The sequence below is a fragment of the Anguilla rostrata genome, chromosome 14, assembly GCF_018555375.3.
Source record: "Anguilla rostrata isolate EN2019 chromosome 14, ASM1855537v3, whole genome shotgun sequence".
Lineage (NCBI taxonomy): Eukaryota > Metazoa > Chordata > Actinopteri > Anguilliformes > Anguillidae > Anguilla > Anguilla rostrata.
The window spans coordinates 40405220-40477148 of record NC_057946.1 but is presented as its reverse complement, the minus strand read 5'-3'; the positions used below and the strand labels follow the sequence as shown (position 1 = coordinate 40477148).

The 71929-nt window shown below is 44.5% G+C and overlaps 3 protein-coding genes and 1 long non-coding RNA gene across 13 annotated transcripts; 2 read left to right on the top strand and 2 right to left on the bottom strand.

Annotated features, from left to right (window-relative positions):
* Positions 1-7517: 7517 nt before the first annotated feature.
* Positions 7518-15061, top strand: LOC135239680 (prolactin-releasing peptide receptor-like). Of its 2 annotated transcripts, none has more exons than XM_064308523.1 (3): positions 7518-7764; positions 11895-12344; positions 13679-15061. In XM_064308523.1, the coding sequence occupies exons 2-3, from the start codon at positions 11902-11904 to the stop codon at positions 14313-14315; spliced, it is 1080 nt and encodes a 359-aa protein (XP_064164593.1). In that variant the 5' UTR covers positions 7518-7764; positions 11895-11901; the 3' UTR covers positions 14316-15061. The 2 variants fall into 2 exon arrangements, with proteins under 2 accessions (XP_064164593.1, XP_064164594.1); XM_064308524.1 differs by having other exon boundaries at positions 8816-12344.
* Positions 15062-16423: 1362 nt separating this feature from the next.
* On the bottom strand, positions 16424-22247 carry brf2 (BRF2 RNA polymerase III transcription initiation factor subunit). 6 transcript variants are annotated; one of them, XR_010325364.1, is made up of 6 exons: positions 21391-21922; positions 20954-21013; positions 20245-20566; positions 19390-19956; positions 18329-19216; positions 16424-16561 (listed from the first exon to the last, which is right to left on the bottom strand). XR_010325364.1 is itself a non-coding variant. In XM_064308034.1 (6 exons), the coding sequence occupies exons 2-6, from the start codon at positions 21542-21544 to the stop codon at positions 18793-18795; spliced, it is 1527 nt and encodes a 508-aa protein (XP_064164104.1). In that variant the 5' UTR covers positions 21545-21599; positions 22107-22247; the 3' UTR covers positions 16424-18792. The 6 variants fall into 6 exon arrangements, 5 of the variants coding, with proteins under 5 accessions (XP_064164104.1, XP_064164102.1, XP_064164103.1 ...); XM_064308034.1 differs by adding an exon at positions 22107-22247 and having other exon boundaries at positions 16424-19216; positions 21391-21599; XM_064308032.1 differs by adding an exon at positions 22002-22236 and having other exon boundaries at positions 16424-19216; positions 21391-21599.
* Positions 22248-27601: 5354 nt separating this feature from the next.
* On the top strand, positions 27602-33458 carry LOC135238841 (uncharacterized). Its single transcript, XR_010325221.1, has 4 exons — positions 27602-27701; positions 27855-27952; positions 29751-29888; positions 32494-33458. It is a non-coding gene; the product is annotated as an uncharacterized LOC135238841 (long non-coding RNA).
* A 394-nt stretch (positions 33459-33852) lies between these two features.
* Positions 33853-59927, bottom strand: rab11fip1b (RAB11 family interacting protein 1 (class I) b). Of its 4 annotated transcripts, none has more exons than XM_064306944.1 (6): positions 59313-59927; positions 46969-47420; positions 44569-46081; positions 38489-39598; positions 37824-37917; positions 33853-35763 (listed from the first exon to the last, which is right to left on the bottom strand). In XM_064306944.1, exons 1-6 carry the CDS (start codon positions 59660-59662, stop codon positions 35551-35553), a joined length of 3732 nt encoding a protein of 1243 aa, XP_064163014.1. In that variant the 5' UTR covers positions 59663-59927; the 3' UTR covers positions 33853-35550. The 4 variants fall into 4 exon arrangements, with proteins under 4 accessions (XP_064163014.1, XP_064163015.1, XP_064163016.1 ...); XM_064306945.1 differs by lacking the exon at positions 59313-59927 and adding an exon at positions 57984-58109; XM_064306946.1 differs by lacking the exon at positions 59313-59927 and adding an exon at positions 57634-57936.
* Between the last annotated feature and the right edge of the window lie 12002 nt (positions 59928-71929).

Genomic DNA, 71929 nt, shown 5'->3' with positions numbered 1-71929 from the left:
CTAAGGAGCTGGAACACTGAAGAGCTGGAACGCTGAGGAGCTGGAACGCTGAAGAGCTGGAACACTGAAGAGCTGGAACGCTGAGGAGCTGGAACGCTGAAGAGCTGGAACGCTGAAGAGCTGAAATGCTGAGAAGGAAAAGGTTGAAAAGCTTGTTCTTGACTGTCTTTATTAATTGAGTATTATATGTGCCGAGAACCTTGGGAACAAGGTGAAATTTTCATTATTTGCTGTCCATTTGTCCTCTGTCTATCGGAAATAAACGCTGAATACTGGAACCTAAGTCTGTGTCAAGTATTCTCCGCAAGAGGCTGTCACACTGAGGGAGTTAGCGTATTATGCTCCTTAAGACCTGCAGTTCATTGTCCCAGTTGGTGAGTTCTGGTCTAATCATCTAACTAAGCTGAGAGCTGGAATGCTGAAGAGTTGGAATGTTGAGGAGTTGGAATGCTAAGGAGCTGGAACACTGAAGAGCTGGAACGCTGAGGAGCTGGAACGCTGAAGAGCTGGAACGCTGAAGAGCTGGAACGCTGAAGAGCTGAAATGGTGAGAAGGAAAAGGTTGAAAAGCTTCGTCTGTCTTTGATCTGTCTTTATTAATTTAGTTTATTATATGTGCCCAGAACCTCTGAGGGAACAAGGTGAAAATTTTCATTTATTTGTTTGTCCATTTGTCACTCTATCGGAAAATTAAAAACGCCTGTAAAAACTGGAATTTCCAAGTTCCTTGTGTCAAGTAATTCTCTCCCTTCAAGGGCTGTCACCTGAGATGTGACAGTTATCGTACCGTATCGTAGTGTCTCCTCTTAAGACCTGCCAGTTCATTTTTGTCCCCAGTTGGTGAGTTTCTGGTCTCAATCTCATATATTCTACTATGCTGAAACCTATACTCCAAGGTTTATTCAATAAAAATGATTCAAATATTTATATATTTTCATGGTAACATGTTTTGTCTTTTTTTGCAAAAAAATTGGAATACATTTTTTTTCTTCCAGTACTCAGGAGGATATGACATGTGAGGTATAACAGTATATACAGTGAGCTCCATGACGATTGGGACAAAGATGTTTTTTTCTTGATTTGGTTCTGTACTCCACAATTTTAGATTTGAAATCAAACAATTCACATGTGGTTAAATTGCAGATTCTCAGCTTTTACAGATATACATTTTTAGCTTCATGTAGAGATTACAGCACGTTTTATACATAGCCCCACCCACCTCCCCCCCCACCCCCATTTACCAGGGTACCATAATGTTTGGGACATGCTGATGTTATGTCAATGAAAATAGACACGTTTAGTACTTTGTTGCATATCCTTTGCATGTCTGGTTGAAGTCTGTGACCCATAGACATCACCAGGTGCTGAGAATCTTCTCTGGTGATGCACTGCCAGGTACTGCAGCCAGCTTCAGCTCCTGCTTGTTTCAGGGGCTAGTTGCTTTACGTTTTCTCTTCATTATATGAAACACATATTCAGTTGGATTCAGATCATATGAATGACATGGCCAGTCATTAACTTTAGTCTCCTCGTACTACATTCACATGGTAAAAACACACTTTAGTCTGGTACTATACTCACGCAGTAAAAACACACTTTACTCTGGTACTACACTCACATGGTAAAAACACACTTCAGTCTCCTCGTACTACACTCACACAGTAAAAACACACTTTAGTCTCCTCGTACTACACTCACACAGTAAAAACACACTTTAGTCTGGTACTACACTCACATGGTAAAAACACACTTTAGTCTCCTCATGCTACACTCACACAGTAAAAACACACTTTAGTCTGGTACTACACTCACATGGTAAAAACACACTTTAACCTGGTACTACACTCACATGGTAAAAACATACTTTAGTATGGTACTACACTCACACAGTAAAAAACACTTTAGTCTTCTAGTATTGCACATGAAATCTGCGCCTATTTTTAAGCATCAAAAGAAAGACAAAATTCACTAATTAATTGGACATTTCTACATGATTCATGTTTTTTTTTTTTGCAAGATAGCATAATTCAGACCAGTCAAGCTAATTACCAATGGCCATCAATTACTCAGTCTAGGTTTCTTAGTTCTACCTATTTCTGATTGTTCCACTGTCCTACACACAGCCTATAATGTAGGCAGAGAAACTGAAGAAGGGCTGCAGTGGGGAAAAACAGTGCCTGTTACTGAGGGCACTTTCTCATTTATTACACCGTGACACAGCCAGTCGTGGTGGGCCAGTAAACACCATTACAAATGATGGGCAGGTCTGACCATTTTGCCAGGTGACAGACTCTTTTTCACAGCCTACGTGAAGCTGTGATATGGGTCTGTACCTGTCAGACAGTACAAAGGCCATGTCTGTGGTAACCAAACTGGCCATTTCTCCGTGCTTCAGGGAGCTGTTGTGTCTCTCATATTAGTGAGCCAGGGTTCTGGACAATCTGCAGGTTAGGCTGCTTTATGTTTCATTACATCACAGCCATTTATCCACAGTGACGCACACAACTTTTTACATAGCATTTACAATGCATCCATTTATACATTATACATTATACATTATACATTTGAACATATACTGAAGCAATGGTTACGCACCTTGCTCAAGGGTAAAAACGGCAGTGTCCTACATGGGGATTGAACCTGTAACCTTTTTAGGTTAGAAGGCCAGTTCCCATCACAGTACACTGCCACCCAGTTTAACAATTTAAACAATGCTGAAGTGAATGTAGCTGTGTTATCCGCTGCGTTAATTAATTAAATAGGTGCTGAGTAGCAACAGAAAACAGTAGAGTTTGCGGCTAGCCCCAGGCCTGTATCATGAAGCAGGATTACTGAATTAGCTGGATAACTGCACCAAGTAAAGACCTGTATCACAAAGCAGGATTACTGAGTTAGCTGGATAAATGCACCAAGTAAAAACCTGTATCACAGAGCAAGATTCACCCATTCTCATTCACCCATTCACAGACTCACACTCACACACCAACGATGAAAGGCTGCCATGCAATGTATGCTACTAATCAGCTCTGTTGATCTAAAATAGTGCCCCGGGGCCACTGCCAGCAAAACAACTCCAAAATATCAATGACCCACCTCCATGTTTAACAGTAGGTATGAGGTGCTTCTCCTGTATGCATTCCTCTTTTGCCGCCAAACATGTTCCTCTTTTGCCGGCCAAAACGTTCAATTTTGGTCTCATCTGACAATAGCACTTTCTTCCAGTCATAATTCCAATGAGGTTTGGCAAGCTCCAGATTCTTGGTTTTGTTTATTGTGCTCAGTAAGGGCTGTCTTCGTGCCACCCTTCCAAAGAGTTAGTTGGTATGGAGGTGCCATTTAATGTTTTTTTTAGACTTGTTGACCGCAAGAAACAAACTAATCTCTGCAATTCTTAAACAGTGATTCTTGAGTTATTAATGGCCTCCCTCACCATCTTCCTCACTGTCCGTGGGGATGCCATGCACTTGCTTCCTCTTCCTGGCAAATTTGCAACCATTCCATATGTTTTACAGCTTTTTATTTTTGCCCTTACAGTGCTAAGTGGTATGTTTAACCGTTTATGTCTTTTTTGTATTCATTATCAAACTTGTGACGGTAAATTACCATCGGTCTCTTCTGAATTGACAGTTATTTGGCTTTTCCCATGCTGATGGATGACAAAGTGATTTTTGTATGCTTGTTACCTAATTTTTACTCTGTAGTGAAACTGGAAGTGATGGAATGACACAATATAGTTCCTTTAGACTGAGATGAACTAAATTAAGTAAAATAGTATTGCCAATTTCAAGTTTGATTTTACGTACAATAATTGTTAGGGATGCCAATAATTATGGTACCTATGGTTATCAGAAAAAATTAGATTACTTAATAAAAAAAACATTGAAGCATGAGAGTAAATGTATTGAAATAAAAGTATATAGTTTTCCCATATGTTTGAACATAACATATATAAATTATTATCTGTGTCATTTATTATATGCATCCTTTTTTCTTCATTTTTATTAAGGGTGCCAATAATTCTGGAGCCCACTGTATATACAGTGCCCCCTGAAAGTATAGAAACAGTAGAGTGAAATTTGTTATTTTTGCTGTATAGCCATTTGGCTTTAATATCAAAAGATGAATATGAGACTGAATATGACTGATGAATATAAGGTTTAGCTTTAGTTTTCATCTGTCAAGATTACCATACAGGTCAGCCAAGGAAGACAACTGCAGCTGATGACAGACATATCCTAAGAGCTGTGAAGAAAAACCCCAAAACAACAGTCAGTAACATCACCAGCAGTCTCTATAGGACAGAGGTGAAAATATCACAAGCCACCATACGCAGAAGTCTTTGAGAGCAGAATTACTGAGGCTACACCGCAAGATGCAAACCTCACATCAGCAGCCCGATAAGAGAATCAATTAATGGTTTGCCAGGAAAATTCCAGACCTGGAAAGAACCATATGCCCTCTTCAGTGAGTAAGAAATGAATGCCGAGCCATTTCACAGTGTTTCATGGAGGGACTTGAGGATATGAGTTAAGTATCAACCATACTTATTGCTTGATTTACTTTTAAGTTCCATTAGCTTCTGCACTGCTGCAAATGGGGGAACAAAACACAACATCTCTTACTATAAAATGTTAAAACATATATGCATGTAAATACCATGAAATAAAAGTAGATTGTCTGTATTTTTGTCAAAGTTTGATCAAATCCAAATGCCTTAACTATATAGCAAAAATAACAAATTTCACTGCACTGTTCTCATACTTTTGGAGGGCACTGTATATCCTCAGAAACAATAATGACATAACACATCTGATGCCTCAAAGTCACGTTGGTGCTTAAATGACCATGGAAGCACAAAACCTTCCTTGATGGAAGAATGTATGAACCCATGGAATGTCAGGCAGCGGGTGCCATCACCAGTGATGATGCAAACACATGCAAGCACACCCAAATGAAAACTATACAGTGGCGATCCGCTTTAAGTAATTAAGTGAAAAGTAAATAATGAGCAGCCAATCCATTTTCATCAGCATAGAGCCTCCATGTAATGCAGTAAATAAGTTCTTTTCTGTCTTTTTCTCATTGAGCGTCCCGCCTTCCAATTAAGTTTATGGACTACACTTTTTTACTGTTTGTTGAACATCAATGACTTAGAGACCCATCTCATCACCTGGAGAACTGAGCATTCAGCAGGTTCTGCTTCGACCGAGTCCAGGTCACTCCAGGAACAAAGCACACAGCATTCAAGGGTCAGCTGAACAACCTGAGGGCAGTAATGAAGAATCACCTTTAGCCTGTGAGATACGTAAACAAATGACCAGCTCACATGATGGAAACAGGCTGAATGCATTATATTTGTGGTCCAAATGACAGGAAGAAACAACTGAAAAGCAGTTTCCATCAGAAATTATTTATTCAGAGAAATATTACTTAATATTAAAATATCATGTAAAATACAGCATTCCCACTGTAGACATAATACACAGACCTGCCAACCTGCACGCATTTTGTGTACCAACCATGCAATTCTTGCGTATCAAAATACGCATGTACGAAATGATAACTCAAACTACGCAAATATATATATATATATCATTCTAATTTAATTACGGAAAACAATTAATCGATACAAAACAATACCGTACATTTATTTAGAATTTAAACTACATCTTTCGGATTGGACCAGATGCGACCTTGTGCTTGTGGTTCTGTAACCCCTCCCCGACCCACTCAACATCCACTGATACACAGCGGTACTTCATTATCCACCGAGGCGTAAAGCTGCATTGCTGAGGTAAAATGAGAAGTGGGAGAGTAATAATCAAGCACAAAAATGTGACCGTAATGTTAACGTATAAAACGTTAAAACATGGTCGGTAACTTTACGTGATGATGCATTTCAAGGGGTATATCCTAATGAGATAAATTTGTGTATATAGTTAGCTGTAGTAGTAGCTCGCATACGATTTAACCTCGTTACGAGACGGCTACGGTGTGAATAACTGATGGAATTATTTAGCTGCAGTAACTCAAACGCCACGGAGACTCCCTGTTCTAACTTTGAATCGCGCACACTGTTGGAGCGAAATATCAGGGGCAATGGCTATGATTTTGACATTAGCCACCAAGGAGCTTCATGTAATAATTTAGCTAAAGCTCTAGTTACAAAGGCCTACATTCTTAGATCATTTTTCAATTGAATACTTTTTTTTCATTAGCCCTATGTGTGCCTATATAAGCTGATTCAATTATCTAATTATTAAATAAAAATGGAAATCATGAACAGAAACTTGGTTTTATTCATAACTGTCAGTGTTTTACATCGCAGCATAAGTTTTTTTTTTTTTACATTACAACATATGTTTCTGTAAATACTTGAAAATGAAAACATGTTACAATATACAAAATAAATTATTTCCATTGCATTAATTAAATAATTAAATGCAATTCACTGATGGTTATCAGTTTGTATAAGCACACATCATATATTGAAATATTAATCATGAAAAAAATGGTTTTAAGCAGGTGTAACTTTTGACTTGCAAGTATATCATAATATAGCCCAGTGCAGTGCAAGTGATATTTTAGAATCAGGTCAAATTATACAATTTTGCCTGATCACTTCTACAGTCAAAACTAGAATTATGAAGAAAGGCTTATGTGTGTGTGTCTGTGTCTCTTGCAGACTGTCGTGTGCAAAGTGAAGTTGTGCGAAAGCATGTGAACTAAGCATTACACTGACTATTGTGGTACTCAAAAAGGTTGGCAGGTCTGAATACAGGATCTTTGAACAGCTCAAAGACTCATTTCCGTATTACCCAAAGACTATGGGCTACTGCAGCTGCCATGATCCCCCACAATTCAAGCCAAGTAAACTGGGGGATGATTGAGAGAGCCAGGAGATGATTGGGAATTTAGCCAGGACACCAAGGAAGACCCTACTCTTAACGTCATGTGAGAGATGGCGACTCCTACAGCACTGTGTCCCCGTATTGGGGTTTAATTTGTCAGGGGAGGATCACCCCGATTGGCCCTCTGGTCATCCATCCAAGTGCACCTGCTTAGCTTCAGCCATTCGGCTGGGGCGGGGTACATTGGAACAGGCAGCACCAGCACCCACGCAACTGCCTTCCACGCACACATTTTATATAAAGATGTATATGCTGTTATATTATTATATATCATAAAATCAATGTATGCTGAACATATTCATATCCTTCGTGTACTGATTTCCCCTGTAGGCAAACGCCTCAGTCGGAACATCCCTGCTCCTAGCCTTGGCATGCCCTGTGACTCAGCTGGAGACTCATTTAGTGCATTAGGTTTAAGTTCATCCGGTCGATCAAAATTATATTTCGGGTTCGGTGTTTGAGGCAATTGCAATTTGTCGTTGAGATTTAAATTTATCATTATTTCTTTTTTAAACTGTTAGCCTACTCGTTGACGTACAACTTGCTTTCAAGGGCCTGACATCTGGCCAATCAGCTGCCGATCTGCGTGTTAAAGGGAAAAAGAACGCGCCCCACTGTCTCGAACACGCACACGCGCTGCAGCGTGTTTTCCGCTTCTTCAGTGCACCTTCACTGTATTTATAGTCTACAAATCTTACTGTCGAGAAAGGAAACAGAGGAATCTCTCGGAAATCTTCTGGAGTCTCATATTGCAGCACCTCTTGCCTCTCCAACCTCCCGGCATAACTGAAGATCGGACTCAAAGATTTGAAAAGGACAAGAGAACTTCCACTTTACCAAAGCGAGAACATAAGGTAAACAGTACAGCAAACAGTAGCACTTTGTTGGCCAGATCTACTGTTTAATACAAATTATTAATATCATCGTTATTGCAGTTATTTATGTTTTGATTAGTATATGTTAATATTAGCAACACTGTCATTGTCGCTAATAGGCATATATTTCCCAGATTTTTACAGACATCCTATGATGTGTTATCTAAACATGTTTTTGGTTTTGAGCCCGCAATAACGCAAGTAAGGGTTTTGGTCCCGTAATGCCATAGATTAAAATTGAATAGGAATTACAGCACGTCGCAAGCATTAAACATTTTGACAGGAGAAACATAATTAATTGGACATCATCACACAAATTAAATACCACACGAGAAACATAATTCAATGTATATCTTAACACACATTAAACATCACCATAATGAAGACAAAAAATAGGCAACTTCAAAAATCAGTTTTTTTGTGCATATTCCCCAAAGGTTCGAAAGCCTGTTACCGGGTTATAGGCTATATTTTAATATGATTTAATTTGGTCAAACAGCCTTTTAACAGCAATATGCATTATTATTGTTATTATTGTTGTTGTTAATGTTATTATTGTTATTATAATTATTATCCCGGCATGTTGGATAAGTAGCCTACAAATGAAACTTGAGAGAAGTTATAGCCACCAGAAGTCAAGAAACCCTTTTACGAGGCAGCAACACCCCAGACGAACGTGTGTCTTAGGCCAGATACCCTACATAAGTACGGGAGAGTCGGTATAAATGTAACAGTTTTGGATTTTGCTCATTTACTCGGAATATATTTTGCCTAGCACTTCAAACAGCTCTGATATGTCAGTAGTCATTACCAGTTTCAATTACGTTCATAACTTAATCGAGTCGGATACAATTGAAACTCAAATGAAATTCATATGACCTAGTCAGTATAATTGTAACAGTAAATGAGAACACCATATGATGCACACACACAACACATTTGTGATGGTAACCGGAGACCAGCCACAGCCGCAGATTATGATGTGTGGGGCTTAATGAAAAAGACTGTGCTAACTTTGACGCACAAACAGCTTCGTGACCTACCGTGAAGTGAGTCGTGGAAACGTCCAAATCGACGAGGAAAGCTGTTTTTGTTTGTTTCTTAACACCCAGGTAAGTCTTTTCAAGGCAAATGGTCTACTATGCCGATTAATCTGATGTGTGCTTATTATAAATGCCTGTGGCCAGGTGGATGGTTCTGTTCCATTAATCATGTGCAGCATCCAGAAGATGATGCTGTGTCAACGCAGCAAGCAAGTTAGCTGAACGCACTTTACATTAAACACTGAACTAACTTAAAAACACGTTGGTGAGTATAGCATGCTATTAATTTCTTTAATTAATTTTAAACTCAGTTTAAAATGCCTATGTCTCCCCACAAAGACACTACGTAGATGTGATTCAACACCATGTAGTGGCCCTATTCTCCAAATCTGAAGCCCTCCATGACCTCCCTGGGTACCAGCGCTCTCGTTTACTCTTTAGATTGCATTCTGTAAACATATAACGGCAAAATGCACGTTGTTTGTTGTAGCAACTCAGAGGCGTCATAATTGTGCGAGCTGCTACATTTACGGGGACACCACGATTTTGGTGACAGAAAACAATCCCCGCTAAAATTGACTCAGAAAACCATACTTTTTCAAGGACATAAGACTGCTGATGTATATGATTTATTGTAAATAAAACAATGCCTTATAGCCGAAAATTACTTTCGGAACAGATTTTTTACTTAACTCGATCAAAAACAGTTTTTGAGAAATATTTCCCACGAATGTTGTCGAATTGCTCGGTTTTTTTTTTTTTTTTTTGGCACTCGGTAGACAACTGAATTTCGCGTGTACAATCCTGAAATGGCTACTGCAGCAGTGCACAAAACATTATTGATTGTGTTGCATTTATGATGGGTTACAATTGTACCGGCTCGAATGACACCGCCGGGCCGACACACTGCAAACGCAAGACCCGGTTGTACACCCTCAACACGCGTTCTTTAGCTCTGAAATTCTTACCGCTTAATGCAGTTCAAGTGTCACAGCGAGGGGCGCTATAGTAAACAACTCCAGGATAAAGCCGTCATCTTCCATCATCCCATTATTCCAGCAAGCTTTTACATATCATTTAGATTGCATCCAAGGGTCAACAGCAGTGTCCTACCAGGGAATCGAACCTGTGACCTTTAGCTTCTTACCCATTATATTGCACTGCCGCCCTATGCCATATGCCCCCAACTATGAATGTGCTGTATTTCACTCGTAGGCTGTATGCACATTGCACATGTTCCTCCTACACTGGAGTTTGGTCTGAATAAGCAGGTCTGCCACATAAATGTAACGAAATGTAATTAATTGTTTAAATCGTGGCTTGCAACCGAAGCTCTATCGGCCCCTGGTGGTAGGGAAGTGAAATACGTGCTAATTTATATATTGGGGAACAATAGAGATGTGTGTGTGGTAGTGTTGTGTTTTTTTATTATGGATCATTGTCCAGGTTCATGTCCAAAAGGTTTTGCATGTGCTAAATGTCTCAGTAAATCAGGCCCTAAATCTGAACTGCTTCAGTGAAATACTCCGCGGTACAAATGAATAGTATCGTGGCACTATCCCAAATAAAAACTACAAGCACAGGTTCCTATTCAGACAGACATATTTAATCAACATTTGCCCTTAACTTATATTGAGATGAAAATCTGCATTTTTTCTTCAAAAGCAGAGGCATAGTAATGATTCCATCACTAGTCTGATCATCTACATTTTTATACATGCTTTAGTGCTCTGGTAACTTGGTTTGTATATAGATGTAAGAGCTATAATGAATGGAAATTAGACAGCCATCTCAAACCAAAAAGCAATGTCACTGTTTGACAAATTCCTTTAATCTGTGTCGGCAGAGAAAGCAGGACAAGACATTTTTAAAATAAAAAAACGAAAAGAAAAAAAAAATTCAGTTGCACAGTTAATAGCTTTGTTTATGACACATTTTTGTTGTCTTTTGTTGTAAACAGATTTACAGTACTGGTCTGAAAAATATTCAGAACAATGGTCCTTTTTATAAAACTTGTACAGACTGTCTGAAGTAGAATTTTAGTAGAATTACTAAAGACGATCTTGATAAAATGACCAGTTAGTTCTTTTCCATTTCCGCCTCCTTCTTTGAGTGGAGTACTTTCCCAACACCGTTTATCTTTAATCAAGCCAAACAAAAACACTTTTCTTCCACAATCGCTCCCAAATTAAAAAGTGAAGGACTCTGTGATGGCAGTACCCCGTCTAGACTAAAAGGAAACGAGGTGAGCCTTCTCCAGAGCCTTCTCCAGGGCCCCTTCTTCAGTGTCTTCTCCAGGGCCTTCTCCAGAGCCCTTCCTCCAGGGCCTTCTCCAGAGCCCTTCCTCCAGGGCCTTCTCCAGGGCCTTCTCCAGAGCCCTTTCTCCAGAGCCTTTTCCAAGGCCTTCTCCAGGGCCTTCTCCAGAGTCTTCTCCAGGGTCTTCTTCAGTGTCTTCTCCAGAGCCCCTTCTCCAGAGCCTTTTCCAGGGCCTTCTTCAGAGTCTTCTCTAGAGCCTTCTCCAGGACCTTCTCCAGACCCTTCTCCAGAGCTTCTTCTCCAGGGCCTTCTCCATAGCCTTCTCCGGGGTCTTCTTCAGTGTCTTCTCCAGAGCCTTCTCCAGAGCCCTTCCTCCAGGGCCTTATCCAGAGCCTTCTCCAGGGTCTTCTTCAGTGTCTTCTCCAGGGTCTTCTTCAGAGTCTTCTCTAGAGCCTTCTCCAGGACCTCCTCCAGAGCCCTCTCCAGTCCAGAAGGCTTCCAAGTCCATTTAGGTTACCACAGGATGCATGAGATCAGGGAGGAGCATGCAGATTCAGTTAATTCAACCAACAAATTCTGGAACATTTTTGACACGGAGCCTTTCATTGTAGACAAGGCTTTCCCAGCACATCAGTATATGTTGGGTCAATAAATGTTTCTGAACTAAAGTTGGTTTTATTCTTAAAACATGTCTGTAGGATAAAAATCATACCTGGCATAGTTTAAAATTTTCCACAGCTTGATAACTCACAGTGGTCTGCTTGTCCAATCAATGAAGTTTTCCTCTCAAGCATTTTTTCCCCCCAATAGCTAAGAGATGGAGGGCAGTGGCAGTGCTTGGTTAGCGCCCGCTTGTGGAATGGAAGGGAACTGCAGCAGGCCGGCTTTCGAAGTGGCGGTACGCCAGAGCACCTCCAACCGCAGCCTGCCGTTCGCGGACGTGGAGCTCCTGCAGTCCTACAAGCCACTCATCATCCCCTGCTACGCCCTGGTGGTGCTGGTGGGCTTCGTGGGCAACTACCTGCTGCTCTACGTCATCTGCCGCACCCGCAAGATGCACAACGTCACCAACTTCTTCATCGGGAACCTGGCCTTCTCCGACATGCTGATGAGCGTCACCTGCGTGCCCTTCACACTGGCCTATGCCTTCAACCCGCGCGGCTGGGTGTTCGGCCGCTTCATGTGCTACCTGGTCTACCTCACGCAGCCCGTCACCGTCTATGTGTCCGTCTTCACCCTCACCGCCATCGCCATTGACAGGTGGGTGGGGCCTGTTCGTGTGTGATTGCGCAATGCCTGGGCTGAAGCTGAGGAGGTTGCTGTGGGGCGTAGCAGGGGGCCACGCTTTGTGTGCTTTTTAAGAGGATGATAATGTACCGAGTACAAAATAAGGCTGTCCTCAGACACAGGTGACACGGTGGTGCCCATGTGGGTTTAAACAAGCCGTGGGCCATTTCCAAAGAAAGAAACACTTCAGAAAAATAAATAAATAAATACTGAAAAAGATGAGGGAAAATTTCTTAATGTTCCCACTCACTGCCCAATCATTCGTGGCCTTTTGAAGTAGATTTCAGCCGGATAGAGCATGTCTACAGGGTTTGGCATACTCTTTCAATAGAGGACTGTCTAGTATTCACAAGAGTCCAACACTGAAAAGTTAAACAAAAGGCAAAAAACGAAATCCTTTGTGTCACCTTTCGGGAAGGACGTTTGGGGAAATGTTTGTCACCAAAACTTCCTATTCTTTAGTAGCCATCAGGCATGCTATGTGTGTCGATTTCAGCCACTTTGAAATTAGAGTAAGGAATCCTTCTCCGGAAGCAGCAGCAATGGTATGCATGTCAAAATGATTATTTAGACATGCATATGAAGTGTAACACCTGCATCCAAATTTAGCTTCTCTGGGTGCCCTGTATTTGATGGTGAACAAACATGGATGTTCACTTGAAATGCCTTTCTTCTCTTTGAAAGCCTTGTCCTGTGTCAGTTTCAAAATAAAAAAACTCAAGAGAAACACAAACAGGATGATTTATATCCTGTATATATATAATTATATCATATAATATATATATATATATATATATATATATATATATATTTGATATTATTTGAGCCTATAATTCACACACACACTCACACACAGGTGAGATTGCAGTGATGAGACTGTTTTAGGTATGACTGGAAGTCCATATGTATCAGTGCAAGACAGCACAGCAGATGTTCAAAAGGCTCTTCCAACTGCCTACCTGCTGTCCCTTCATACCCCCTCCTGCCCCTTGCTGTTGCAGATACACCTAACCTCCCTCCCTCATACCCCCTCCTGCCCCTTGCTGTTGCAGATACACCTAACCTCCCTCCCTCATACCCCCTCCTGCCCTTTGCTGTTGCAGGTACGCCTAACCTCCCTCCCTCATACCCCCTCCTGCCCCTTGCTGTTGCAGATACACCTAACCTCCCTCCCTCATACCCCCTCCTGCCCCTCGCTGTTGCAGATACACCTAACCTCCCTCCCTCATACCCCCTCCTGCCCCTCGCTGTTGCAGATACACCTAACCTCCCTCCCTCATACCCCCTCCTGCCCCTTGCTGTTGCAGGTACTATGCCACCGTGCACCCGCTGAAGAAGCGCATCTCTGTGCTGGCGTGTGCCTACGTGCTGTCGGGCATCTGGCTGCTGTCCTGCGGGCTGGCGGCTCCTGCGGTCGCCCACACCTACCACGTGGAGTTCCGGAAGGAGGGCTTCACCATCTGCGAGGAGTTCTGGATGGGGCAGGAGGAGCAGCGCCTGGCCTACGCGTACGGCACCCTGCTCCTCACCTACGTGCTCCCGCTGTCCGCCGTCTGCGTCTCCTACATCTGCATCTCCGTCAAGCTGCGCAGCTGCGTGGTCCCCGGCCACCGCAGCCAGCTGCAGGTGCAGGCGCAGCGTGTACGCAAGCGCAAGATCTTCCGGCTGGTGGCGCTGGTGGTGGCGGCGTTCGGCGTCTGCTGGCTGCCCATCCACGTGTTCAACGTGCTGCGCGACGTGGACATCCGGCTGATCGACAAGCGCCACTTCCTGCTCATCCAGCTGCTGTGCCACCTGTGCGCCATGTGCTCCTCCTGCTGCAACCCCTTCCTGTACGCCTGGCTCCACGACCGCTTCCGCGCCCAGCTGCGCAAGATGTTCGCCCGCCGGCCCCGCGTGGGTGCGCACCCCAACCACTGCGCCACCGCCAGCGTGGTGCTGTAGGCCCCGCCCTCAGTCTCAAAAGGGAGGGGCAAGCAGCGAAACCAGAGGAGAGGGGATGGAAATTAGTGGGCGGAGCCAATAGAAGGCACAGGGCGGAAGAGTGACAGATGCAGACACAAACCTGTGTGAGATCTGGTTAAAACGGTTCAACCCTGTGCTCGAGATCCCAGGGCACTAACCAGGCCCAACCTGGGACAGTGCCCATAGCAGCCAGCGCACGATCAGACCCCTGCCCACGAAGAACTTGGAGCACAGCTGGGTGGCACACACACAGGCACTCTCAGCCAGGGGGAGGAGTTATAAAGTCATGTGACCTTCCCTACACCACCCCCCTGAACAAGACCACCCACCTGAAACTGAAACGGCCTCTCCTGTATAGTTCTACAGTTCTCCACTCATGAGCATGAACCGGAGGGCCTGTCCATGCTCACTTCAGGCTGTATAATGCAGCTCGCCCTATTCATGCTGCCACTCATGTTTCACCCTCAGCTCTGTGAAATGAGAAGTAAATGAATGACAGACCTGTGTGGCCATGTTGTCATTATGACCTGCATGTGTGTCCGTCTCAACGCGTGCATTACAGCGGTTCCTCTTCCAGGAAACTCATCAGACTTTCCCCATCCTGTCATATTGAAATAAACAATCTTTGTCCTGTTTCTGTAACCTGTGGCATGTTTTACTGAGAACCTAGTTATTTTCAGTCACACCATTAAAGCTTGGTCCCAAATCAATTAACCTGACTTTACTGATTCATTAATTATTTGTGTCTTTTACTCACAGTTCAAATGTACTCTTTATGGGGGTTTAATGGGGTTTAATGCATCCAGGGGCGACATAGCTCAGGAGGTAAGACCGATTGTCTGGCAGTCGGAGGGTTGCCGGTTCAAAACCCCGCCCTGGGCATGTCGAAGTGTCCTTGAGCAAGACACCTAACTCCTAACCCCTAACTGCTCTGGCGAATGAGAGGCATCAATTGTAAAGCGCTTTGGATAAAAGCGCTATATAAATGCAGTCCATTTACCATTTAATGGCACTGTTATGTGAATAAGGAGAGTGTGGCCCGAGGCATGCACAGTTCTGTGTATTACAGGCTGCAGATTTGTTTGGATTTGGCTGGGCTTTTACACACACAGTTCTGTGTATTACAGGCTGCATTGGATTGTGGTTTACACCTCTGGTATTACAGCTGGATTCTGATGGCTGGCTTTACACACACAGTTCTGTGTATTACAGGCTGCAGATTTCTCTGGATTTGGCTGGGCTTTTACACACACAGTTCTGTGTATTACAGGCTGCAGATTTCTCTGGATTTGGCTGGGCTTTTACACACACAGTTCTGTGTATTACAGGCTGCAGATTTCTCTGGATTTGGCTGGGCTTTTACAAACACAGTTCCGCTAATGAGAAGATTGGAGATGAAAAATGCAGGCAAATTAAAAGCTCTCCCCCCTGCGTCACAACACAAGCTGATATACAGGCCATGTCCCAATACAAACCCAGCCACAGCATTTTCACTATTTGGCACACTTGTCCTTCGCAGGGTACAGTGAGCTTAACAATTTGTTGCGGTTATATCTAAAAGAAAATACACTTTAATTGTTTAATACACTAATAATGTATGGAATACTTTTGAGCTTCTGTGAGCTTTCCACCTAGCCTTACTAGTAATCAGGTTACTTTTCTCCGACGTCAGTCTGGCTTAAAAGTGCGCCCCAAACTTGATGTCATTTGAGGTTCCTTTTCCGTTAGGGCACTACCTTCAGAGGGAGCTCACTTCTAAGGGTGTAGGCAGCAAGGCACTGGCCTACCTTTTGAGACACAGCCAAATTGGCTGTGGCCCTGGGTTTGCCAAAATGCAAGCAAAATTTAATGGATGACCATGAACAGAATGAGAAGTTAACATTAAAAATCAAAACAGTTCTTTTCTTTCCTCTTAAATTTCATGCAAGATTGAGAGTGGACTTAAACTAAATTTGGCAGTAAGTAAATGTCTGAGTAAGTAAATGTCTTGAGTATATGGGCCACATTACATGTGCTCTGATGCTGATGTAAGATGATGTTAAAAACCTCCCAAACTGTAATCATTAACATCCTGAAGCCACAGAACACATGGAAGAACGGGTCATTTATTTAGGATGTACAACAGTGAAGATAACTGAAAATGGCTGGCTTACAATAATACTCTCACTGGAAAAGCAAGATAGACAATTCCTGCAGAGAGTTATCCCTGGGCATTACAAATAAAACTAGACAATTCCTGCAGACATTGTGAAGTGTGGTCGACTTTGTGCTGAACAGAGCGAACAGTTTCTGTAGTATAAGCAGAGACAGAGTATTGTGTACATGATATAACATCACGGCAAGGAGTTTATTTGCGACACATAAATTCAGAGATAAATTATCCTTTCATCAAAACTTGAGATCTCAGTGTTTTACTCGCGGTATGCGGTGACGAGTGATGGCGAATCATAAAGCTAGCTGGCATGTTCAGAGGGTCTTGGAAAAACCCTACGTCTACACTGCGTGATCGCACCATTTTAAAAAAGCAAGACGGGGCTAGGGAGATTAATTTGATTGACGTATGATTTTGCGTGAATTTCAGCTCATTTCAACCACACAACTAAAAACATTTAATTGGGCTGTAATTCAGAGTCTAATCTGTTATGTCTGAGACCAACTCATAGACAGAGTAGCCTATTACGTGTTAGCCGAGCCGAATTTCCAAGAACGAAAATGAGGCGAGAAATGTGTTAAAATAGTTGCATTTTAACTCATTTTAAATACAGCTTCTGTGAATAAGTATCGGCTGGTAGCCAGTACTACTAGCTTCTGTTGCAGCAAGGGGTGCATCAACAACATGCAAGTGGAGTTGTGTACTTTAGCAAACGCGTTGGGGTGAGAAAGCGTTGCTTTCCCTGCTACAACAGACTGAATATGTAACACAGCTCTAATGAGACCAAAGTTTCCAATACGCTGGGATATTAAACGGTGTTACAAAAGTCAAATTTGACATATTATACATGGTTAGAAAGCTTATTCTGTCACCTATTGGATCGATGAAGCGTAGATCAAGCCAGTTTGTACTACGAAGTTCGAGAACGCCCAAAGCAACATGTGGTATTACAAGATGACGTCTTTTTCTGGAGTAAGACCGGACCAGAAGCTGATGCACACGTGTTGTTGACAGCGTTGTTGCACTTTTTAGTACAGTCTGATATGTAAAATAATGGAGCTTCACAAAAACCTACCAAACACAAACCACACAAAAGAAACCCCAAAGAAGAATCTCCCCAGCATCATACTGCAAGGCTTATATTGGGCCACAGGCAGGTGAAGGCAATCAAGCAATTAAGCAATTGGGTATTACCTCCACCTGCACTACTCAGGCAAGCAGAGGCTGGGGACGTAACGTGTTTGCCGATATACCTAGCTGACAGCGTTTTCATTTGTAGTTTTGCATTTGGAATACCGTTTTTATCGCGTTCACTTCCGCATTCAGCTATATAATTTCTGGTGGCTAAGTCGCCAGGAAACCTCATTTGAACAACACAATCCGTGCATGTACGTCTTTGTCAAGGTCTTATCTAAATTGTGGTATAAAGCATTTGAGGTTTACGAATGTGTGTCTTCTGTAATTACGACAAAAGAGAGATATGCACCGTATCTGGGTTCTGAATACCCTGTAGATGAACCAGGTAAAAACGTAGAGAAGAGTGCATCACGTGTGCAAAGCCGACCAATGCTGTAACTTCTTAACTCACATATGTATGTCACAGTCCCCATTCATTGTCAATGGGAAAAATTGGCCAGAAAGTCATATTTCTCAAAAACCGTGCAGCGAAACTTTCCACAAAGTAATAGCACACAATTCCCAAAGAAGCCAGTCAATTTGACATATGGCACGTGTATGTGGTGCGAAAAGTCTGGGAGGAGTAGCGGTCCAAAAAATGGGTGGAATAATAAATAAATAATATGTGCGATAATAATAGTGTGTTTGCCTAAGGCAACCACACTAATAAAAAATAAATAAAAAACGAGTTAGTTCAAGAGTTAGCAATGCCCTGAAAATCAATAATTTAATGTAAAGGGGGAAATTCAAGGCAGAAACACGTCGGAAATCAAGCTTCAATTAACAAACTGAACACAATTATGTGCCTTAACAGCAAATGTTAGCAAATTAAAGTGAGAAGAGAAGTCTCTGAGTCAGACTTATTCAGAACAGAGCGCGACTGGTCAAAGACTGGAACACTGCAGGCCGTTTCTGCAAAGATCACTAGCTGTGAATGAGGTGTGCTTTGTTAGGGTTGGAGTGAAAGCCTACAGGACGCTAGATCCCCAGGAACAGGGCTTTCACCACTGGTCTAGAGAGTTGAAGAAAAAGCCAGGAACCGGACAGTCCTGCCGTCATTGTCCCTCAGGTGAGCATCATGACCTGTATGAACGGGGCGTGTGACATCTCCCAGGAGACGCACGTGAGTCACTTATCAGCAGACATCAGTCTCCTCTGCAACTCGGCAAACTCCTCCATTTCCTGCGGCGTCCGCAGGTACCCCTCGATCTCGCTGTCCGAAATCTCCTCGTACCCCGTCACCACTGGGCCCACCTCTTCCACCCTCCTCTTTTTGCGGGGTTTCCTGGTACAGGGGGGCACAAACAGGTGTCTTTTCGCCCAGTTGCTATCAGGAATGGGGACGTTCTCCCCAGGGGCGGGGTCTGGGCAGGCTTGGCGCTCGGGGGCGGGGTCTGGGCAGGCTTGGCGCTCGGGGGCGGGGTCTGGGCAGGCTTGGCGCTCGGGGGCGGGGTCTGGGCAGGCTTGGCGCTCGGGGGCGGGGTCTGGGCAGGCTTGGCGCTCGGGGGCGGGGTCTGGGCAGGCTTGACCCTCGGGGGCGGGGTCTGGGCAGGCTTGACCCTCGGGGCGGGGTCTGGGCAGGCTTGACCCTCGGGGCGGGGTCTGGGCAGGCTTGACCCTCGGGGCGGGGTCTGGGCAGGCTTGGCGCTCGGGGCGGGGTCTGGGCAGGCTTGACCCTCGGGGCGGGGTCTGGGCAGGCTTGGCGCTCGGGGCGGGGTCTGGCAGGCTTGGCGCTCGGGGGCGGGGTCTGGGCAGGCTTGACCCTCGGGGGCGGGGTCTGGGCAGGCTTGACCCTCGGGGGCGGGGTCTGGGCAGGCTTGACCCTCGGGGGCGGGGTCTGGGCAGGCTTGACCCTCGGGGGCGGGGTCTGGCTGCAGCTCGCGCTCGAAGCTCCGCATGGCCTTCCTCATCAGCAGGACGCGGTGTGCGAGGATGTCGGCGGTCACCGTGGCGACGGTGCGCGGCTCCACGGGTGTGCCCCTCAGCCAGGGCAGCTCCCGGCCCAGTTGGCACAGGACCTCCTTCAGCTCACCCACCCGCAGCGCCGCCCGGCCGGGCAGGCCCACCTTGGCCAGCCTGCAGAAGCGGGCCAGCTGCACGCCCAGCCGCGCCTTGCAGGGCTTCAGGGAGAGCCAGGCCAGGTAGACCACGCCCGCCAGCACGTGCACGGGGTGCCGCCCCGTCACCAGCCAGGTGTCGGCCGCCAGCTCCAGCAGCTGAGCCGAGCGCTCCACCAGCCGAGCCGCGCTCTCGCTGAACACCTCCGGCACATCCGCGGGGCTCAGCTTGTACCTGCCCGAAAGAGACAGCATTAACGGGCACGCACATTACTCAACACTACTGATATCGTGTGTGTCAGCACTGTAACCCTACGCATCTGGGGGGTATGCGTGACAAGCATTCGTAGATTGTGCTGGCATGCTCAGGACTGCATACTAGACTGCTGTAAAAATAGCTTACTTAAAAATGATGCTGTGACAGTTATGAATGGTTCCCATTATTTACCAGTGGTCTGCCCAAAAGAACAAGCCTGCGCTCTAGCCACTTCCCCACCCTGACACTCCATGGCTGCAGGCTTACTGGTGGCAGTGGCTCTGCAGCAGGTCCATGATGCTGTGGGAAGGGGCCTCCACGTTCAGGATCTTCACCAGCTCATTGTACACCATGCCCATGGCGTGCTCACTGGCCTCCAGCAGCGAGTAGATGGTCCCCATGGCAACGGGCCAGTTGTGCTGTCGGCTGCTCAGCAGAACGCAGCTGCCCCCGAGAACCTCCTTCTTCTGGAGGGACACCTTGAGGAAAGCGGGGTGCTCGTAGGCCCGCTGGAACAGGCTCTCCGCCGTCTCCTCTATGACCCGGGGGAACCGCAGGATCCGGCACAGCGCACGCACCCGCTTCAGACCTACAGGAGCAACAAACCACGTTTCCCATCATGCCCAGGGCCACAGTGTTCCATAAGCTGTGATAGGCCAGTCCCTCCTCAATACCCCATTAGGTCACATCAGTCAGGTCCAATGAGGGTTCGCACAGAAGTAACACTGACAGAACGGGTGTGCAAGGAGATTTACATCTGTCTGGATACTCCACCAACTTTCTGCTCTGAATTATTTAATTAGCCTCATCACTTATGAGATCATTTAATGACAAGTCCATGAACCACAGAAACTGTTCTCATTCTCACTATGCAACTGTTGCTGTACAGACTCTGTAGATTAACCACTAATGTTCATGCCACAGAGCATCATGTAGTAGTCATCATTTCAATTCAGGTTGTTGACTAGGGCCTTACCTTGAATTTGATTACGGCACGGCTGTTTAACTACAACTGTGGTTTCACTGTATCTGACATCTGCAAGGGCCAAGCAAGAGAGTTGTGTAAGACACCAAAAAAGAAAATTAAACAAAAAATCTGTAGTATTTTGGGAGCTACTTTGAATACAAGCAAATGCCTGAGTATGGCGAACCCTCAAATGATCTAGTTCAGCCATTTTCTATTATAACATCAAACATGACCAATGCACTTCCGAGTAACCAGTTAGAATACAGATGCTACAAAACAGACTATAATAATTCATTAATTTCTGTACAAGACATCCTAATGGAGATGGACGTTTACCGAAACGCATCAGGGTATATAGCCAGCGCATCAATAGTGCCGACTAAGTACTATAATTTTAAACTGCCTGGTTCCAGATCCTTCTCTAACCACTACCAACATCGCCGTACCTGTGCCCTGGATTTCCTCACTTCGAGTTGTGGTAAGCAAGCCCTCAGACACCACAGACCCGCAGTCTGCGCACACCAGCTGACACTGCGAGTATAAGGAGTCGTCCACCAAATTGGATGAGCCACAATCTGGACAGGTCTTTCCGGATGCCATAATACCAACCGATCCTGTGCCTGCTGCCGGTTTACGTTCTGCTTGAATTAGCTCGCTAACAAGTGAATACAGTAACAAAAGCACACTCATAAATTAATGACATGATCGTACAAAGCACACACAACGATTTCTAGGAAGACAGTCAAGTAAGCCTGAGGAGTCATTTCACAATTTAGCGGTGTGCTATCGGTAATGTTAATTCTACCGGATAACAAATCCAGAAAATAAAGAAAAATGTTAAAGTTAGCAAACTTTCCGCCCCTTCGGCATAACAGAAAACAATGGTCTACCATGGCAGAAGAACAACAAACCTGTACTTCGACAAAACTAGCTAGACAGTCTATCATTCATTATTGATTTACGTTAAGCGAACGGGTAACTAACGTTAGTTAGTCCTTACTGACAAGATGCTCCAGCTAGAGCTAACTAAAGCATCGCTAGAGAAACATTCATTTACCCAAGCCAAGCGTTCTTGCTAACCAGGTAAATTGGCTGATAATTAACATGCAGCTCGGCATTGATCAAATAAATCGCTATGGTACGAGGCAAGATATATTCCTACGATATAACCGTTTCTGTTTCGTTTGCCAGTCTGTCAGCAATGTAAGGAGATCAGCAAAACGTTTTAAACGTCGGCAAAACGACGCGCTTTCCTCTTTATCTGTACCCCTGCTCTATGGCTCGTGTGCAAATAGACTACGTTTTCATGGTTCCGGGTCTTTATTAGTAAAATAGCCAATTAGCCGTCACCTCAAAACGTTCATATAATTCAGCTGTGGTAAAATGGTAAAGGTATACACAATAAGCTTTATTATAAATAGATTATTTCAGAACAGTATCATTTTGCATATCAGTTGGTACTTCAAGAATATCAATGATAAGAAATATAAATCCCCATTGTAATTTAATTGTAAATTCACAATTCCCTACACACGTGTACAATCAGGTTGCATAGTGGTAACCCACACAACTGAAATAACCACAGTAGCTCATATTTTAACTACGTACTCCATAGTGAGAAAGGGCCCCCATCTCTAGCTAGTAGCTCGAAACCAGAATCTGCCCTGAGGCTACACACTGTAGCCCCAATGGCAACTAATGGTGCTTATAAACTGATAAAACTCGCACAATCCTAAACAAACTGACAGTACAGGAGATTCCCAAAAGGAAGCGGAGTGTTTATTTGCACGCTGAAGCGTACAGAAAAGCGGCAAGATAGTCTTGAATGCTCAGATGCACTAAAGAAGTGCGACCTGAAGTCAATATCAGTAAATCCTTGTGACAGTCTTTGCAAAGGAACGTGGATGAACCACCCATTTATTTATTTATTTATTTATTTATTTATTTATTTATTTATTTATTTATTTATTTGCCACTGCTTGCCTCGGCTGTTTCTGATAATGTCCACTGTTTTGGTTTGTTTACAGTGTTCCGCTTCCGTATGTTGGTCATTCTGACCCAGAGACTGTAAAAAATAGTTCTGACCATTAGACATATACATAGACGCCGCATTGACTGCATCGGCCCGTTGGTGCGATACGTCAACGTCTCCGCCATATTGGACCAGGCAAGACTGGCCTGAAAATACAAGTAAACGGGGGAGCTGCGGTTTTTCTGGATAAAAAGCACTATAACGTTTACATTTCTCAACTGATTTCAATGAGTCGTTTTTATATTCAATGGTTTATGGTCTACGTAGAGTAGAAAAAAACTTTTGAGGAAACATTGGGTAGCATTGCTTTGGAATACAGCTTATTTAATTTCAGTGAGGCAAGATAGCCTATATTGTTTGTAGTACAGTAACTTGGCGTCATTTTGATATCAATACTTTTAATGGCAGGCGTAGATTTTGCCAGTTTGAATGAATGAGTTATAGACAGTGCTTTGTATGTGTGAGGTACTTGACATTTTTGTACGTTAAAAACGTGTTTTTTTGACATATCATTTCTTTTTGCAAAGTGTTATGAGAAAGTGAGAAATGCCAAGTGACCCTTTAAGAAACAGTTGTGGATTATGGCTATCCTTTGTAGTCTGATGAGCGTAGCACTTTAACTTTGCTATATTTGTAAAACAGTGGCTGTGACAAAGGGTGTGGTGGCGTAAGTATAAACGCATCAGAAACGCAGCTGAAATATGTCCAGTGTATATACTCATGGATTTGACAGCCATCTAACGAGCCTTGATTGACAAAATTATCAGCAAGCTTATAGAATTAGAGCTTTCTAGGTCGCAACTTGTGTACCCTTCTGTCCTGCTCTGTTTTCTGTTATTTTGTGGAGACACGCTTTTAGTGTTGTAAGGTTTATAAGGCATTTTGATACGCTTATCTGCTGGTAGGAGTCCTCTTCGCTATTTTGCTTAGGTAGATCAGTGGCGTGAGAATTGGAAGTAGTAGACCTGGTACACTTGATAGTGGGAAATAGGAGCCGACGCATATTTCCCAGCAATCTTTGCATATTATAAAATAACAATAGTACGAGAGAAATGAGGACAAATTATGAAATTGAGTAGTTGAAACAATATGTTTTTAGCAGCGTGGGCATGTAGGTAAAGTTTGACATGATCACAAACTACTGTGCAAAGTAAATTAAGTGACCATGAGCAAGATGAGTTTCCTTATCGAACAGTATATATAACTAGATCCCAACATGATCTTGGGGTACAGGGGTGTAACAAGAGGAATGAATATTATTTATTAAAATTAATTAGCAGGGAAAACACGATGCCGGAATCATAATGTCCTTAATTTATTTACAACAATTATTTTTATATACAAAGAACACAAAAACAGGAGGGGAAACACTGGGCGGGACCAAACAAAAGAAAATGAACAAAAACAAAATAAGCGAACTACCCTAGGAATGAAAGAAACTAATTGAATGAAACCCGAGAATCTTCCGAAACTAACTACACTGACTACGCTAAACAGAACAAAAAACATACAAGGGTGGTACACGCCCCTATCTATATATATACACAAGTGAAACTATTAACAGTAACAGTAATAAGAAACACCTACCTAACTCCCATTCCTAACCCAACAAAAACCCGGCAACCAAACCAGAGATATAAACCCAAACTCAAGGTCTGTTCAGAAAAATACGGTCAATACACAGAAAGTCCAAAACAGCACAGAGTCACATACAAAGGTGAGCAAAAAGTCAAATCTAAGTGACACCCGGGTAACTGACAATACAGCCTTTTATAGGTGTGGGTTGGTTCCTCATTCGCCTCCAGGCAGATCCACAGAAGAGGATTGGGGGGAAAAACAACGCTCACTTCCTCTGCCTTGCCAATTGCAGAGTGACCTGTAGCACAGACTTGAGAGAAGAATGAGACAGGGAGAGAACAAAAACCTGGCACATAACACAGACGGTATAAGGATTCACTCGTTAAAGTAGTGGGTGAAGGAAGGTGCCATATTACGTAGGAAATCAATTGCACTGACTTACTTTTCTCATGTTCACTACTCGTAGTTATAATTATGATTGAGTCATGATTGTAAATGTCATGTTTTAATGGGGAGTTGCAGACAGTACGTACGTAGTAATAGTTTGTTTGTGGGTAGATAGAGAACAGGGCAAGGTAACATGAATGTAGAAACGTGGCGTTTGCTGATAAGAACGTTTTGTACAGTAGCCAAGTGAAGAAATATACTTAGTAGAAATGGCACAGTGGTCAGCTGGTGTAATTTTAGTTTTTTGCCATTTTCTCCCCAATTTAGTCGTTATACTAATTCCCATCTGTATCACAGTCCTGGTCGATGCGCTATCCTCTCTCGCTCTGGGGAGGGTGTAGACTACCACATGCCTCCTCTGATACGTGTGGAGTCTCCAGCCGCTTCTTTTCACCTGACAGCGAGGAGTTTCACTGGGAGAGCGTAATGCGTGCAGAGGCTCACGCTGTCTCCCCCAGATCCTCTCCCTGCTGAACAGGCCAACCAGTAGGAGTCGCAAATGCAACGATCAGGACTCATATCCTCATTGGCTTCCTACTCGCGAACATTGCCAATTGCAACATCTGACCAAGCGGGAAGCATCGCTGCCGGGGACTGAACCCGGGTCGCTGCGGTGATAGGCCAGTTCTTATACCTCTACACTACCCAGACGGCCCAGCTGGTGTAACTTTTTAAGAAAATCAATGCATGTGCCATCATGAAATGCATATGGCTGGCCGTGAGTGACTTTTGGTAAAGAAAATACAAGTGTAAGAAAGTGTTAGTGTAAAATATGAAAATATCTGCCTGAGGGCGATGCGGAATGCGATCCTATGACCTCACACTTTTCAGTCCGTAATTTTGGCAGCGCACCACCATGACATAGCCGTTCAATGCGTGAAATTTCTTGGTCAAAGGTGTCCATTGTTTTAAAGAAGAACACAGGCCAGTAAGCACAGCCGAGCTCCGGTTGGATCCATATGGCTTGGCAATATTGTAGCCGGTTAACTGAACATGTAGATGGTAGGTCATAATACCCTGTATACGTTCGGTGAACGCCAGGAAAATGTGGTGCAAAAGCAATAATTGAGAAGTAATAGACAGTAATTAGTGAGGAAAAACGCAGGTTAAAGAAACTTGTTCCAGGCGGGGCTTGAACCTGGGAGAACCTTGAACCCTATGAACCACAGAACATGACATTGACCACTCAGCCATGAACAGACTATTTCAGTTTTTGATTTTTGATAAATTTGCAAAAATTTCTAAAAACCTGTTTTCGCTTTGTCATTATGTGGTATTGTGTGTAGATTGATGAGCATAAAAATGAATTGAATCCATTTTAGAATAAGGAAGTAATGTAGCAAAATGTGGAAAAAGTAAAGGAGTCTGAATACTTTCCGAAGGCACTGTAGATCCGTTGTACAGTTAAATAGTGAAGGGTCTCTGAAAGAGGTATGTTAAGATAGCGGCTCGACTCAAAACAATAGCAACGCCTGAGGAACTAATAAAGCCCTCCTCCAAACTCATGAAAATGAACAATTATATGAAAATTTTCTGTCCCCTGCAAAGCCAGATCTTTATCCTAAATATCAGTGCCATTCATTCATCTCAAGCTCTACCACAGACTATTCCCTCCTCTATGCTCAAGAACCTCAGTCCTCAGTCCCAGCTATTCAACCATCCATCAACTCCAAGTCAACTCCTATATACTTCTTTAAGCTGCCAACTGGCACACCTGGAGTGCAACAGTCATCTCGGCCAGCGGATTATCTGCCTGTACATGGGAAGAATAGCTGTTCCAAGTCATACCAGACCCATCCTGTCCACACCTCAAACTGGTATTCCCTCCTCTGACTCCCTTCATTTGAGGAACACACCTCTTGCACCGACTCACTAGCTGCGGTTACATGCACACTTTTTTTCATTCTGATTGAAATCATTCCGATTGAAGATTTCGGGTCAACTGTTTACATGGGTTGTAATCTAATACAGTCTGGTGTTTACATGCGCCAATGCATTTAATCGGAACAGCTGTGTGACATGCGCAAAAGTGATGAATACATTATTTGTTTGATCAGTGGAGAGAAACGTATGTCACCACGTATTCATGCGCAGAAAGAACGCAGCCAGAAGATAATCAGTTTCATCGTTTACATGGTACAATTTTTTCTTTTGATCGGTTTATGAAAAGGTTTAAACTACCCCTCTGCAATCGATTGAAATTTCAATCGATTTGGGCCTGTTTATTCTGACTGAGGTGTTTATATGGAGCATTTTCATTCTACTTGGGCTTTTAAACCGATTTTAATCGGAATATTAGGCTCCATGTAAACCCAGCTAGTGAGAAGTGTTACGTCCCCTGCCTCTGCTAGCCTGGGTAGTGCAGGTGGAGGAAGTTGCCTGATTGCCTATTTGCTTGATTGCCTCCACCTGCCTGTGAGCCAACATAAGCCCAGCAGTATGAGGCAGGGGAGAGCTTCTTTGGGGTTTCTTTTGTGTGTGGTTTGTGTTAGGTAGGTTTTTGTGAAGATCCTTTTAGATCGTTTTGTGAACTTTGTATTTTCTTTTGTTTTAGTTTGTTATTTACACAAATAAATGTCTGGGTTTTGTCCTTACATCAGTTTTTGGATTGTTTTTGAAAGGTGACCGGGGATTCCATCCTGAGGAATGTTACAGTAGATTTGAGTCTCACTGCTGCAGGGCCGGCCCGTGGCATAAAAGGTCTATGCGGCGTTTATTTTCGCAATTACGTTATTCATCCCCTATCGCGGAACTAGCGGTATAAATTGTAAACAGAATGGCAACCGAACATTTCATAACAATGTAATGTAAGAAGGATTTTACCAAGCGAACCTCCCCTCCTCCCCTTGACAGAATCCAACACCCCTCTGCACACTAGCTCCCTCCTAGTGCCTGCTATGGATTCTCGTAGTGCCTGCTATGCTATGGATTGGGGCGACATAGCTCAGGAGGTAAGAGCGGTTGTCTGGCAGTTGGAGGGTTGCCGGTTCGATCCCCCACCCTGGGCGTGTCGAAGTGTCCCTGAGCAAGACACCTAACCCCTAATTGCTCCCAACAAGCTGATCTGTACCTTGCATGGCAGCCTTTCACCGTTGGTGTGCGTGTGCGTGTGCGTGGTTGTGTGTGTGTGTGTGTGTGTGTGTGTGTGCGCGTGTGTGCGCGCATGCGCATGCGTGAATGGGTGAATGGGTGAATGAGAGGCATCAATTGTAAAGCGCTTTTGATAAAAGTGCTATATAAATGCAGCCCATTTACCATTCTACCGAGACTGCTTGATTTGATATGAGTAGAACCCATAGAGGTAAATGTCACGACAGTCTCATCACCACTAATTACCTGCAGCAAAAAATACAGCAAGAACTGTGTCTAACCATAGGACACACATTAAGTTTGACCTGCTTAATATTAGATTACTCTCCACCAAGGCAGTTCTCCTTAATGGGCTAATCACTGATTACACACTTGATGCCCTCTCTCTCGCTCAAACATGGTTCAGGCCTGAGGAGTTACATTCCCCTAAACAAGACGTCTCCACGAGGCTACACCAGCAGTCAGACCACATGTGTAACTGGTAAAGGTGGGGGTTTGCTGAGATATCTGATGCCACCTTCAGTCGCACATTAAAAACTAAGTACGTGTTTTCATCTATTGAGGTCATGGTTATGGACTTCATGCAGGTATTTACAAAAAAAGTGACTATAAACAAACCGTCTGTTCCCTATGAATGTTCCTTATGGAATTTTAAAATTTCTTGTCAGATCTTGCAACCATGGCTGACAGTGTTGTGATTTTAGGTTATTTTAGCCTCTTAAGTCAGCCAGAGTGTGTTAATTTGCATTCATTCAGTTTTTTTAAGGTGAAATTTTATATCAGCCTGGTCACACGATATACTGTTTGAAAGTGTAAAAATTCAGGGTTCTATCTCTTTGAACTATTTTACAGTGCCAAAGGTATTTTGTAACATATGGGGTGGCAAAACAAGCTTTCCTCGCCATCTATGCATTTTGAAAATCCATAGACAACATGAATCACGGTAAAATTAGTGTTTTTATCACGGCAAGGATCCAGCGAACAATGTCCACAGTGATTTTTAGTCCAAAAAAACCTTAACTCACAGAAGCATTGATAGAATGTGCATTATTTACTTCCTGAGGAATTATCATTGTTGTCTTTGTTGCCAGTGGTGAGATGTTATAGTGACAACTGAAAAGCACTTTAGCTGATGAAATTACATTTCTATCGATATATAGTTTGTTAGGCTTGCATGAAAGCACACATACTGTTTCTCCTGCTTAAACAAACCGTAAGTTTTTCAGTATACATGCTAAAAATTTTGTGCACCAGTGAGTAAAGTTCTTAAGGCTTTATGCCTAAAAAGTTGCTGTTTTACAATAAAAATGATTTTGCAATGCCTAGTTCTAAACAGAAGACTTGAAATTTGGCTTTGGAAGAATTCATTCATCTGAGGAGGATAGCTTTGACTCCAGAGCAGAGGGCATATACAACGACATGATCCCATTTTATATCAGTGAGAATGTAAATATATTCTCAAAATATATTTATTATTCGGAATGCATATAAATAAGGAGTAGGCCTGATTTTGAATAAAAAATTTAGCACGTGAAATTGTGGGATGTATTTGACATTGATGAGGGTGGGGTATTTGACAAAAACTTTAATCAACGGACCCCAATCAATGGATTAGTAAACTAGTCATTGTTAATATAGTTATTTTCTACAATCTTCCAGACCTGCTGCTGCCAGAGGTGGCAAGGGGAGGGCAAGGAGAGGAAGGTGAAGAGGGTGGGAGCGCAGAGGAAGAGAGGAGGACAGTGACAGGCAGCAGAAAAGAGAGCGAATGGGGCCTGGATCTTGTTTATAAGTATAGTAAGAATAACACAATTTTTTTCCATCTGTAACCATGATAATATTTTTGAATGGAGATTCCCTTGGGATTTGCTACAAAACATTAAGCTAATTAGAATTAAATTTAGTCTAGAGATTGCCTTTGCACATTCATTGAAAACATTTTTAAAACTTACTGTAGCACAAACATTAAAAGCCTAAAAGTAGTGATGACACCAATCTCAGCTCTACTGTCTTGCTTTGAACGTTCGTTGTTTGTATGTTATCTTGTACTGTTTTCTGTTCAGTATTACTATCCAATGTATACGTTTTTCCTTCTGTATTTACTGTACTTGCTGTTCTTTAACCTTTTAACTGTGTTAAGTGACCCAGGGCTCTGGAAAGGCACTATATAAATTATTTATTATTATTATTATTATTATTATTATTATTATTATTATTATTATTATTATTATAACCAATGTAGTCATTTATCCGCACAACCCTGTTTTATCAGATCAATTCCTCATTACCTTACAGATTGAGTTGTGTATGACCTTCTGGCCGCCTTTGAAGGAAAGGTGGCTACAATCCGGACCTCCTTTTCCCATTCAGTGAGCCCCCCAACCCCCCGGGACAAACCCATGGCCACACTGACCTCTTTCGAGATGCTGGAGGACTCCGATATACTCCAACTCATCACTTCTCATCCCACAAGCACCTGTCCACTTGACCCCATCCCATCTGCAGTCCTCCAATCAATTTCCAGCGAGATCCTTCCCTACCTGTCCTCCATTGTTAATTCCTCTCTTGCCTCTGGTCATGTTCCCTCTGATTTTAAGATGGCTCGCGTTATCTCACTTCTCAAGAAACCCACCTCAGACCCCTCTGATGTAATGAATTATCGACCCGTATCGCTTCTACCTTTTCTGTCCAAAACACTTGAGCGAGCAGTGCTTAAAAAACTAACCTCTTTTCTCCATCAGAACAACCTGCTAGACCCTCACCAGTCTGGCTTCCGATCCAGACACTCAACAGAGTCTGCCCTCCTGGCTGTGACAGAGGCACTTGCCACTGCAAGAGCCTCACGCCTCTCCTCTGTCCTGATCCTCCTTGACCTGTCTGCAGCATTCGACATAGTAAACCACAAAATACTCCTCTCCAGCTTGGCTGAGATGGGCATTGCTGGGACCGCCCTGATTCGGTTCGCTTCCTATCTTGCAGATAGGTCCTACCAGGTCACCTGGATGGGGTCTGCCTCTGCTTCTCATCCCCTTGTTACGGGAGTACCACAGGGATCTGTACTGGGTCCTCTGCTCTTCTCCATATACACCAAATCTCTTGGTTCAGTTATTAATTCACACAGTTTCTCCTATGCAGACAACATGCAACTCTTCTTTTCTTTCCCACCCTCTGCCTCACAGGTTGATGATAAAATATCTTCCTGCCTGGCTGACATCTCTACTGGATGGCCAGCCACCACCTGAAGCTCAACCTCAAAAAAACTGAGCTGCTTCCCATACAAGACCTGCCTACTACGTGAGCTCTCAATCACAGTTGATGGCACCACAGTGACTGCCTCTCACTCTGCAAAGAGCCTGGGGGTGGTCCTGAACAACCAGCTGGACCTCAAGGAGCACATCAAGGCAACATCATAGTCCTGCAGATTCCTTCTGTACAACATCAGAAGGATTTGACCATACCTGACTACGCACTCCACCCAGCTGCTTGTCCAGGCTATGGTGACCTCCCGCCTTGATTACTACAACTCTCTCCTTGCAAGCCTGCCAGCTTGTGCCATACAGCCACTACAGATTATTCAAAGTTCCGCCTCTCAACTCATCTACAACCTTCCCAAATTCCCCCACGTCACTCATCTGCTGTGGTCACTCCAATGGCTACCGGTCGCTGACAGGATCAGGTTCAAAGTCCTGACCCTCGCCAACAGGATGGCCCCTATCTATTTGCAGGACATGATTTGATTCTATATCCCTGCTCGACCACTCTGCTCTGCAGTAAGGGCACCTTGTACCCCCTCCCACCCCAGTAAAGAGATCACAGAGCTTCTCCACCCAAGCTCCCCAGTGGTGGAATGAACTCCTTGTCCCTCTTCGGACCTTTCCCTCACTACCCATCTTCTGCCATGGTCTGAAGACACATCTCTTCAAACTATACCTGGACTAACTGCCATCACTCTGTATATCATTTCACTTTAAATCCCCCCTTTCATGACACTCATGTTACATGTACCCCCATTCCAGAACTTTTGGTAATTTGTACAGTATTTGTCCTAATATTGTAGCTTGTTCTTCTCCCTAGTTTGGCTTGGCATAAGTTAGGTCAGAATAGTGTTGACTGTGTGAACTGAACTGTGTTCTTGTCTAGAAATAGCTGTACGAAATGAGTATTGTACCTTATTGAACCTGTGTTTTGTAGTTGTCCATGAATGCACTTTTGTACGTCACTTTGGATAAAAGAGTCTGCTAAATAAATGTAATGTAATGTTGCTCCGCATAAACTGAGCTAAAATTTATCACCACATGCTCTATTACCCCAGAGACTGATCAGAAATTCTGCAATAACCTGCCATCCTCCTTCCTCTTATGTTCTCAGTACATACACCTCAACTCTATACATTCCCTCACAGATGACTTGGTGTCCATGCTAATGGACCCTGGACTTGGTTGCACCTTTCCAGAGGAAAAGTCCAGCCAAAAGAAGTTAGCCCCTTGCTACAACAGAAACACACAGGCCCTCAAGAAGGCCTCAAAAGAAAAATGGCATCCCATCACAGGCCTGCTAGTTCCCTGGATCCTATCCTAGGCCTGCTTCAGAAGAGTTCCGTGGATCCTATTCTAGACCTGCTAGTTTCCTGGATCTTATCCAAGGCCTGCTAGTTTCCTGGATCTTATCCTAGGCCTGCTAGTTTCCTGGATCCTATCCTAAACCTACTAGTTTCCTGGATCCTATCCTGAGCCTGCTAGTTTCCCTGATCCTATCCTAGGCCTGCTAGTTTCCTGGATCCAATCCTAGGCCTGCTAGTTTCCTGGATCCTATCCTGAGCCTGCTAGTTTCCCTGATCCTATCCTAGGCCTGCTAGTTTCCTGGATCCAATCCTAGGCCTGCTAGTTTCCTGGATCCTATCCTAGGCCTGCTAGTTTCCTGGATCCTATCCTAAGCCTGCTAGTTTCCTGGATCCTATCCTAGGCCTGCTAGTTTCCTGGATCCAATCCTACGCCTGCTAGTCCCATGGATAATATCATAAGCCTGCTTCAGAAGAGTTCCCGGGATCCTATCCTAAGCCTGCTAGTTTCCTGGATCCAATCCTAGGCCTGCTTCAGGTTTGGGTCTCCCCTGCACTGAGCCATGTAGCATGCGGTGCATGTTGGACATTTTTATAGCCTGTTGTATGCAGTTTGACTGAGTCAATCTGCATTATGCTGTTCTAGCTAAAGAAGCACCCAGCCCTGGGTCATTGGATGACTAACACAGAGAAAGAAAATGACAAGTGAACTTTGTCAGCAGTGACTGTTAGAATGTTACTGGACTTCCTGTGTGGAAAGCCTTCCATTTCTGGGTTTGTCAAACGGTATCTAAAAGGTCATTGGGTGTGCGATGGATATTGCTCAACACTTGCTCAGCTGATATTTCTCAGTATGTTAACTGGTGAATAAAATTCCTTTTCCATTTAGCTTTGCCTAAGCCTTTTGTTGATATATTGCTTATTTGATGTACACTCAAATATAATAAGGTGGTGTAATTCCTGAGAATTAAATCATAACTGTAAGGCAGGAAAAAAATAAATGTTCCAAATTGAATTTTATTGAATTTAATCTTTGTTGCAAAGGAATCTTTATTGCTATTTTACAAAAAAGTTTTGCTGGAATATCTGTTTGCTTATTTTTGTTTTAGAGAAACATTAAAAATGATAAAAGCTGAAAATACTCTTCAGTGTGCAAAATATGGGACAATGACACGAAACCATAAAGCAGGAAAGTCATAGAGCTCAGAGCAGAAGCCATTACAGTATTTATTCCCATAAAACATCAGTATACATATGACATCACACCGCTCATCTGAACGCATGGGAGAACGGTGGGCAGTGTTGGGTATTAATGAGTGATTGATTGAATGAATGAAATAGTAAAGGAGTGTGTTACAGGGAAGGATGTAACTCAGCCACCAGTGTGCCATACAGACTTCTGGGCTGCTGTATGTCCTGCCCGTGTCCCAGCATGCTCTGCCCGTGTCCCAGGATGCCCTGCACCAACACTGGCACCACCAAATCATCTGACATTATTATCATTATCAACAAAACAACAAATGAATCTAGCAGATAATGATAGATAAAGTAGCAACGGCAATAGAAAACATCAACATTTTCGAAATTACTTGGAGGCACTGGCAAATATGTACAAAAAATGAGCTAAAACGATCTGACATTGAGTAATAGCGTGCACAGGTTTTTGCAGCGTGAGCTGACAATTGGTCCGTTGGAAAAAATGTGCATTCTATGTGTGAATAAAAGCCACTGGTTCTCATTTGCTGTCATATGTTCCAGATTGTAATCCAGTTTGGTTGTAATTACACTTCCCACAATTTTAAACATTCTGTGATCCATTAATCTATCCAGCGCACACAACTGCTATCACTGTTTCGCCCAGATCCACCAGGATCAAAAGAGCTTCGATGTTTTATTCAGTTACAATTAATTTACTACTACTTCATTTCCGCAACAGTGTTTTGAAATATAAAAATAGTTTCAGTTAAAATGTATACCTGTACCAGCAGGAAGGAAAAACAACTTTGTTGACATGCTTGAAAAGAAATGTCAAAGGAGACAGCTTTTATGCTAAAAACAAGATGCAATATAAAGAAAGTTCTGTTTTCATGCAGTGTTGGAAATCACACAGAAAACATTGTAGTGAAGCTTTCTAGAGGCACAAGCATGTTTAAGTGCTCTGTTCCTCCATCTTTGGGGCTGAATGATTCATTTTAATCTTTGTCATTTTCAAATATAAAAACACAATGAGAGCAACAATTTTACATGGCCCAAACTTTAAGTGCTTCAGAGTGTGATTTCAATTTGTTTCTGTCCCCATGGAAGTCAAGTATTTGAGGGGAAAATAGCAGTCAGCCACAATAACTTACTGTGTGGCTCAGGACATTGCAATCACAATAAGAAATTGTTGATCGTTTGTACTCACTGTAACAACCCTCCCATCCCCATAGTTAGCACTGTGCTACTCACACCGGCACAGTGACAGCTTGCTCCTCTGATGCCAGTGACTATAGTGCTTAAACCCAACCCACCCTCCCCCCATTATTTAACAGTGTTTCTCTGTGGTGGCCTTTTTGGCCGGTCTCATATTGACTGTAAGATGCTAGGCAGCCTTTTTGTCCAGGCTCATTGAGTGTAAGGTGCTAGGCAGCCTTTCTGGCCGGGCTCATTGACTGTAAGATGCTAGGCAGCCTTTCTGGCCGGGCTCATTGACTGTAAGATGCTAGGCAGCCTTTCTGGCCGGGCTCATTGACTGTAAGATGCTAGGCAGCCTTTCTAGCCGGGCTCATTGACGGTACGATGCTAGGCAGCCTTTTTGGTCATGCTCATTGACTGTAAGATGCTAGGCAGCCTTTCTGGCCGGGCTCATTGACTGTAAGATGCTAGGCAGCCTTTTTGGCTAGGCTCATTGACTGTAAGATGCTAGGTAGCCTTTTTGGTCATGCTCATTGACTGTAAGATGCTAGGCTGCTCCTCGATGATGCGCACCAGCAGGTTGTCGATGTACTCCTCCAGCTCCTTGATCTTGCTGTCCTTCTCAGAGAGCTGGTCCTGCTGTTTCATCACCAGGGAGGCCAGCTCTGAGTGGGTCAGCTGGGAATAGGGCCCGCCTACACCCCCCGCCGATTCCGTCACCTGTGAGGGGAGGAAGTGGAGGGTCAGTACTTCCTGCTGAGCACCCGCACCATTGCTCTCTAAAGTATGTGACTGCAGAGAAACAAGGAAGGAATACCAACATGAACTAGCTGTGTGTGTGTCTGTGTGTTTATGTATCTGTGTGTGTGTGTGTGTGTGTATATGTCTGTGTACACTCCTGGGCAAAGAAAATGGGCCAAACCCAAAATGGCAAAAAATTAAGCTTTTAATGGTCTTAACAACAAATCATTGGTCAAAAATTAGCAAGAATTAAACAAATGCACTCTGAGACCTCCTGTGCCACCATGTGCTCGTTTACTTTTGCTGCAGTGAACAGTTTGGGGAAAAGTTAGAAACAGGGAAATTCACTTATACAGCAGACAAATTAACATAATGTTAAATAAAAGAGTCATGTTTTGCATTTGGTTGCATATCATTTGCATGCCATGACTTCCTGATGTCTGTGACCGATCAACATCATCAGAGTCTGGATATCTTATTTTCAGGTTGTCCTACAAGTGATACAAAAACTATTTGCATTTGAATGGATCTCTATGGGAATTGGGGGGTGGGACTAGATTCAGCTGTAAATTATGCTGATAAAGTATGGAACACATTTGTTGGCTAAATGGCTTTAAGTCATCAAGGGTCCAAGGTATCAAATGAGCCTCAAACCACCGTGCTGCTGCCAGATATGCAGTAGATACTACAAGCATTGTTTCTCCTGATAAATTTTCCTGTTGAACTCAAAGGAAAAAATATTCAGGAGAAATGCTTGTAGTGTCTACTGCATAACTGGTAGCAGCACGGTGGTTTGAGGCTCATTTGATATCTTGGACCCTTGGGACCCTAGTCCCACCCCCCAATTCCCATAGAGATCCATTCAAATGACATTATGTTAATTTGTCTACTGTATAAGTGAATTTCCCTGTTTCCAGCTTTTCCCCAAACAGATCACTGCAGCAAAAGTAAATTAGCAAAGAGTGGCACAGGAGGTCTCAGGGGTGCATTTGTTTAATTCTTGCTAATTTTCTGACCAATTATTTGTTGTTAAGACCATTAAAAGCTTAATTTTTTGCCATTTTTGGCTTGGCCCATTTTTTTGCCCAGGAGTGTATGTTCGTGTGTGTGTGTGTGTGTTTATGTGTGTGTATGCGTATGTTTGTGGGTGTGTGTTTATGTATGTGTGTGTGTATGTTTGTGTGTGTGTGTTTGTGTGTGTGTTTATGGATGTGTGTATGTTTATTTTTGTGTGTGTGTATGTGTTTATTGCACAAAATGTTCAGGCCAGGGGTGCAATATTAATGCAGCGCTGCACAGACTTTTCTATCAGGCCTGGGGTGAAATATTAATGCAGAACACAGACTTTTCTATCAGGCCTGGGGTGCAATATTAATGCAGAACACAGACTTTTTTGTCAGGCCTGGGGTGCAATATTAATTGGGGGGATAGGTAAGAGGTTTAAGTGAGTGATATTAGGGATAGGTTAGAGTAGGGATCATCAACTCTGGCCCTCAAATCCAAATCCAGCCCTGGTTTTCTTTTCTCCCGGGTAATTAGTGCTACTGATTGGCCAGACTGTTTTCACACCTGACTCCCAGTCAAAGGGAGGGTGGAAAACCAGCAGGTCTCGGCCCTTGAGGACCGTGTGTTGCTGATCCTTGGGTTAGAGGGTTAAGTGAGTGATGTTGGGGATAGGTTAGAGGGTTAAGTGAGTGATGTTGGGGATAGGTTAGAGGGTTTAGTGATTGATGTTGGGGATAGGTTAGAGGGTTAAGTGAGTGATATTAGGGATAGGTTATAGAGGGTTTGGTGATTGATGTTGGGGATTGGTTAGAGGGTTAAGTGAGTGATATTAGGGATAGGTTATAGAGGGTTTGGTGATTGATGTTGGGGATTGGTTAGAGGGTTAAGTTAGTGATGTTGGGGATAGGTTAGAGGTTTAAGTGAATGGTGTGGGGGATAGGTTAGAGGGATGAGTGAGTGATGCTGGGGATAGATTAGGAGGGTAAGTGAGTGATCTTTTTTGGATGTTGGTGCCGTTCCACTGCGGATCGTACCTTTGTCATTCCCTCTGTGGCACCCAGGTCTCCCCCAGGGAAGCTCCCAGGATAATGGCTGTCCAATAAGCTCAATGGCTTCACTGGGTGAGGCCTTCCAAACCAGAGAGATACACAGTGTCAGACAGAGAGAGGCTATTAGGCCTACTAAACCAGAGAGATACACAGAGTCAGAGAGAGAGAGGCTGTTAGGCCTACCAATCGAGAGAGACACAGAGTCAGAGAGAGAGAGAGGGTATTAGGCCTACTAAACCAGAGAGATACACAGAGTCAGAGAGAGAGAGAGAGAGAGGTTGTTAGGCCTACCAAACCAGAGATATACACAGATCAGAGAGAGAGAGAGAGAGAGAGAGAGAGAGAGGCTGTTAGGCCTACCAATCCAGAGAGATACACAGAGTCAGAGAGAGAGAGAGACGTTGTGAGGCCTACCAATCCAGAGCGATACACAGAGTTAGAGAGAGAGAGACTGTTAAGCCGGGCACCCACCGCACGCGTATCGACCGCGAGCGCACTACGCGCGTATTACGCGCGTAACTGAAGCGTAGTTGAAGTACTGTTATTACAACGGCAGCGGGCGACGTCGTCTCCACCAGATGCGAACGCGTCGCGAACTGGCTGCGAAGCTCGCGCGTGTGGATAGCCCTGCTCTGATTTGCCGATCTCACCTGCATGAGGTTGAGGGTGCCCCTCCCACTTTCCCTGCCGTACCACTTCCTTCAGCGCTGTTCTGCATCGTGATTGGCTGGGGCTCTGAGGGTGACATCCAGGCCTGCAGCAGGGTCGGCCCCCCAGGAAGAGCTCCGTCCCCAGGCTGGGGGGCGCGCCTTTTCCCAGCAACCTTCGAGCCCTGTGGCTCTGAGGGGGGCGGGGTCACTGCACGGTCCCACTCCTGTGTGGTGCAGTCCCCGTGTGGTGCTCCAAGCGGTAGGGGCGCGCGGTTCTTCTTTTTGGGCGCACCCTTCCCACCCGGGCCTGCCCCGCCCTCAGGAGCCTCTGTCTGCGTCTCCCCACCTGGAAACGCCAGGCCGGACCCGCCATCCTGACGCACGTGGTTATTCTCTGTGTGAGCACCAGGGGGCGACGACGGGTCACTGCGAGTGAGGACAGTGCAAAGCGCCTCATCGCCTCTGCTCCTCGGTGCACTTACAGCTTCACCTTCATCCTCATCATCATCGAAGGGCGTTTTTGCAGCTGGTGGACTGGAATCCGTCTCACACGTCTTCCCTTCAGGCGCAACTGCGCGGCCCAGCAGTCCATCCACGCCTCCTTGCTCGTGATTGGCTGGCAAGGTATTGCCTGATCTATCATCAAGCTGTTGCTGCCCATCATGTGCCAGGTTTGATGCCCCTTCTCCAGCACTGGGGTCAGAGATCAGCAGGGTGGGCTGTGGCTTTGGCGGTGCGGGCCCCTTTCGGACCCTGGCCGATGCTACCGGGACGTTCTGCGGAGCAGGGGTGGGTTTGGGCGGAGGACAGTGCTGGCTCTGGGCAGGTGGGGCAGGCGGAGGCAGAGGAGCATGGCGCTTCTTCTCCGCACTGGCGGGGGGGCTCTCTGCACCCCCTAGTAAGGACTTCTCAGAGCTCCAGGGGTCCCTGGGCAGATCCTGGGGAATGTGTGGGGCCCCGGGAGTGACGGGTGCCTGGGAGGGGGCTTCACCAAGAGACAAATCTGAAGAGGAGGTGTGAGGAAGCGGAAGGGGGGTGGAGGAGTCTATGTTGGCAGGTAGCAAACAGGAACTTCTTTTATCGGTTCCTGTTTCCAAGGACATGACCAATCTGCTCAGGAGTAAAAACAAAAATCTTCCTGGTCACAGAACCACCCCTGAGTGATGTCACAATACACCCTCAGAATTATGTCATGACATCGCCCTTGAGTGGGAACCATATATGGAGAAAGGGGCAGGGTCACCACAGAACACTCACAGGCATTGCACACTGAAGCAATTTCACAATCTCATTTTACCTAGCAGGCTTTCTCATGCTGGCTAATTATCAAACTGACTAGCAGAAATAAAAGTTAAAAAGGTAAATAATCTGCATTATACTCCTCCAGAGTCTCTTGTAACCACTGATGTAGAATTTTTAGAATTTGCAAATGATCAAATTATGAGAATTTACCTAAAAGTTTTTTTTTTAAAACTAATTTTAAAAATCCCTCCCCAAGGTTAAAGTCACAACAGCCCATTCTTGAGTCTGGCTGCCAGGCAGTTTGCCTAAGATGAATATAACAAATGCATGCACACGCAAAGTTTTATACTAACAGTGACTACAAACTCATCCACTGTAACAAACAAGCTTAAGCCTTGATGGGTCCCCTTTAATATGGCTGAATCCAGTCATTCAGAAACATACAGAAATACTGATTTATATGAGCTTGAGTGTATAGCTGAGTCCTCAGGAGGAAATCACACACAGACTGCTGGGCAAATATTTGTACCCACTTGCCACTGGTCTACAAGGATTTTTGGGCAGCTGCCCTCCCCCAGAGCATTCTGCACATTCCGCCTGGTCAGCACCGAGAAGGCAGGACACTCTGGAGCTCTTAGCCTCCACCCCCCCACTTCCCCAACAGTCACATGACACAGCGGTGTGGAAAAACACAGGAGCCCAGGCAGAATTCAGCAGGTTATTATGCTCAACACACACACACACACACACAGATACACACAGACACACACAGGCACACACACACACACACACAGATACACACACACACACACAGGCACACACACACACACACACAGATACACACACACACACACAGGCACACACACACACACACACAGATACACCACACACACACAGCACACACCACACCACACACACACACACACACACTCACACACACATACACGCACACATGCTTACACTCACACACATACACACACACTCACACCAAACACACATACATGCTCACACTCACACAAACACACACACACACATACACGCTCACACTCACACACACTCACACATACACACACACACACACGCTCACACTCACACAAACACACACACACACACGCTCACACACATACACACACACACACACACACATGCTCACACTCACACACATACACGCTCACACTCACACACATACACACACAGGCACACACACAAATGCACACCCCACATCTGCACATGCACACGGAAATGGTAGCACAAATGCACAAACACACATTCACACATAGGCAGTTAATGATTAAAACATCTCTAAATCTCATTATTTCCCACATGAACTGAAAACTGGTCAGTTGTTATGGTCAGAATCATGAGACAGAGTGATGGCATGAGTACTCAGCTTTGCAGATGCCTCTGTTTAGGGACACATTTAGATAAGGAGCATATCCTGAGGTTAGAGTTAGTACACAGAATCTTCACAAATACAAGTGCTCTGGTTGGCTACCTACATATACCTATAAATCACTGACAAGAAGCAAATTCTAACATACATGAGTTTGTGTGTGTGTGTGTGTGTGTATATACACACACACACACACACACACACAAACTCATGTATGTTAGAATTTGCTTCTTGTCAGTGATTTATATATATACTGTATGTATACAGTACAATCCAAAAGTAACAGTTGAGTGAAATTTGTTATTTTTGCTATATACTTGAGTAATTTGGATTTTAGATCAACAGATGAATATTAGACACACATACAGACAATAAGCTTTTATTTCATGGTATTTACATATGTATATTGTTCACCATTTTATAGAAACTGTCAATTTTGTGTTGAGTCTCCCCATTTTCCATTATTCAAAATTAAGTTAAGGGATGTACTTTAAGTAAATCAAGCAATAAATTGTAAATTGGTTGCAAAGCTGCAACAGGCTCACGACCCACTGACTTCACTAATCATTTGGTATCTTCTTTGGAAAGACCTTCACTGCAGTCTCTTTCAGTTGATCTTTGTCTTGAAGGGGTTTCTGTCTTCAGTCTCCTCTTCAGCATGTGTATTGCTTGTTTGAATTAAAATCAGGTGACTGCCTTGGCCATTGATGAAAGCTTTGGTTGCGTATGCAGTGTGTTTGGTGTCATTGTCTTGCTGCAGGATAAAATGTCAGCCGTTGACATTGGAGGAATTATTCATACATAGCTAAGCAAAATCTGTCTGTACTCTTCCAAATTCATCCTACTGCTGTCATCTCCCATTAGATCATCAATAAATACCTTTGAGCCTCTTCCAGAAGCAGCCATACATGCCCCAGCCATGACAAGATCTCCTCCATATTGTACAGATGCTTTGGATTATGGGCTCTTTCCTGTTCGCCAAACTTTTATTTTGGTCTCCTCTGTCCATAAAACTTTGTTCCACAAGACTTCTGGCTCGTCTTTGTATTTTTTGGTGAATTATAATCTGGCTTTTAGATTTTTGCTGCTAATGAGAGGTTTGCATCTTGCAGTGTAGCCTCTATGATTCAGCTCTCAGTCTGCGTATGGTGGCTTGTAATGTTTTCACCCTGCCCTATGGTGATGTCACTGACTGTTGTTTTATGTTTTTTTTCACAGCTCTTAGGATATGTGTCATCAGCTGCAGTTGTCTTCCTTGGCTGACCTGTATGGTGTTTATTTCTGAGTCCACCCGTGTTTTTTTTTTCTTTTTCAAGGCTTTCCAAATCTTTCTTAATGAATTCTGCTGTTCTCTCACCTTACAGATTAGCTGTTTTTCAGCCATAATTAGTCCTCTGGTCTTCATGATGGTGTTTGCCTCTGACTCCAAATACAATCTCCACAGATGGAAACAAGGCTAAAACCAAGATTAGACGGTCTCCTATGCGTGAACAATCTGTGCAAAAGGAAACCCCTGAGCAACAGTTAACACTTGTCAGTCATCTGCTAACTTACAAATACACAGCTGAAAATGGGGGGACTCAACACAAACACAATTATTTCTGTAAAATGGTGAAATGTATATACATGTAAATACCGTGATATAAAAGCTGACTGCATTTTTGTCTCATATTCACCTTTCAACCTCAAATGCAAATGCCTTAGGAAAATAGCAAAAATAACAAATGTCATACTTTTGGAGGGCACATATATCAGGACTGGAGCCAATTCAGGAAATGAAGTGAAATACTGGTGTGTGTGAAATTTACAGTTGAATTTCAGTTAATTTCCTGAATTGGCTGAACTGAAATGGATATCCATCTTTGCTTCCGTTATAGTTAAAGTTTGACTCTAATTTTGATGCAAAGGGCCAGCCAAGATAATCGACACTCTCGTTTCTCTCACACTAGTGGACCATTCGCTAACAATGTGTTTTCCAAAGAGTCGACATGTCAGAAAACATGACTGACGGCCAACTGCTAGCCTGCTGTGTGCTTCACGCAGCCTGTGCTAAAGTGAGCAGATACACTGCAGCTGCGAGCCTGCACCCTTTGCCAGCCCGAGGTCACTTCCTCTCAAGGCTACTTCCTGCGTACCACCCAGGGAGCTTCTCTTTGCCACTGTGGCTGTTAGCTTGCTTTTTGGGGGCTTACCCCGAGGTGTACTATGAAGCAATCTGTGACAAATTTTTGGCAAAATATTAACAGAATCTGATTAAGCTGTGATTTTTGCTTGATGTTCACCATTCTCCCTTTGTTTATTTATTTACTCTGGTGGCTTGGGGAAAGCCGACATATTTGCATTTTAATACTTTGAACTAGTCTGAGTACAAAACTACACAGGCATTCCTGTAACCTTCCTGAAGACCTGAGTGCACTGAAACATGAGTCCAGGGGACTGCTAAGCTTGGGAACTGTACCCATTTACTAGTGTCGCAGTATAATGTGGAAAAGAAGCCGAGGATTGTGGGTAAGTGGGCTAACCATGTAACAAACAAAACTAAAAATGGAAAGAGCTCCAAAATGCCATCAGTGACTCACTGATTTGAAGCAATCATCGCAGTTTGCTGTGGAGAGCAAAACATCCTGATGGGTTCTAAGAAGTCCTTGACTGACAGATGGTAGTTCCACCCATTTAAATGTGTAGGAAACCTCATACTCCCGATTCCGTGTTAGCGTGTTCCTGTTGTAAGCGTGTTCCCTGTGACCCCGCATGATTCAAGGGAACTCAACACACTAATCAAGACAGGAAGCACTTGAAATAGCCACAAGCATTATTTTGCATGTTATGCTCATTTTATTTTAAATCAATTATTTAGGGATCATTAAAATTATACAAACACTGTTTAAAAGTTACAACATTCAAATGTATTGATAAATGGACACAATACTAATGGAGATAGCAATTTGGTATAGAAAACACACAGTTGATAAGCATTTTTATGACTGGTGCTAGGTGACTTGTTTTGTGTGAATCAACATCACCACTCTTTCTCCAAAACAGTTGTTATTCTCACAGAAGACATAATGGAATTGTTCCACTGTATTTAATGGCCAACCCCAACCCCCAGCTAACCAGCTCAGTGCCACCTAGCACCCACTCATGAGTCAGAGCCTGTTAGTACATGTCTGAGCATAAGGAGATGGACCAGAGCCATGTTAGCAGTGATAGCGACCCGCTGTATCGACTGTGTCTGTCTGTCAATAAACGCCACTCCTGGGGAGGGTGCCAATGGGAATAACCCCCTCTCCCCCCCTCACTGCACAAACATTCACCCTGTCTCCATTTGATTTCCAGCTCATCGAGGATGAACATGAATTTGTGTGTATGAAGAGAGAAAGAAAGACAGAGAGAGAGAGAGAGAGAGAGAGTGTGAGAGAGAGAGATGGAGTGGTTGGGGACTGACCTGGGTCTGACAGCTGAAATTCTGGCTGACCGGGTGACGTGGCTTGTGGACCCGCTACGGGGGCTCTCCTCAAACGGGTTGGAGGAGGAGACTTCGGAGAATGGGCTGGAGGAGGAGACTTCAGTGAACAGGTTGGAGGAGGAGGCTTCAGTGAACAGGTTGGAGGAGGAGGCTTCAGTGAACAGGTTGGAGGAGGAGACTTCAGTGAACAGGTTGTTCAGAACTGCCTCTTCCTCCCTCCTCTGTATCTCCTCTTCCTCCCTCCTCCTCATCTTCTCCTCTTCCTCTCTCTTCCTCATCTCCTCCTCTACCTCCCTTCTCCTCATCTCCTCTTCCTTCCTCCTCTTCATCTCTTCCTCCTTCCTTCTCATCTCCTCTTTCTTCTTCATCTCCTCCTCTTCCTCCCTCATCTCCTCTTCTTTCCTCCTCCTCAGTTCCTCCTCTTCCTCCCTCCTCCTCATATCTTCCTCTTCCTTTCTCCTCTTCATCTTCTCCTCTTCCTCCCTTCTTATCATCTCCTCTTTCTTCTTCATCTCCTCCTCTTCCTCCCTCATCCTCCTCATCTTCTCTTCTTCTTCCTCCTTCCTCCTCATCTCCTCTTCCTTCCTCCTCCTCAGCTCTTCTTCCTCTCTCCTTCTCATCTCTTCCTCTTCCTCTCTCATCTTCATCTCCTCCTCTTCCTCCCTTATTCTCATCTCCTCTTTCTTCTTCATCTCCTCTTCTACCTCCCTTCTCCTCATCTCCTCTTCCTCTCTCCTTCTCTTCATCTCTTCCTCCCTCCTTCTCATCTCCTCTTTCTTCTTCATCTCCTCCTCTTCCTCCCTCATCTCCTCTTCCTTCCTCCTCCTCAGCTCTTCTTCCTCTCTCCTTCTCATCTCTTCCTCTCTCTTCTTCATCCTCTCCTCTTCCTCCCTTATTCTCATCTCCTCTTTCTTCCTCATCTCCTCCTCTTCCTCCCCTTTCCTCATTTTTTCCTCTTCCTCCTCCTTCCTTCTCATCTCCTCCTCCTTCCTCCTCCTCAGCTCCTCTTCTTCCTTCCTCCTCCTCAGCTGCTCTTCTTCCTCCCTCCTCCTCACCTCCTCTTCTCTCCTCCTCATCTCCTGTTCTTCCTCCCTCTTTTTCTGCTCCTCCCTCCTCCTTTCTTGTTCTACCATCTGCTTCTCATGTTCTTCCTTTAACCTCCTCATCTCCTGCTCTTCCTCAATCCTCTTCTTCTCTTTCTCCTCCCTCTGTCTTTCTTGCTCTTCTTTCAGCCTCCTCATGTCCTGCTCCTCTCTGCTCTCCTCCTCTTCACTGTACCTGTGGATGTCACTGCTCCCCTGTCCCCTCTGCAGATCTTCCACAGAGCCCTGGTCAGAGCCGCTGAGACTGAGGGTGGAGTTTGCCGGAGGCGTCTGCATTTGCCCTGCCCCTCCCTGCTTAGAGCGGCCCAGGAGAAAGGAGGCGCCCTGGGACCCCTTGCTGTCCGAGCTGTCCGTCCGCTTGTGAGTCAGGAACTTGAATTTCTTCTTCCCTGTGGGGTAGGAGGGACATAAATGCTTAAAGCTGAGAAAGGGAATAAGTAACAGTGCGTCTCACAAAAGATCTGACATTACAAACTCTGCTTCTTTTTAAAATAAAACATTTTCATTTTTTGATACATTGAAGGTTCATTTTCAATTTAAATATATTCATTAATGAATAGTTTTATGCTGGGGTCTTTACATTTGTGAATATGGAAGTGCATGAAAAATATGTCATCAATGTAAGTAGTCAATCTCATGGATGATCTAGGTAATCGATCTCATGGATGATCTCAGTAATTGATCTCATGGCTGATCTTAGTAATCGATCACATGGATGATCTCTAATCGATCTCATGGATGATCTCAGTAATCGATCTCATGGATGATCTTAGTAATCGATATCATGGATGATCTCAGTAATCAATCTCATAGACGATCTCTAATCAATCTCATGGATGATCTCAGTAATCGATCTCATGGATGATTCGTACGTCCATGATGATTGAATCATATCATGGATGACTCTATATCTCATAGACGTCCAATCATCTATGAATCTTAGTATCATCTCATGTATCTGAACAGCACACATATACATGTTACAGCATCCATCCATTCATCCATTATCTTTTCCCGCTTATTCCTGGGCAGGGTCGCAGGAGGTGCTGGAGCCTATCCCAGCATGCACTGGGTGAGCATACACCCTGGACAGTTTGCCAGTCCACCCTGGGGCCATTCACTCACACACTCATACCTAGGAGAAATTTAGACACGTCAATTAAGGCCTCCAACAGAAAGGCCCAAGCCGGGATTCGGAACCAAAGACCTCCTTGCTGTGAGGGAACAGTGGTACCCACTGCACTACCGTGCCGCCCCATGATGTCACGCCCCTCACCTTCAGGGGAGTCCAGGTTGAGCCCTGACGAACGGCTGCCACTGAGGGCGGAGTTTTTCTCGGGAAGGGACCCGAGGGTCACCATTGACTGGGAAGCGTCGCGCTGCAGGTTGGACTTGGGGGCGAACAGCGACTTGATCTTGGACTTCTTCTTCTTCTTGTCTGCCCCATGGTCCGCATGGCCCTCACCCTCCCCCTCGCTGTCCGTCATCACCTGAGTGCTGCTGGCCAAGGAGGAGGAGGCGGGCACAATGGCGGAGGCGGAGTCTGAGAGGTCGCCCTTTTTTCCGCGGATCTTGTCCTTCAGCTTCCCCATGCGGGAGCGCGACTTGCCCTGCCCCGACAGGTCAAACATGCTGGCTGTCATGTTGTTCCTCATAAACTGGATGTCCAGGAGAACCTCCCCTCTCTCCTTGTCCTCTTTTCCATGCTTGTCCAGTAGCTTGAACCATCTGTCAGGCGAAAGAGAGAAGGATCTGTATCAGTACTCTGCTTTGCCCCTCTCTACGTCCATTTAAGAATTGTAATTGACATTTGTGAGACTTTACTAGCCAGTGAGCTAGTTTCACTGAGTTTTTTTCAGGTAAATTAGTTAGCTTACTATGCTGTGCTTGATAAGTTCTGATATCCTGCTGACTGTATCCCTCCCTCCCTGGGCATCCCCTAGAGGGTGCTATGGCCAACTACTAGACCGACTAACAGACAGGTATCCTCTCCTTAGCCTGCAGAAATGTGTTTTGACACACAACTGCACAAGAACACGTTCCTCAGCTGGGTATGCTAATAGCACAAACTGGATACTCAACCCAACTTACAAAAATAACAAAACTGTGGATGTCCTGCCCAGGTTCACTGTACAGCCTGAGAGAGGGACAGGGACTACAGGAACACATTAATGCACCAAGAACACTGTAATCCTCAGCAAAAAGAATGAGACTGCATTCATAGCTTTTGCACAGGCCAACACGCCACTCTAAAGACGACCTGCGGTCACAGCATCCTCTACTCTGCAGAACAGGACCATGACCTTACCAGCTCTTCTCTGAACAATCAAAGCCTATTCAACACATTAAGCACTTAACACAGGCAACATTCCCCTCATTTAATGGGAAATTGCAAACTTGTTTTTCTTTTGTAATACAAGCCACAGCAGGGATGCCATTACACACAGACAGCTCAAATGGGAATGACATTTCTATCACATTGCAAATCGGAACTGTTTATTAAAAATAAAAATACTTCAAATCATTTTGATGCCGACATGTAAACTAGCAACTGCACATTTTGGTCACTAGCTGTATATATGTGCTGTGTTAATGAGACTGGGGCTAGCTGTATATATGTGATGTGTTAATGAGACTGGGGCTAGCTGTATATATGTGCTGTGTTAATGAGACTGGGGCTAGCTGTATATATGTGCTGTGTTAATGAGACTGGGGCTAGCTGTATATATGTGCTGTGTTATAGCTAGCTGTATAGTGGTTAATGAGACTGGGGCTAGCTGTATATATGTGCTGTGTTAATGAGACTGGGGCTAGCTGTATATATGTGCTGGTTAATGAGACTGGGGCTAGCTGTATATATGTGCTGTGTTAATGAGACTGGGCTAGCTGTATATATGTGCTGTGTTAATGAGACTGGGGCTAGCTGTATATATGTGCTGTGTTAATGAGACTGGGGCTAGCTGTATATATGTGATGTGTTAATGAGACTGGGGCTAGCTGTATATATGTGATGTGTTAATTAGACTGGGCTAGCGTATATGTGCTGTGTTAATGAGACTGGGGCTAGCTGTATATATGTGCTGTGTTAATGAGACTGGGGCTAGCTGTATATATGTGCTGTGTTAATGAGACTGGGGCTAGCTGTATATATGTGCGTTAATGAGACTGGGGCTAGCGTATTTGCTGTGTAGGATGGTAGCTGTATATTTGTGCTGTGTTAATGAGACTGGGGCTAGCTGTATATATGTGATGTGTTAATTAGACTGGGGCTAGCTGTATATATGTGCTGTGTTAATGAGACTGGGGCTAGCTGTATATATGTGCTGTGTTAATGAGACTGGGGCTAGCTGTATGTATGTGCTGTGTTAATTAGACTGGGACTAATGGTTAATGGAAGCGTCGCCTCCTCTACTGTCATTCGAGGAGCAGAGAAACATGCAGCCTTTTGCTAAGACACAAAGAGCTTCCAGCAGACGGATCATGTTTTGTGTCCCTCTCATTCCACACTGCATTCTCAAGTGTTTTCTGGAAGTAGGACAGAAATTCACTGTGGTACTAAATGACAGCCTAGCCCTGCTGTAGTACCTAATGCCTGTGTGTGTGTGTGTGTATGGTAGACACAGGGGACGTATATACTGTATAAAGGACACTATGGTAGACACAGCGGTCGTATATACTGTATACAGGACACTATGGTAGACATAGGGGTCGTATATACTGTATACATGACACTATGGTAGACACAGGGGTCGTATATACTGTATAGAGGACACTATGGTAGACACAGAGGTCGTATATACTGTATACAGGACACTATGGTAGACACAGGGGTCGTATATACTGTATACAGGACACTATGGTAGACACAGGGGTCATATATACTGTATACAGGACACTATGGTAGACACAGGGGTCATATATACTGTATACAGGACACTATGGTAGACACAGGGGTCGTATATACTGTATACAGGACACTATGGTAGACACAGGGGTCGTATATACTGTATACAGGACACTATGGTAGACATAGGGGTCGTATATACTGTATAGAGGACACTATGGTAGACACAGGGTTCGTATATACTGTATAGAGGACACTATGGTAGACACATGGGTCGTACATACTGTATACAGGACACTATGGTAGACACAGGGGTCGCATATACTGTATACAGGACACTATGGTAGACACAGGGGTCGTATGTACTGTATAGAGGACACTTTGGTAGAAACAGGGTCTTATATATACAGGACACTATGGTGGACACAGGGTCTTATAAACTGAATACAGGACACTATGGTAGACACAGGGGTCGAATATACTGTATACAGGACACTATGGTAGACACAGAGTATTATATACTGAATACAGGACACTATGGTAGACACAGGCTCTTACATACTGAATACAGGACACTTTGGTAGACACAGGGTCTTATATACTGTATACAAGACACTATGGTAGACACAGGGTCCTATATACCGTATACAGGACACTATGGAAGACACAGGGTCTTATACCGAAGACAGGACACTATGGTAGACACAGGGGTCGTATATACCGTATAGAGGACACTATGGTAGACACAGCGGTCGTATATACTGTATGGAGGACACTATGGTAGACACAGGGGTCGTATATACGGTAGAGGATACTATTGTAGACACAGGGGTCGTATATACTGTATACAGGACACTATGGTAGACACAAGGGTCGTATATACTGTACAGAGGACACTATGGTAGACACAGGGTAGTATACACTCACAGGCGACTTTATTAGGTACACTTTTTCAACTGCTCGTTAACGCAAAAATCTAATCAGCCAATCATGTGGCAGCAACTCTATGCATTTAGGCTTGTAGACATGGTCAAGACGATCTGCCGAAGTTCAAACCAAGCATCAGAATGGGGAAGAAAGGTGATTTAAGTGACTTTGAACGTGGCATGGTTGTTGGTGCAAGACGGGTTGGTTTGAATATTTCAGAAACTGCTGATCTACTGGGATTTTCGTTACAACCGAGGTATGCAGAACAGCATCTCTGAACGCACAACATGAGGAACCTTGAAGCAGATGGGCTACAGCAGCAGAAGCCAACCCAATACTAGCAAGTTATACCTAATAAAGTGGCCGGTGAGTGTATACAGTTATTGGCTGCAATGATTTTGATTTTCAATCACAGAGGTCAGAGTCCAGACAGAGATGGAGAGGTAGATTTGGTCACTTATTGACAGCATTCCACTGCATTGACATACTGCAGGCTCTTTAAATCAGGGCCAGCAACCAGGGTTCAGCCAAACCCACACAATCATACGCACTCATACGCACTCACACACTCATACGCACTCACACAATCATACGCACTCACACACACATACTCATACGCACTCATACGAACTCATACGCACTCACACACACAATCATATGCACTCACACACACAGTCATACGCACTCATACGTACTCACACACACACACTCATACGCACTCATACGTACTCACACACACACACTCATACGCACTCATACGTACTGACACACACACACTCATACGCACTCATACGTACTCACACACACACACTCATACGCACTCATACACACTCATACGAACTCATACGTACTCACACACACAATCATATGCACTCACACACACAGTCATACGCACTCATACGTATTCACACACACACACTCATACGCACTCATACACACTCATATGAACTCATACGCACTCACACACACAATCATACGCACTCACACACACAGTCATACGCACTTATACGCACTCACACACACACTCATACACACTCACACACACACAATCATACACACTCACACACACAATCATACGCACTCATACGCACTCACACACACACTCAAACCCACTCATACACACACACAAACACACACCCATACGCACTCATACACACACACACACACACACACTCACAAAGGTTGGTCAGCGTGTCGTTTCTCTGTTATCCCTCCATTCCCTCTGCTGTCCTGACTGCTCTCTTTTTGACAGGGTCTGGGCCTTACACTGTACTCACTGAGCTCAGCACAATCAAACAGCCGTCAAAAATATTCAGGAAAACAGCCCAGGACAGTGGCGGAAAAATCAAGCAGGCGCTGCACAAATTCAGATTGGGGGGGGTGGTGGGGTTGTTGACTTATAATGTTGGTCATAACTGCCTGGTAATCTATTTTATGAACCTGACTCTGTGGAGGAAAGTGGGCGGAGGGACTGTGTTGACAGTTGAACAATGAGGAAGTTTGGTTAGAGAAGGTCACAAAAAGGGCTGTGCCAGTTTCTGCTTACATTGAGAGGACGTGGGAGCAGTGCCTCGTCCTCATGTGCTTGTATGAATCCCTTTAAAAAGCATTATAGCAGGCGTGTGAGGAACACCAGCTGATCATTCTCGTTGAACTGGTTCATCCACTAAAACAATATAGAAATACTTCCAGTCAGCTTATAAATAATAGCACAGCTTACTAAGATATTTCACACCACTCCTCAGACCTGAACAACAGCATGAAAGCATTGTATCTGTGATGAGATTTTTCACAGTCCATTCATCTGGTATTTAATGCCTCAATGTTTGAAACTAATATGAATAAAGCATCTTGTCTAGACTCTATAACATAGGTCATTTTCCAAATTAGTCATATAAAAAAGGGATATGCACCACCAGGGATCTCATGGCCTGAGACGCCAAGAAACAGCTGTACTGGGGTTGTACTGATCAGGCCCATTACGAGAAACATTACCCAGCTATACTCAGAGCTGTAATTAAATGAACATGACATCCTGTCAGGTTAATCATAGTTCTAAATAAATTAGTTTTATACAATCCATTTGGATATAGTACACCAAAAACTTGCTTTCCCAGTTTTAGAATCTATGTGTATGTGCTGTGTTAATTAGACTGGGGCTAGCTGTAAATATGTGCTGTGTTAATGAGACTGGGGCTAGCTGTATATATGTGCTGTGTTAATGAGACTGGGGCTAGCTGTATATATGTGATGTGTTAATTAGACTGGGGCTAGCTGTATATATGTGCTGTGTTAATGAGACTGGGGCTAGCTGTATATATGTGCTGTGTTAATGAGACTGGGGCTAGCTGTATATATGTGCTGTGTTAATGAGACTGGGGCTAGCTGTATATATGTGCTGTGTTAATGAGACTGGGGCTAGCTCTATATATGTGCTGTGTTAATGAGACTGGGGCTAGCTGTATATATGTGCTGTGTTAATGAGACTGGGGCTAGCTGTATATTTGTGCTGTGTTAATGAGACTGGGGCTAGCTGTATATTTGTGCTGTGTTAATGAGACTGGGGCTAGCTGTATATATGTGATGTGTTAATTAGACTGGGGCTAGCTGTATATATGTGCTGTGTTAATGAGACTGGGGCTAGCTGTATATATGTGCTGTGTTAATGAGACTGGGGCTAGCTGTATGTATGTGCTGTGTTAATTAGACTGGGACTAATGGTTAATGGAAGCGTCGCCTCCTCTACTGTCATTCGAGGAGCAGAGAAACATGCAGCCTTTTGCTAAGACACAAAGAGCTTCCAGCAGACGGATCATGTTTTGTGTCCCTCTCATTCCACACTGCATTCTCAAGTGTTTTCTGGAAGTAGGACAGAAATTCACTGTGGTACTAAATGACAGCCTAGCCCTGCTGTAGTACCTAATGCCTGTGTGTGTGTGTGTGTATTTGTGTGTGTGAGTGTATGTGTGTGTGAGAGTGTGTGTGCAAGTGTGTGTGTGTGTGTTTGTGTGCGTGTTAAATTTATTATCTGGCTAATGTTAACTTGGACTAACCTTTGCAGGAGTGCCTGCGCTTTAAAAACCTTGTCATGGATCAGCTAGCTGTGACATAAATAACATCCACAGCCGTGTTAGCTCGCTGTCAGCAAAATAATTACTTCAGTTGGAAAGCACAATCAGTGGATCCAGTGCCATTTAAGAGAGAGATGTGTCCGGATAAAAACGATGCAAGTTTTAAACCAGTTTAAAGAGATTGGGGGAGGGGGGTTTAGCAGTGCCCTGAATTAAAATAATGATGAGTTGGCGGAAGTTGTTATTATTTCAGCTTTCACTCTCTGACAGCAGCTGATTTCCTGTATCCTATCCAGAACTGCTGATAAAAAGCCCTGTGAATGACACAACCTTATCTTATCACCATCAGCAGCTGTGTGTGCGCACACAAGATTGCGTGTGTGTGTGAGCAAGCCTGTATTTAAGTCTCTGCCTGCGAGCGTGTGTATCGGAAAAATATGTCAAGTGCCCCTCAACCCCTTAATGTTATGATATGTAAGCACTCGTTTGGATCCATGGAGCATAAGAGCTCTACTGATACATTTTGGGCAGCTCAACCGTGCCAAAAAATAAACCCACAGGTCATAGGAGCACGTACAGTCACCATTTTCAACACATCTTAACCCGAGCCTTCATTGTGAGCCCAAAGGAATTCTATCCCCCCGTGCAGTTTAGATCCAAATGAAAAGTGCACCGCGTCTCCAGTGGACTGCTAATACGCACTCTTCATTTAACGAGGTAGTCTTAGCTTTTAATGAAGAAGTCAGCAAGTATCTGACAAATGACCCAGAAGTAGAACAGCCCCTGGGGCTCATCCAGGGGGGCAAGAGGACGAGCAAGCAGACGCACATGCCACACACAGGCCCGTTCTGCTGTGGATGGACCTCTCTCAGCACACAGCGCGTACCCCCTGCTTTAAACTGCAGCTTATTGGACACATCATAAGAATAACAATAAAAGTAATAGAATAATAAAACTATAAGAATAAAAAAATAATAACGATGAGAAAAGACAGACAGAAGACGTATGAGGAAAGAATGCTCTTTTGTTCACAGGAGCCCTGCCCAGCCATGCCTTTCTAGCATGGAACACCTTGAGTTGCCAGGCGACCTTTCAGTCCAAAATTAAAGTGACGGTGACAACAAAGAGCAGGGTGGGGCCAGAAAGTGGCATGTCATTATTGTTATGGTGACAGATGATCCCACCAAGGCAAGAGAAAGAGACAAATGAAATGACGTCAGATTAGTGCTCGGAATGATGCACATCTGCACGCCTTTACCCAGGGTACTGTGCAACATTGAGCCTTTACCCAGGGTACTGTGCAACACTGAGCCTTTACCCAGGGTACTGTGCAACATTGAGCCTTTACCCAGGGTACTGTGCAACACTGAGCCTTTACCCAGGGTACTGTGCAACATTGAGCCTTTACCCAGGGTGCACTGCTACAATGAGCCTTTACCCAGGGTGCTGTGCTACATTGAGCCTTTACCCAGGGTGCAGTGCTACATTAAGCCTGCAGCTTACAAATAACCCTTACAGAACACTGCAAGCCTGTAAGGGCCAAAAACAAGGTCTCCCTGCTCCTTAGTCAGATAACACAGAGAACAGAAGCAGCCACACAGGGTTAGGGGGAAGAGAAGAGAAGAGGAAGAGAGAACAAGGACAGAGATATCTACAATCAATATTGAGCTCAATAAAATCTGTACAAATCTAAAAATATGTTAAAATCTCAGTAATTAATTCTTATAATTGCCTATCTTACTGTATGTATGTGTGTGCAAGCGTACATGTGTGTGTAGCTCTCCACCACCCGTCTTTGAGCAGACACACATTTGATTGCGTGTCTTGGTGCACACACACACGTTTAATTGTGTGTCTTGGTGCACACACACGTTTGATTGCGTGTCTTGGTGCACACACACGTTTAATTGCGTGTCTTGGTGCACACACACGTTTAATTGCTTGTTTTTTTGTGCAGGCACACACATGTTTGATTGCATGTCTTGGTGCAGACACACACATTTGATTGCATGTCTTGGTGCAGACACACACGTTTGATTGCATTTCTTGGTGCAGACACACACACGTTTGATTACATGTCTTGGTACACACACACACACACGTCTGATTACGTGTCTTGGTGCACACACACACACGTTTGATTGCGTGTCTTGGTGCACACACACACACACACGTTTGATTGCGTGTCTTGGTGCAGACACACACACACACGTTTGATTGCGTGTCTTGGTGCACACACACACACACACACGTTTGATTACGTGTCTTGGTGCAGACACACACACACGTTTGATTGAATGTCTTGGTGCAGACACACACACACGTTTGATTACGTGTCTTGGTGCACACACACACACACACGTTTGATTGCGTGTCTTGGTGCACACACACACACACACGTTTGATTGCATGTCTTGGTGCACACACACACACACACGTTTGATTGCATGTCTTGGTGCAGACACACACACACGTTTGATTACGTGTCTTGGTGCAGACACACACACGTTTGATTGCATGTCTTGGTGCACACACACACACACACACACACGTTTGATTGCGTGTCTTGGTGCACACACACACACGTTTGATTGCATGTCTTGGTGCACACACACACACACGTTTGATTGCGTGTCTTGGTGCACACACACACACACACACGTTTGATTGCGTGTCTTGGTGCAGACACACACACACACACGTTTGATTGCGTGTCTTGGTGCAGACACACACACACACACGTTTGATTGCGTGTCTTGGTGCACACACACACACACACACGTTTGATTGTGTGTCTTGGTGCAGACACACACACACACGTTTGATTGTGTGTCTTGGTGCAGACACACACACGCTGCTTTGACAGCAGACTGACTGTGAGCACAGGGAAACCGCTCAGTGTGTGTATAGCACTCAAACACAGGACAGCAGTTGACTCAGAATTACAGACAGTGGAAACTCGTAACATGGCCTAGCTAAGACTTCAGGGTAACAAACCAATCTGAAATCAGCCTGCAGAGATGGATCTGTTTACCGGACACAGACGGATTCTTTTTCAAAGTAGGTTCACCTTACTCCTGAATAAAACACACAACACGCATACATGTACACTGCCATATAAATGCACATTACATTCAGTTAACCCCTATTCAGAGTGTCAATTTAACAGAACATAAATGCATTACCCTGAGCTATGTGAGCAACTACCACAGACCACCAAGAGTTTGTGAACCTTCATGAAAATAATAAATATATGTCTACATATGCCAGGCTTCAATAATAATAATAATAATAATAATAATAATAATAACGTCCCACAACTAGCATTAATATTAAACATAAAGTATACCATACTACACAACGTGTGGTTGTGATTCTAAAATGGATTTGACCAAACTGCATTTTCCTAAAGTAATTATGTAAGAGTGCTGGTGCAAGAATAGGAGGATGCTAGATGAATTAAAAGATTATCTGCAAACTGAATTCTTGAATTCCACAATGCAGTCACAAACACAGATAAGAAATGTAACATCCTTATACTTGCACTTTATCCACATCAGTCTGCTCAGATTCTCAGTCTGCTGCAATACATTTTAATGACCCCAATCGCTGCCTTGAACTGCAGATAATAAACATGGAGTACATCTGTACAAAATGGTTTCCATGCACCACCCAGCAGAGAACACAACACAAGCTGGAGCCTCCTCAGTTTGTTAGAAAGTATTCACAGATCTGTAAGCATACTGTGAAAAAAAACAGTACGCACGCGCGGAAACGCACGCACGCACCTGCATGCACATGCACACAGTTAATGCACTCCAGGATTGAAACGCAGTACACAGGCAGCTGTTTTGGCGATTACACGTACTGTGCAAATGGATTATAGTCTAAAACCGGATAAAGATGAAAATTCTTCACATAGAGAATTGGCGCTATGCAGAAAACGTTTTTTTTTCTCTTAAAACATTGAGAAAGGAAAGAGCCAAAATATTAATATCTGATTCACTCCGTAAAAGGTTTGAGTTCTATAAATATCACTACATTTACCGTATTATCAGCAAAAAATCACCACTGTGCTTTAATGTTGCACTTTAACTACTTGACGTTTTTCAAAGAAGCAAGTGAGTCTAGATGCTTCCTTTTAAAAGTCACCCCAAATGAGATACGTGCAGTCGTGCTTCTAAAATAGTTTCGTACAAACTCTATATTTTCCTTTGATAAATCACCGGAGGTCGGATTCTTGGAAAGCTAGAGCCATAGCTGCTTCCGCTAACAACTAATAAGAGAGAAACCCACAAAGCGTCTTTATAATTGGGTTGAACCGTCGATCAACATTTTAATAACAGGTCTAGAATGGGCTATCAAAAAAGATCTGATAAAATCGAAACAAATAGCCTACACTAAAATAGACATTTCCTGCGCTGACATTTTCCAGTGAAAAAAAATTACCATTTAAAATTCAACGTCGTCGACCACCAATAAAGCAGCAGTCAGCCGGTAAGTAGCAAGCAATAAAGTCTTTATCAACAGCAGGGATCGCACTTCCGCTTGCAGGGAAACAGCTGGGATAATTGAAAGGCCGTGACAGGAAGTAGAAGTGTATATTTAAAACTGCCTTACTCTTCTATGCTCTTAACCCACGCAAGGACACCGTTTAATTTTTTCTGCGTTTTTTGTCAATAAACTTCAAAATAATACAGCATGCTTGTAGTTTTCCAGCTGCTCGCCCTCTTTTAAATACGTTTCTTATCACTATTGACAGAGCAGTTGGAGCAACCGAAAGGCGCAGAGGACCCCAGTCATTGCCGAACGTGAAATGCTTTTCCCAATCAACGACATACTGTAGGCGAGCTACTACAGGTTCAATCTGACCTAAGATCAGAAGTGAAATACAGAAATTGCATTTGTAGGCTAGCCGGTTATGACAGTTCGTTATTCGAAAGACCGGTTAATGAACATCGGGCCGGTGCAGGCACTCAGCGATTGCCCCGGGCGCCTGGTAATTAAGACTACTGTCTGCATAATATGCCAAATAGTCCGAATTTGCGCACTTGCCTACCACTGAGTAGTTGCATACAAGTTGTTGTATAGCCTACTCACTAGGCAAGTGTGCTGATTCGGTCACTGCTACTTTGAAAAGCGCATCTGTAATAGTTTTATATATTAAAAAGCGCTGTACAAAAAAAATATTTGAAATGTTTTCCTGCTTTGTCAACAGCAGAACATGTTATGGGACACAGTAATAGCCGTACGATCACCACAATGAGAAATTCAAGGCCAGAATATAGAAGGCGTACACAAGCACAGTCGAAAAGCTCAGAAATATGTCCGAAACGAACGAACTACCCTTTCCCATAAAAGTTCAGATAGTGCTCAAGAGGCGGATTTATTCTGGGTAGAGTGCAGCAGGGACTAGCCTAGTTTCTGAACATAAAGAGTAGAGCCTACATCTACCAGAAAAATGTCTTGGATTTGTACCCAAATGTCAGTGTTGCCCATAGACATGTACGCTCTACGGTGTTGCCCCTCGCTTATTGTTAACTGTTCCCGGTAACTGTGGCATTTGAAGAGACATTTGCTATCGACAACGTCCCAAAATTGTCTGAATGGATTGAGCGAAATATTAATAGCACCAAATATGTCGCAAACACGATTTATATTCCATAATTGAGAAGTCTGCCGAAGCCAAAGCAAAAAAAAGAGTTAAAAAAAGGATCACTTATTGGCCGATTTTATATTACACAAACTCTCATTTCCACGGGCCGTGAGAACACTCACTCGGTCTTGCTGCGGTCACTGTTCTCGTTGAGGTCCAGCAGGTTGATGACAGCTTGTCCCAACTGCTTGTCCATCCCCACCAGGGCCCGGTGCATTACCGTAACACGCAGAGTGCATCGCTCTTCGTTACCGTGGTGGAAAAGCGGCAGGTCGAAGCTGGCCTCCTGCTTCCACACGGGCGAAACGGACTTTTCTGCCACAGCGGTGGAGAACCTCTCTTTGGCCACCTGCATGATGGCGTACGCGTCGTTGGTGCCATGTTTGCCCTTGATCCTCAGGTTCCTCGCCTGAAACACCGTTACCTTCACGCTTGTGGGGTACCACTGCTGACTCTGGTCAGCCAAAGACATTGGTACCTGCTGGGAGGGAGATGGGAGGCTTTGGCCGAAATTAGAAAAATAAAAAAAGACTGCGTACCAGAATGTAACTGGCCTTTCTTTTAACACTTTTACACACTTTACCCGTATCTCTTGCTAACTTAAAACGACTCTTGTAAGGAAGGGCGCTTCATTACGCTCTGGCTGAAGTGACGCACCGTCTTGCATTAGAAGCATTTCTCAATTCCTGACACTCCCCCGGGCCAGTGAACAGGAAGAGGGCGGCTCTGGGCAGTGAGGCAGGCTGTGGCTGCTAGCGGGCAAACTTACATCAACTTTCCCCAGCACTCGGGAATGCATTATGTCATGCCTCTGACAGGAGTTAGGCTATTTGAGTTAAAAATAAAAACTTTACCGACCGTGCACGAAGTAGCCAAATTGCTCTCAATAACCACCGCTCATAAACTACATTAATTATTTTACATTTGTAGATGTATTCCTATCATAATTCATAAAATTCACACATTGTATGTGCCATCCTTTTATGTGTCTGCTCAGTCATATGCGACTGTTTACTCATGGAATCGTGCTATTTTAATATTGCATAATTCAATAGTCCATTTCATTTAACGGTTGCAACAGTCGAAAGAACAGGTAGGAGCGTCCAACTAGTGGCGAAAATTAGCTCCAGCTGCATCGCTCTACTCAGAAGATTAATAGAGCCCCCATGTGGCTATATGGGGAACCGCACGATTCTTTGAACGCTATTGGGATGGCAGGTATGCCATCCCGCCAAGTTATGGTTTGGGGGGGCGGCATGCCCCACACCAATATGGCACCCAGAGTTCTGCACTTTTCAGGGTTCCCTATAGAAATAATCACAATGCCCACAGACTCTCAGTCCTTAAAAACATTAATTTCTGTACCTTCTGACTCCATTTCAACAGACAGAATTCACAAACAACTTTACACATCCACAAAAGAAAGCCCAAAACTTATTGAGTTTTTTCCTCCTCCTCCTCCTCCTCCTCCCCCTCCTTCTTCTTCTTCTTCTTCTTCCTGCCTGATTACATCATCGCAAATGCTCCAAGAATAGGTCTCCTCATTGGACATTTAAGTATATCAGCCAATAAAAACATTGGATATGGACACAAAGTTCACATGTATACAATTTTAAAAAGCATAACTTTGCTCAGCTCCAATAACTACTTGCCTTGTAGCTCACTGGGTATAAAGCACATTTAAGAACAACTTTCCTTGACCAAAGTGCTGTAGAACACAATGTGCTGTACAAATAAATAAATACATATTTTTGAATAAGGGTTGTTTAGTTTCTGTGAAATCTATTGTTGAAAGTTGTAACTTGCTGTCATTTTTGTATCAATAATTTTGTGTGCATATATATATCACAGCCTTAAAACACAGATAAAATCAGTAATAAGCCTAAATAAAAGTTAGTCATCAAAAATAAATTTGTCCTGGGACATGAATACAAATAATATTAATTTCAAATTCAGTCCAACCTTAATTTCCAGGCTGTTTCTCACTTAATTTCTGTACAGTGGAATTAAATTTGTCATGTGACTGCTGGAACTTATGGCAGAGGTATGTCCTCTACTGATCAATGTTGAAATCGCACTTATCGTCATGTTCGCTAATATAGCGTACAGCCCTTGGTCTGAAGGACACAGACCAAGAAGAAGCCTTTTGTTTAAGTTTTTTGTCATGGATACTGTCAAAATCACATGAAACATGGTACTATACAAAGATTAAAAAAAACATCTAGCATTATTTACTTTAAATTTAACTTTAATTTATTATAAAACTTTTTATATACTGAACGTTCACACACATACAATTCTATCATTAAGTAGCAACTCACATCATTGGCTCACCTAGAGAATATCATTCTGTGCTGTCATAATAAAGCAATAAGCCACAAGAGGCCGTGGTTTACAGTGATTTTAGAAAAGCTAAGCGGCGTTGTGAGGCACGACGCAGAGCAGAGTGTCTAAAACCCCCTTAGCTGTTGTACAATCACAGTAAACCACGGCCTCGCGTGGCTTATTGCTTTTATAAAACGGTTACTACATATACCTGGCACCGTTTCATAAAATAAACACACAGCAACAAAAAATGCAATAATTTATTGATAACAAATAATCATTCTTCCGCCAAGCAATGTAGCTCTTCAGCGACATTTAGCAGAATGTTTGCCAAGCAACACACAGACATGAAAACAGTGAATGGTTCACATTTTATGGGTGACTAACTGGCACAGTAATTCTGAAATTGTAATGCTGTCACAGGTGTGTGTTTATAGTGTATTTTACAATGGCTTCGAACGCGGCTCAGCCAGTCAGAATCAAGGACCAGAACTATCCATTTTATAACTGATGGTAATGCACACTTGCCTTCTCAGCCAATAACATGCTTACACTCCTCTCTGCAAATGTGTTATCCAGATTACAGGGTTATCAACACAGTGATGTCACCAAAACAGACCACAATGCATGGCTGACTTTTTTCTCTTTGAAGACCTTCCCAAAATACAGAAAGAGCACTCCTCTGGCCCTCAGCAGGGTTCTGGTGCATTGTGGGGTCAGTGCTGGGAAGAATAGGGTGCTGGTGTTTTGGGGGGTCATTGTTTGGGAGAGTGGGGTGCTAGTGTTTGGGGGGGGGGGGGGGTCAGTGCTTGGTAGAGAGGGGTGCTGGTGTTTCAGGGGGTCAGTGCTGGGGAGAGTGGGGTGCTGGTGATTCGGGGGGGGGGTCAATCCTGGGGAGAGTGAGGTGCTGGTGTTTTGGGGGGGTCAGTGCTGCGGAGAGTGGGGTGCTGGTGTTTCAGGGGGGTCAGTGCTGGGGAGAGTGGGGTGCTGGTGTTTTTGGGGGGTCAGTGCTGGGGAGAGTGGGGTGCTGGTGTTTTTGAGGGAACATTGCTGGGAAGAATGGGGTGCTGGTGTTTCAGGGGGGTCAGTGCTGGGGAGAGTGGGGTGCTGGTGTTTCGGGGGGGTAAGTGCTGGGAAGAGTGGAGAGCTGGTGTTTCGGGGGGGTAAGTGATGGGTGAGTGGGGTGCTGGTGATTCGGGGGGGGGTCAATCCTGGGGAGAGTGGGGTGCTGGTGTTTCAGGGGGTCAGTGCTGGGGAGAGTGGGGTGCTGGTGTTTCGGGGGGGGGGGGTAAGTGCTGGGAGAGTGGGGTGCTGGTGATTCAGGGCAGGTCAGTGCTGCGGCGAGTGGGGTGCTGGTGTTTCGGGGGGGTCAGTGCTGGGGAGAGTGGGGTGCTGGTGTTTCGGAGGGGTCAGTGCTGGGGAGAGTGGGGTGCTGGTGTTTCAGGGGGGGTAAGTGCTGGGCAGAGTGGGGTGCTGGTGTTTCAGGGGGGGTAAGTGCTGGGCAGAGTGGGGTGCTGGTGTTTCGGAGGGGTCAGTGCTCAGCAGAGTGGGGTGCTAGTGTTTCGGGGGGGTCAGTGCTGGGGAGAGTGGGGTGCTGGTGATTCAGGGGGGGTCTGTGCTGGGGAGAGTGGGGTGCTGCTGTTTCTGGGGGGTCAGTTCTGGGGAGAGTGGGAGACTTGAAGGGAGCTGGCTCACTTGTGGCACTCAGAGGCACGATGAGATAAACATGTCCAGAAACTCTGGAGGCTTTCCAGACCAGATCTCACATGGTGTTAGATACTCACACACACTAAACAGGGACCTATACGTAGATGTTTGTGCAGCTGTGTGTGTGATGGGTGCTGCTCTCTTACAGAATCCTGGTGCCATACCTCTTGCAGGTGTGGAACTTCTGCAATCCAGCCTAAAGGGGGTGGGGCCAAGGACGACTGAGTGACCTTCGACCCCTGAACTGCACTGCAGCCTCTGGGACAATGTAAACAAGACAAGCGAGTATCTGGTCACATCCAGTGGTACTAGTCTTGGAGCACTTCTGAGAGGCATTGAACTCAACAGGTAATACTCAGTAACTGTGACCTCTAGTGGTGAACACTGTTACTGCAGGAGTAAGTGTGGTCTAACCTATCTTTTTAGCCTCCAATGCCTGTTGGTGCAAACGGAAGGTGCTGGACTGCCAAGGTTTGCTGCAGAACTCCCTGTTATCCAGAATCATCTGGTTTACCTCAGATCACTTGGTGAACTTCTGTATAGCCTGTTATCTTATTCATCTTTATTGAATTACAGTGTGTACTTCCTGAACAAAGAATTTACATCATAACAAACAGCACATGAGAGTGCCTGTTAGATTGTCCTCTTGTATTATATCTACAGCTGGTGTGAAATGTTGATATAATATTTCAATCTGATGGGCACTTAACGAATGGGAGACTAAGTTTTTGTATCCCTGTGGATCTATAGGCTGACATGGACGACACAAAGGTAAGATCACCTGGAACTACCCAGGAAGTCATCTGGGACGCGTCAACGACCCAATCAAGAACCAATCAGAGGCACAGCTGCATGGACCCCGCCCTCAGGTCACACCTCCCAAACTGAGTTTTTATTCAGCCAGCTGAAACAATCCAGCAAATCCAGCTGTCTGCCAGATTTCCTAATCTTTCCCTCTGCCCCCATGTTCAGTATGGCTGGAGCCTACGTTGGATGAGGCAGGCCATGATTGGATGAGGCAGGCCATGATTCGAACACAGTACCTTTTAGCTGTGAGCTGACAACACTATTCACTGCACCAATGTGCCGCTCCACAGCCAAAATGTGATCTTGAAATACTACTTTTATTATTAGTTTTACAGCTTCATTAAAAATATTCTACAGTATATAAAAAACAATGACTTAGTACAAGAACATTCTGGTGTGGACAACATAAAGGAAACAGCACTTTCAGATAAAACAGCTGCCACGTGTTTGTTAAGCTAAACTGCCGCCCTCATGATCTAACCTGATGATCTGTGCTGTTTTGTGACTCTTATAGATTTGTTTATTTTATTATTTTAAATTATGGCTGCTTTACATTGGTTTGGGGGTATAGTTTTATTTCAATTGTAGACTAATGTTAATTGTAGGATACTTAAAATGTGAAAGTGAACAAAAAACGTCTCTTTCATCTGCTGTTCTCGTCGGCTGTTTCTTTCACAATGAAATTCACTGTCATAACTATAATGAATGTAAAAAGCTTTCCTCTTTTTTTATAAGGTGGAGATCAGTGGCGGCTGGTGACTCAGAAAATTGGGGAGGACAGGAAGAAAACCAACCCACGGCGTCATGTTATTTTACACTAGTTGGCTACTTATCTCTACTTTCTTATGTTCAAGTTATGTTATTATGTTCAAATCATAGCCACAAACCAGCCATGGCCAGCTTTACCCAGCCACAAACCAGCTATGACCAGCTTTACCCAGCCACAGACCAGCTATGACCAGCTTTACCCAGCCACAAACCAGCTATGACCAGCTTTACCCAGCCACAGACCAGCTATGACCAGCTTTACCCAGCTTTACCCAGCCACAAACCAGCTATGACCAGCTTTACCCAGCCACAAACCAGCTATGACCAGCTTTACCCAGCCACAGACCAGCTATGACCAGCTTTACCCAGCCACAGACCAGCTATGACCAGCTTTACCCTGCTTTACCCAGCCACAAACCAGCTATGACCAGCTTTACCCAGCCACAGACCAGCTGTGACCAGCTTTACCCAGCCACAAACCAGCTATGACCAGCTTTACCCAGCCACAGACCAGCTATGACCAGCTTTACCCAGCCACAGACCAGCTATGACCAGCTTTACCCAGCCACAGACCAGCTATGACCAGCTTTACCCAGCCACAGACCAGCTATGACCAGCTTTACCCAGCCACAAACCAGCTATGACCAGCTTTACCCAGCCACAGACCAGCTATGACCAGCTTTACCCAGCCACGCTATACCATTTCCGCCACAGACCAGCTATGACCAGCTTTACCCAGCCACAGACCAGCTATGACCAGCTTTACCCAGCCACAGACCAGCTATGACCAGCTTTACCCAGCTTTACCAGCAAAACCCAGCTATGACCAGCTTTACCCAGCCACAGACCAGCTATGACCAGCTTTACCCAGCCACAGACCAGCTATGACCAGCTTTACCCAGCTTACCCAGCCACACCAGCTATGACCAGCTTTACCCAGCCACAGACCAGCTATGACCAGCTTTACCCAGCCACAGACCAGCTATGACCAGCTTTACCCAGCCACAGACCAGCTATGACCAGCTTTACCAGCAAGACCTATGACCAGCTTACCCAGCCACAGACCAGCTATGACCAGCTTTACCCAGCCACAGACCAGCTATGACCAGCTTTACCCAGCCACAGACCAGCTAGACCAGCTTTACCCAGCCACAGACCAGCTATGACCAGCTTTACCCAGCCACAGAGCAGCTATGACCAGCTTTACCCAGCCACAGACCAGCTATTACCAGCTTTACCCAGCCACAGAGCAGCTATGGCCAGCTTTACCCAGCCACAGAGCAGCTATGACCAGCTTTACCCAGCCACAGACCAGGTAGGGGAGCCAACTTAAAAAGCATACTGTAATCAGTAACAATTTTTCAGCGAGAGGAGCCATAAACTTCTTTACAGTGTCAGAGTCCTGAAAGCAGCTGTAAGGAAACCTGTCACTGAAACACATGTGTGCTGTGCTGTGGCAATGAGATAAAGAAGCTAAGGGGGAATTCCACCCACCAACTGCACCCCAGAACACACAGCTGACTGGGTCACCTGTACCCCACAGAACACACAGCTGACTGGGTCACCTGTACCCCACAGAACACACAGCTGACTGGGTCACCTGTACCCCACAGAACACACAGATGAATGGGTCACCTGTACCCTACAGAACACACAGCTGACTGGGTCACCTGTACCACACAGAACACACAGCTGACTGGGTCACCTGTACCCCACAGAACACACAGATGAATGGGTCACCTGTACCCTACAGAACACACAGCTGACTGGGTCACCTGTACCCCACAGAACACACAGCTGACTGTCACCTGCACCTCAGAACACACAGCTGACTGGGTCACCTGTACGCCTCAGAACACACAGCTGACTGGGTCACCTGCACCCCACAGAACACACAGCTGACTGGGTCACCTGTACCCCACAGAACACACAGCTGACTGGGTCACCTGTACCCCACAGAACACACAGATGAATGGGTCACCTGTACCCTACAGAACACACAGCTGACTGGGTCACCTGTACCACACAGAACACACAGCTGACTGGGTCACCTGTACCCCACAGAAACAACAGCTGACTGGGTCACCTGTACCCCCAGAACACACAGCTGACTGGGTCACCTGTACCCCACAGAACACACAGATGAATGGGTCACCTGTACCCTACAGAACACACAGCTGACTGGGTCACCTGTACCACACAGAACACACAGCTGACTGGGTCACCTGTACCCCACAGAACACACAGATGAATGGGTCACCTGTACCCTACAGAACACACAGCTGACTGGGTCACCTGTACCCCACAGAACACACAGCTGACTGTCACCTGCACCTCAGAACACACAGCTGACTGGGTCACCTGTACGCCTCAGAACACACAGCTGACTGGGTCACCTGCACCCCACAGAACACACAGCTGACTGGGTCACCTGTACCCTACAGAACACACAGCTGACTGGGTCACCTGTACCCTACAGAACACACAGCTGACTGGGTCACCTGTACCCCACAGAACACACAGCTGACTGGGTCACCTGTACCCTACAGAACACACAGCTGACTGGGTCACCTGCACCTCAGAACACACAGCTGACTGGGTCACCTGTACCCCACAGAACACACAGCTGACTGGGTCACCTGTACCCCACAGAACACACAGCTGACTGTCACCTGCACCTCAGAACACACAGCTGACTGGGTCACCTGTACCCTACAGAACACACAGCTGACTGGGTCACCTGTACGCCTCAGAACACACAGCTGACTGGGTCACCTGTACCCCACAGAACACACAGATGAATGGGTCACCTGTACCCTACAGAACACACAGCTGACTGGGTCACCTGTACCCTACAGAACACACAGCTGACTGGGTCACCTGTACCCTACAGAACACACAGCTGACTGGGTCACCTGTACACCTCAGAACACACAGCTGACTGGGTCACCTGTACCCTACAGAACACACAGCTGACTGGGTCACCTGCACCACACAGAACACACAGCTGACTGGGTCACCTGTACCCTACAGAACACACAGCTGACTGGGTCACCTGTACACCTCAGAACACACAGCTGACTGGGTCACCTGTACACCTCAGAACACACAGCTGACTGGGTCACCTGTACCCTACAGAACACACAGCTGACTGGGTCACCTGCACCTCAGAACACACAGCTGTCTGGGTCAGCTCAATCAATCAATCAATCAATCAATCACATAGCATATTTCCTTCCTGGGTCTGGAATACTTCACATAAAATGACAGTAATTAAGGTTTTCCATGGCAAAAGCATGGTTAACTAATTCAAATAAATTAAAGACATATTTTATAAAACAGTCAAAACCAGACCCAATCAAACAACCAAAAGCACCCCAGGTGAAACCAAGGCTAAAAATGTGTAATCTTTTCATTTGAAAGTGTGGGCTGTCTCCCCCCCCCTCAGATCCTCTGGCAGGCTGTGCCAGACACGGGGGACCATGGTCACCTCTCCATAGATTTCAGTCTCTGCATTCGGTATCACTAACAGGCCAGGGCCAGAGTGTCTGAGCGGGAACATAACTAAAAAGCATATCAGATATGTCGGCCTACTCAGGTGCTAGGCCATGTAAGGACTTCAAAAAAAATGAAGGGATCATAAAACCAACCCAAAACCTGACTGGCAACCAACACAGGGACTTTCAAAAAGGAGCAGGGTGTCGTCAACAGCTCTCCAATTTTGTACTGGTTTTGTACTGATTGCAGTTGTCCAGTTGGCTCTTTGGGCAGATCAGAAAGAAGTGCTGATAATAAAGGCACGCGCTATCATCTCAGTATTTGACCAGGAGAATTGTGTATTCCCAATCATAAAAGCATTTCTGATGCGTGCCTCAAAATTCACAACATAGTCAATAATAACAGGTGTTGGGCGCACAGCTCCAGAAATATTGAATCTGTGTCAGTTTAATCTCTTTAACACAATTTAGATTAATATTATAGTTTAAGAAACTTGTTCTAGTTCAGTTGTTAGAGGGTACAGTGCACTTGCACCCAGAATAACAGACAGCAGCTAACGTTGTAGATAACAGCAATTTGTATGCGATAAATCATTGCGCGTATAACATAATTATCTTGTGTTATCTTATTGCTCCTTTACTCTTTCTTGCTCCACTTCTGTTTAACAGCTCTAACGTGGGAGGCTGGAATAAGCTGTCCGGGAACTTTATCAGCTTTTCATTGCTGATACTACAACAACATCCAACACAACACTCTTCCATCCAAAAAACACCTCCATCCAATAGCCAAAAAACAAAAAAAAAAACAAAACAGTATTATGGGAAATGAATGCCAAAGAAAAATAAAGATCGGCTTTTGGACACTTTTCCCACAGCCGGCAGACTTGAAACAGAACCCGGCCCACTTAGAGCCAGGAGAGCCCTGTTCACACTTTGTAACCTGCTTTATCTCACTTCATGCAAATAACCGGATTCTGTGAACTATACTGCCTTGTTTTTGCTTGTTTAAAAAGATCAAATATAACTAGACAATTCCTGCAAAAATTGTGAAGTGTGGTTGCCGCCAATGCAAAGTCGACTTTGTGCTGAACAGAGCTTTATACATTATGCAAACATTATTCTTACATAAGTATTCAGTATTACTTTACTGTCCCGCAAATGTCCCGCAAAATCGGCATGCTGTCCTGCATTTGGATCATATGGATTTGGTCACCCTAATGAATGATCATGATAGCCATAATTAAATAATAAGACTAAAACTAGAGAAAAAAAACCTGAAAGTGTTCGCGTCAAATTTAAAACATTGGTCCTAGCATACCAGGCAGTCAAGGGATCAGCCCCAGCATACCTCCACAAGATATTCAAACCCTACATGCCAGCCAGATCCCTCCATTCTGCTACCTCAGGACGCCTAGCACCTCCCCCTCTTCGCACTTGCACTTCCAGAGCACGTCTCCTGTCTGTTCTGGCCCCACGATGGTGGAATGACCTCCCTGTGGAGGTCAGAACAGCTGAGACACTGACCCATTTCAAACAACGACTGAAGACTCACCTCTTCAGGCTGCACCTCTCCCCATCCCTCCCTACCCCCCTGTAAATGACTGTAAGCTTAGGGTTGTAACTGGCAGCTGTTTCGTAGGTGACTTAGGTGCATTAACTGTCTTAACTACTGCTTGTATTTTTTCCATAGATTGCGTTGTTGCCGTTCTCGTTGTGTTAGTGTTAATCAGTTTAACCTTCAGGGTCCAAGTTTAACTATGCGGTTGTTCCCTGCACTTGGACCGGTACTTCTCTCTAGGGGTTTCGTCATACTTGTTTCTGGTTATGGTTATACACTTTGTTGTACGTCGCTCTGGATAAGAGCGTCTGCCAAATGCCTGTAATGTAATGTAATGTAATGTAATGTTCATCTGATTATGTGGATGCCAGGCTTCAGGTTGCATAGCTTAGTTTGAGCTTTTTTCATGTACCAGTGATGAATATTGAATTTCTCTCTCTCTCTCTCTCTCTCTCTCTCTCTCTCTCTCTCTCCCACACGCACACACACACAAATACACAAGCGCGCACACACACACACACACACACAGTTTCCTTATCGGCCAATCAGGAAAGGGGGCGGGGCTAAGCTTCTAAGTGAGTGTGTGTGTGGGTGTGTGTGTGTGTCTGTCTGCATGTAGCTACCAAGTGAGTGGAATGTGTGCCTGTATCTTTAAGTGCCTTGAACAGCCTGTTAATGAGCCTCACTGTGCTCTAATTAGTTCAAATTCAAATTCCAACTGCCACTCTGAACATTCCATAATGCATGTCTATGTGTGAACATTGCCCAGAAAAAGTTGAGCAGCGTGAAAAGTATAAATGCTGGAGCTTAGATATTTGAATGTGAGTGAAAGAAGGAGTTGGTGGATGTTTTGGTGTATTTTGTTTGTATTGTGGCCACTGTCACGATTTACAATACACGTGGAAAACTCAAATTTCAACTGCTACACTCTAGGATTTGAACATTCCGCCATTCATCTCTATGGGGCAAAATTGCCCACAAAAAGTTGAATTTTTCAAAAACCATGCACCAAAACCTTCCACGAAGTAAGAACACACCATTCCCGATGAAGCCGCTTGATTTGACATATTGCAAAAATCTGGGAGGAGTAGCGGTCCGAAAATGGGTGGAATAATAATAATAATATGTGAGATAATAGTACTGTGATTGCAAAAGGCAACAACACTAATCAAAAGCCGCGTTTCCACCGCAGGAACTTTACCCCGGAACTAGGAACCTTTTGAGGAACTCAGTGCGTTTCCACCGCAGGAACTAGGGTCTAAATTTAGTTCCTGGGGCTTTATTTTACCCCCCAAAAAGTTCCTGCTCGGGGGGTAGTACTTTCCGAAAGTACAGGAACCTTTTGGGTGGAGCTTGCAGCACTGAACATTTCTGATTGGTCGAGTACTCGCAGCATTTTTTTGTATTTATTTTCAAGCGCCATGTTTGAAAATATGCAGTCGCAAACCAATTTATTTTCATAATAACTTCAAATCAAACTTGTATGTTATGCGGCACAGTAGCCTAGTTTTGGTTATAGCCTGCCAACGTCTTGGAATTATAGCGTGTGCTCTTCTGTTCTTTTCTTGCTTTAGTATTCGTTTTATAAAATGCTAAGCATTCGTGCTGGGACAGCATATTACGTAGGCTACCAAAACATTCAAACGGATTAATTCGGTTGCTGAATATTTTCTTCCGGATTTTCTTTGTTAGCCCGTTGTAATTGACTCAAAACGTTTGATACAGTTATGTGAGGTATGCGGTAGTTCTGCGTAATTCACATTGGTGATACAGTAAAAGCAAACTGGAAATCACCTTTCGCACTTTCTGTCAGGGTATAATAACAGGTTAATTCTAGTAATCGTCCCTTTAGCTTTTTCAGACTGCCGTAATTTTACTCCATTTTACTGCCATTCTTCAATTCCACGAAAAGACCAGGAAGACTGTGGACTAATTTATGGTGCATGGTTCGCATCTGGAGGGCACACTTCGCTGCTCGGCTAGCAGTAACTTCGAAGGAAAGCAAACGGTGGCTGTAGCCTACCACTACTAATTTACATTTTCACGCAAGTCCGAGTTTTCGTTCTATTCTTGTCAT

Coding starts and splice junctions, on each gene's coding strand:
- rab11fip1b (XM_064306944.1), bottom strand. CDS start 59,662: ATGTCTTTGGCTGACCAGAGTCAGCAGTGGTACCCCACAAGCGTGAAG. Junction 39,599..44,568: donor ATTTCAGCTGTCAGACCCAG/GTCAGTCCCCAA, acceptor ACTCCTGAGCAG/ATTGGTCATGTCCTTGGAAA. Junction 35,764..37,823: donor CCACAGAGGGAATGACAAAG/GTACGATCCGCA, acceptor CTCCCCTCACAG/GTGACGGAATCGGCGGGGGG.
- LOC135239680 (XM_064308523.1), top strand. CDS start 11,902: ATGGAGGGCAGTGGCAGTGCTTGGTTAGCGCCCGCTTGTGGAATGGAA. Junction 12,345..13,678: donor ACCGCCATCGCCATTGACAG/GTGGGTGGGGCC, acceptor TTGCTGTTGCAG/GTACTATGCCACCGTGCACC.
- brf2 (XM_064308031.1), bottom strand. CDS start 21,634: ATGAGTGTGCTTTTGTTACTGTATTCACTTGTTAGCGAGCTAATTCAA. Junction 20,567..20,953: donor GTGCCGTAATCAAATTCAAG/GTAAGGCCCTAG, acceptor TTGCTCCTGTAG/GTCTGAAGCGGGTGCGTGCG. Junction 19,217..19,389: donor CCCGCCCCCGAGCGCCAAGC/CTGCCAGACCCC, acceptor CGAGGGTCAAGC/CTGCCCAGACCCCGCCCCCG.